The 67,894-nt window shown below is 45.2% G+C and overlaps 2 long non-coding RNA genes across 2 annotated transcripts; both read right to left on the bottom strand.

Moving 5' to 3' along the window:
- Window positions 1–18,965: 18,965 nt before the first annotated feature.
- LOC129388290 (uncharacterized) lies at window positions 18,966–49,432 on the bottom strand. Its single transcript, XR_011890375.1, has 3 exons — window positions 49,322–49,432; window positions 38,694–38,769; window positions 18,966–19,083 (listed from the first exon to the last, which is right to left on the bottom strand). It is a non-coding gene; the product is annotated as an uncharacterized lncRNA (long non-coding RNA).
- On the bottom strand, window positions 32,579–36,312 carry LOC129384153 (uncharacterized). The gene is made up of 2 exons (XR_011890330.1): window positions 34,565–36,312; window positions 32,579–32,702 (listed from the first exon to the last, which is right to left on the bottom strand). It is a non-coding gene; the product is annotated as an uncharacterized lncRNA (long non-coding RNA).
- Window positions 49,433–67,894: the final 18,462 nt, after the last annotated feature.

The raw sequence follows: 67,894 nt of genomic DNA, 5'->3' as shown, positions 1-67,894 counted from the left end.
AGCCACTTTAACCTTTCACCCAAGTTTGTTTAGTGCGTGGGATACGTTGTGCAAACAACTGTGCATGCGCGCGTCATTCTGTTTAACTATTTAACGCCCTTTCTGCTACATGAACAAGTACATCGTCAAGATTACCTACGTCTGAAAGACCCTCTTTTCGTATGTCAAAGCTTCTAGACATTTTAAGGGGCCATGATTTCCGGAGCGCATTGTGAAGACAAAGGTTAGCGATTGCTCTTTTCACTAGCTTATAAAGGAATGAATTATGCGGAAGCATGTTCCAAAAGGACTTCTTCTTGGGCAAGTTGGTGCTTAGATTTCCTAGGTATACTTCGTGGCGCAAAATACATTTCTTGAAAAGGGACAGAAGAAAGGAAGATAGTGAAGCGCCAAACTACCAACTGTTTAATGACAGCCTCAACAAACGTATTGCACTATCTTCTTGCGAGGGCCACTATGTGGAGTGCTTAACGCTTGTATGACCTCTGCCGCAGGTCGGCCCGGCATATCACTATCTTCGGGATGGGGCGACGTAAGGGGAGAGCTTAATTCCTCCTTAACCTCCGCCGCGGGTCGGCAGAGCATTGCACAATTATTGGAATCGGTCCACGCGTGGCGAGTGCTTAAACGCCCGCTCCACTTCCCCCGTGAGAGCATTGCCCTATCTGCGGGATTTTGTGTCGACACATGGACACACTCCTGAGGGAACCACTCTTAAACACCTCTGCTGTAAAAGGAAAGTCCAAAGTTCAGTTTTGCAAAAATTCAAAAGTTCGTTAGCACTGGTAGAGCGGCTCAAGTAGCACAACGTGAACTATTTCAGTTCGTGAGCGCCGCCTGTCTGGCGCGACCTCATAGTCGAGTGCGCCAAGGCGTCGGATGATCGTGGATGGTCCGAAATAGCGGCTTAAAAGCTTCTGTTCTAGTCGGCATATCGGGGTCCAAACGCAAACACGGTCGTTAGCCTCGTATTCCAAGTATAGTCGTAGAAGAGTGTAGTGCTGGCCATCGGACTCTGCTCCTAGTCCATGCGCAGTCTGGCGAGATGTCGGGCTTCGCCGTGCAGGAGACAGCCCGCGACGTCGACTTTCTCTTCGTTGGTGACGTGCGGCACCTTGGCGTCGAGAGTGGTCGTAGGGTTCCTTCCATAAAACATCTTGAACAGCGTGATTTGAGTTATTTCTTGCACTGCCATGTTATAAACGCAGATTACGTACGGAAGGGCTGCATCCCAGGTCTCGCGATCGATGTCGACGTACATTGCTGACATGTCGACAAGGGTCTCGTTCAAGCGCTCCGTAAGAGCATGCGTCTTCGGGTTGGGCAGTTGTTACTCTTGTTGCTTGTCTGGTTGTATTACAGAATGGATTGGATGATCTCTGCTGTAAAGGTCGTGCCTCTGTCGGTAATAAGGACTTCTGGGGCACCATCTAGCAGCTGGATGTACTCGACGATAAGTTTCGCCACTTTTGGTGCGCTACCTTTCAGCAGAGCTTTCGTTTCAGCGAACCAAGTGAGTTAGTCTATGTTGACACCTGAAAGAGTGGTAGCAAATACATCCCTAATTGGTGAAATGATAGGCGAGGAGGCTCGATTGGCTCTAGTAAGCCCGCAGGCCTTGTCAGTGATCTCTTGTGTCGATGACAATCTAGGCTTGTCTTGACGTAACGGGCGACATCGGCGGCCAGGCGCGGCCAGTGACACCTTTCCTGTATCCTCAATACCGTACGGTCGAATCCGAGGTGCCCAGCGGTCGGATCGTCATGTAGGGTGTACAGTACCTTTCGACGCAGTGCTGATGGAACAAGAAGCAGGTAGTTGGCACGGAGTGGAGAGAAGTTCTTCTTCACGAGTAGGGTGTTTTGAAACGAAAACGAAGACAATCCTCGCCTAAACGGCCCTAGATACAGCGCCACTGTTCCTTTCCAAGTGCTCCAAGAGGCTTGTTAGCTCTGTGTCAGCTCGTTACGGTTCAACGTAATCTTCCGCAACAGTATTTCACGGAAGCCTCCTCATCCTCGTCATCTTTCACTGCGCGAATCTATGGGCGCGTAACGAGCAGTCGGCATCACAGTGTTTCCGCCCGGACTTGTAGATTACAGTGATGTCCTATTCCTTGCAATCTGAGGTTCCACCACACCCGGCGTACTGAAGGGCCCTTGAAATTCGCTAGCCAACACTACGGGTGATGTTCGCCGCTGACTGATGATTGATGGCGACGCATTCTTTTTCGGTCTTAGAACAATTGCCTTCCGCTTTTTACAGTGACTTCCGACCACCGTCTCCATTCTGGACAAAGACGGTACTGATGCCTAAGCTACTGGGTTAAGTGTGGATTTCTGTATTGGGGTCCACGTCGAAGTGGTTACAGCGTGCGTCGTTCCAGTTCAAATGCGTCGGCCTGCGGTGTTTCCCACTTGAACTCGCCCTACATTTAGTTAGATGTTTCAGCGGCTCAGTGGTGCACGAATTGCCGTTGACAAAGGGTCTTTAGTCGGCACACATGCCAAGGTATCTACGCACTACATTTTTGTCGATGGGCTGCTCTGACTTTGCGATGGCAGCAATCCTCTGCCGGTCGGGGCCAAGCCGGAATTCGCTGATGACGTTTCCCAGGAACAGAAGGTCATCGTAAGCGAAGTGGCACTTTTCCAGTACCACAGTGAGCGCTGATGATTGTAGTACTATCACAAGCCGCCTAAGTTGATCGGCAAAATTTCTGGTGATGACGACGTCGACATATAAGTATACAAGACAGGTCCGCCGCTTAAATCTTGCTAACATGGTGTCCATCGTGCACTTGAATGTTGCAGACGCCAAGCCCAGTCCGAATGCCGTGACCTTGAACTCATAGAGGCCGTTTAGCGTGATGAACGCGGTCTATTCGCGATGACTCTCATCGACTTCTATTTGTCAGTAGCCAGACTTGAGATCTATCAATGAAAAGTATCTAGCGTTGCAGAACCGATCCAATGTGTCGTCTATCCATGGAAGGCGTACACGTTCTTCTTCGAGATCATGTTCAGTCAACGATAACCAACACAGCAATGTCGCTTTCCGTCCTGTTTCTGCACCAATACTGCAGGACATGCTTCCGGGCTTTTCGACGGCTGGATGATGTCGTCGTGCAGCATTTCGTCGATTTGTAACTTTATAGCTTCACGTTCTCGCGTCGGAACTCGATAACAGCTCAAGCGGAGTGGTCAAGTGCGCACTTCAGTTATTATGCCACGATTTGCGACTGATGTTTGAAGAATTACCAATGACGTTGAAAAGCAGCCTTTGTGTAGTGAGAGAAGACTTCTGAACTGTTGCTGCTTAGTCAGGGGAGACTTGGATGAGTGTCTAACCTCCGTATTCACAAACCCACTTCGACTCGATCCTCCACTCGAAATGGTCCTTCAGTGCGGTTTCTCTTTTCAGAAATGGCTCTCCACTCGAAACGCGCATTGAGTGAAGGAAAGATCGAGCGTCTTACTCGAAAATTTCAAGGTAGCCTCGCAGCTACCTTGAATCGCTCCTTCAGTGAAGTTAAGGGCGTAAACATGGCGGCCTTATCTGTCGCTCGCCTCATCAGCTCTTTTGGATGGACGCCAGTTGCCTCCGTAGCTTTTCTTTAGTTAACGGTCGGGGCTCCGCATTTTCAAAGGCTTTGTTTTTGGCACGGGTGCAATCCTCTGGGGCGCTTCGGCAGCAAAATTAGCCCACTGCGGCACCGAAACAGATCCTCCGTCCTGTCAAGAAGACTGCAAGTTAGTGCAGTGACTGTCGTATAACTCCTGGCAAGAGCCAGTCGTGACCTGTCTCCAGGTATTCTTCGTGCGATTCCTCCAAAACTATTATTTGCGCCAGAGCATTTACGTGTTTCTCGCTGCTGATCGCACAAGGCCGCATCACTTCAATCATGGCGCGATACATACCTGCGGTGGACTTAAAACCTATGAAAAGAAAACAGCGATGAAGATTCCTGCGATAAGTGCGTGTATTGCCTGTGTGCGCATATTGTTTGTGCAAGGGCCTGCAGTGGCCCGCGATCGTGCGGTTTGCACTGCGGTAGATCGTCACTGTCTACTCTAATCCAAGGATGGCGAAGCGCACCGCTGGAAGGCCATCATCTCAATAAAGAAGCGAGTGCGTTCACTATATTTTTTTTATTTTCTTTAATTCGATGCAGCTAGTTGCGCTACGACAAACAAAATAATCTACTGTAATTTTGCGTGGACCGTGTGCAGTTGGTGGAATTTGAAATCATACCTAATTACGTGAGCCTTGCTTCAAGATATTCAGCTTAATTAGCTTATCATGCCTATGAACATCCGAGGCTAACGAGGAAGTGACCAGTTATGAAGCGGCATTCAGAATTTTACCTGCATGTGTACATAGGCGAATGGCATGTTTCATTTGAGTAAAAAACACAATAGCAATACAATACCTTCACATACCAATCACATTATTATTATAGTGATAAAGAAAGCTGTAGCAGTGCAATGACAGCTCCTAATACAGACATTGCTAGCAAGTAGCAGCAGATATATCTCGCACATCTTTGTTGCGAACATTCCAGCTCTCTTGAGGGTTCATTATGTAAGTGTAAGATTGCTGTGCCAGACCAGCTGAAGAATCTTTCTTTGCAATAATAAATAAGAAGAGTATGAGTTTATTATGGTAAAAAATCGCGTTCTAGAACATAAAAGCCCTAATGAATCTAATTATTACGAAAATTCAACAAAAAGAAACAAATACAGTACCCCACCTTCCTTTCATGAGCCTTAAGATCATTGTATATTTATCACCAACCCCTTGTCTTATGCAGGAACCAGGCTGCCTACAGAAGCATACAGAGCAACTGCCTTTCGAAGTGCGCTGTTTGTGTGATGAGCTTGCATTCGTGTGCAAGTGAAGAGGTCCAGTTAATGTGTCCTGCCGCACTACAATTGTTGTCGCAGTATTCTGGCTAAGACGTCTATCCTACTCCATATGACATTCTATCTAAATGTCATCCTGCTGCATTTGACATTCATCTAAATGCATGCAGTTTGACTACATGCCTTTGCCTTCAAAGACACGTTGTAGCTTAAGTGATTGAATTTTTTTCTCCATGTTTTTTTCTTCAGCCATATTTAATAAGATCGTATGTACCCTTTAATGATTTCTAGTCAATCCAAGTGTCATTATTTTTTCTAAAACAACTTAACATTATGCTCGTTTTTTGTACTTTGATAGTATGCAAATACAGCGTGAACTCCGATCTTGCAAACAGCAGCAGTAGTATTGCTTACAAATATATTGTAGAACAAGACTCCACCTGTATTCTACACAGTAGCCTCTCAGGTGTAGGCACCCGACGGCGTGTAATATGCACTGTGTGGCATGTATCATGGGTAGCTTACAACCTAGTGGAAGGAGAGAAATATTGAAAAGGACTGGTGCGAGTACAGATTCTTGTGAGACACCCCGATGTGCGACGAACTGACCTGCTGCTTGGCCAGCCAGGCGAATGGAGAAAGTGCAAGCACGCAGGAAGGCTTTGACGAATGTGCAGACAAGGCTAGGGAACTGAAGCCAATGGAGAATTCCGACAATTGCTTCGTGGCTCACATGGTAGTACGCTCTACGAATATCCATTGCCAGAATGCTGCGAATTCTTCAGGAGCAGCCTCCGATGAGAACCATGGAAGATAGGTACGCAAGGCCATCCTCTACGCCTAGATGAGCACGGAACCCGATTTGGCCAGGATGATACCATGAGTATCGCTCGAGCCACCATGTAATACGTGTAGCGAGCATAGGCTCTATCAGCTTGCTTAACGTTGAGGTTAGTGCTACTGGGCTCATATGAGTGATATTATCTTCTGCTTTTCCGGGTTTGGGAATAAAGACCATTTCTGCATGCCGCCAAGAATCGGGGATGAATCCTGTAGTCCAAGCTTCGTTTATGGCCCCGAAGAGCACTTCGAGAACCTTGCCTTCCGTGTTTTCATAAAGTTCGTACGGTATGCCATCCGGTCCTGGTGAATTGCAAGGCTTCGAAAGGTCGATTGCCGCTAAAAATTCCGCCATAGTGAAGACAGCTTGTATACCCTCGATGTCGGTGAGCGTAGGCGGCGTGTCTGCGTCCGCGGGAAGGCGGTTTTGATCAACGAAAGGAGGCGGTGCTGCGTCGAAAGCTGGCAAAAAGGCGTGGGCGACAGTTTCTGCGAATACTGCTGGTGTTTGGCCCGATGCTAACAGGGCGCAGGCTGCGGGTTCTGGAGGGCGCCGACCACGTTCCAATACTCGGAAGCTGCGCCAAATAGAGGCATTCGACGACAAAGGTCCGAGAGAAGAGCACCAGTTCATCCAGCGACCACGTTCTAAGCGGTGTTCATGGCGCCGAGCTGGTGCAGTAAAGCATTGGGCCTCTAACCGAAGGCTATTTGATGCAGGGTCACGTTCTGATGCAAGTTCTGCTTGGCGGCGCGATGCCCAGAGACGCAGAAGTTGCAAATCAGGAGTGGTTCGCGATTCATCAACCGACGACGTACGTGTTGCCTCAACTAATGCCACCTTAAGACAATGAGACGGGTCAATGAGTTGGATAGAGTGCTTTCTGATACCGCCCTTTATCGATCCCAGTCCACCACTCGACATAGTCGGTGGAAGCGGCCTGTTCCGCCCGAAGATAAGCCAAGGTGAATGGTATGATGGTCGCTACCAGAGCATTCGGGTTCACATGACCACGAGACGGTCGTCCTTCCTAGCCACCAAGATAAGTCCGGTGAGTGTGGCGGCGCGCGAGGGTGGTCACGCCGACGAGTACGTACTGACACATTATTAAGCAGAGTGAATTGGGCGTCCATAAATGTGTCCAGCACACACGTACCACACGCACTGGAAATAGCCTATCCCCATGTGATGTGAGGCGCCTTAAAATCTCCTGCTACCATAATGGGGCAACCAGGATATTTGTGTCGTAGGTGCGCCAACCAGCCGAGACACAACCGAGCAGCACGACCGCTGTAGGGGCGGGCATAGTACGAAACGATGATAACGTTCCTGCGTTGGAGACGAACCAATACGGCCACGACTTCTTCCATAATATACACCACCTTGAAAGATCAACGTGGACCTGATGAAGAGTGCATCATACGTAAGCTGCAGCCTTTCCTGGAGGGATATCGGGCGTAGCACTCCTGCGATCCAACATTGAAGGCGATGAGTATGCCACAAATCCTGAAATGGGTGGCAAGCCATTGGATTCTTGAAGCCGTAGAGCCCAAACACGCAGCTTCCCATATCTGAGACGCTGACGCAGCTCTCCGACCTTCCCCGCGATGCCGCAACAGTTACATTGTAAAATGCCTTCTGGCACACTTGAAGACGTAGCAGCCATCATAGGTTAAGATTTGTCGGTAAAACCGAGGTGAGATGCTGGAGCTGTTGTGCAACGAAGCGCAAGAGTTCATGGGGTGAAGGAGATTTCGACACAGAAGCCGGATTAGCCATATGAGCAGGACTAGACTTCGACGACGAATCCGACGACCGCGCTCCGTCATGATGAGGCCAAAGCATTGTATGGCGTTCTTTGAGACGTTGGATTTCCTTTTCAAAGGTGGCCAGGCGAGCGTCGATCTCGAACTCTTCGTTTACCAAAGGAAGCGGCGTGTCTTCTATCGATTGTGATGCCCGTTGTGGCCGTGAAGTGGGTGACGTAACAGCTGCGCTATATGTAGGAGGGGCAGCATCACTTGTCGCTGTAGCTGCTATCGTCACCTGGCTAGCGTCCTCTTCCAGCGAGGCCAGAACGGCGTAACGGTTGTACTCAGGGACTTGTTTCATTGATGAATCTCGAGGGGTCCTTGCTGGCTGTCGAGTCCGGCGTTGTCGAGCCTTGTCGAGACACGTCGCGGAAGTGATGTCATGATCGTTTGTTTGACATATATATATAGGCTACATCTGAACAATGGTGATGGTTCAGGCCCCATGTTGTCGTCCTTGGGTGGGTAGGGGCAGGGTGATTTCATGTGTCCCTGTCTAAAGCAAGAGTAGCAGTACACAATGGAAGGCTTGAACAGACGCGGGCGCAGTACGCAGCCGTAATGCAGGATACGTTCAGGTGGGCAACTAGGACCTTGAAGCGTGATAAGGCACGTTCGACCGCTGCCTAGGTAGCGAGCCGCCACGATCTTGTGTATGGGACACGATAGTTCCTGCAGGAGCCTCTCCGTTTCTTCGTCAAGAGTCAACGCCATTAACCACGTAGCGTCTTAAGTTGGTACCACTGGCGAGGTACGCCTGGACTGGAAGGACACGTTCTTCGGAGACTTGTATTTGTTGCAGTTCTTCGAGTTTATAAACTAGTGCCATAGCAGACACCCATACTGAGACCGTAATGGTAGGTTTGCGTAGAGCGAAACTTTGAAATCGAGAAGTCTCGAGGCAGGCGTCCAGGGCCGCTTGAATGATACGGTTGTGCAAAGTGGACATGTCATATCTAGCATGAGGCTTGATAACCACTTTGTACCAGGATCTCGTTGGTGACTTCGGAGACGTACGTGTCGGTCGTGCAGGCAGGCCTTGTGATAAGCGAGGTCTTTTCGGGGCTGCTTGATCTACATTTCCATCCGATGGAAGGCCAGTAGCTTCCTTCGTTCTCTTGGCCGAGGTGTGCGCCGAGACAGCAGGGCTGTTCTGCTCCATGCTGATGGTATGCATCCTTAGGGTACCGCCTTAGCACGTTGCACTTGGGCCCATGAAGGAGACGCTCCTGACTTGGATGGCAGTTGCATCGGTAATGTTCCGCTCCCTCGACGCAGTGGACAACAGCTTGGATTATCCGCGCCGACGCGGCGAGTGCCGCGGGGCACTCGTACTCGCGAAGCCCCGAAAGAACTCGAGCTGGACTACGCAGCAGGAGGTTGTAGATGCCCACGGACCTCGTAGATAGGCGCCAGTAGTAATTACGATCCGCTAAATCGGTCCATAAACGGCAGAGTTCCAGTAACGGGGAAGAAACCAGCAAACGGGGCGAAAACCTGGAGCTACGGAAAAACACCTGTATAGGTATTCAGTCACGTTCATATGCCCATTCACCCTCCCAGGCCCTTACTCACATTGACAGTCACGCCTAGTTACAGTACGAGGTACTCACTGACACTCGCAATCATGCATAGTCATGCTCAGAAATGCTGTCACCTTCACGTTCATGTCTTTGGAATATGTGTCAGGGAGTTTATATATGAGTGAGTCTGCCAACTTTTGTATTTTGCCTTTCACACAGGCGTTTTAGCTTAGTTTCCTGATAGGTTTAAAACTATGATGGCGACTTATCGTAGCCTGCTCACCGGTCCATGCACATGCCTGCCACAACCCGCTCAGATATGCGACAGCACCGCATAGGCGAAAGTCTGCAAAAAAATGTCAGAGCTTAGACGAGTGACAACACTAAGCATGACTTACACACAGTCTGGTCAAATAATCTGATCAGATAACCCGGATTTGCAGCCCAATTCGCCATGACGTTCAGTTCAGATGACGTAGCACGTCTACAGCTGACTGGCACTATAGTGCCTGATAATTCCGTCAGAAAGAACACCGTGCAATTGCAATGCGCGTTGTTCGGTTTGTTCTCCTCTTATCCCGAATTTGTTGGCTTCTGGAATGCGCACTGCCGTTTAATGCATAACACCAGTTATATTCCAAGCCCGGTACCTGCTTCCTTGTTCATCCAGCGGGAAACCGAAGTGTAGTAGCCGCAGGGCGTTGCGAACTGGTACACATGGACGACAGGCAAACCCATTCTGTTAGGCTCGCATTCATATGTCGTGCCCCCCTTTCTTGTTGGGTTTTCGTTTTACTTTTGACAGTGCTCTCGGGAAGAAAAGCACCGTGGTGCCCTGAGTGCGATGTATTATGGTTGGTGAAGATGCTTCTTTCCACGACATGTCCCGGTCCTCTCTCCTTATTTCCCTGAGGGAGGAGGTGTAGTACCTACATTTATGTATTCGACATATGTAGGAACAACACTGACTAATGCGCCATAATTCTACAGTATGATTTTAAACGAAGCGCTTTATTTCACGCCTTTCCCCATTCTGGTGGTCTCGGGCCGGAATTTCTGCTTTGATAGAAGGAGAGATACGAAGTATTATAGAAGGAGGAAAGGGCTGTCTTGGAGTCACCGAAATGGGCAGTGATTTACCATAAAAAGGCAGAGGGGCATTCTTTGTGGAAGGTGCCGCAAAGTCTGAAGTTTGTAGGTTGTTTACGCATTTGAAAGTATTTGCTAAATATTCACTACCACTGATATATCATACATTACACTCGGTCTAAAGCTGGTTTTACTCGTCGAGCTATGCCAGTTACGCGGTTCATATTTCGCGGAACTAGGAAGCGTGCATACAATCTGGGGTCGCGATAACAAGTGCCTCATGAATCTATGCAAAAGTCCCACACACACACGCTTGGACTGTGGGACCATATTATTTCAATCCGTCCGTCCAACTGCTTTGAAGACGTTTGGGGCTCTTCATTGTCTATGCATCCGCTTAGCGACCGGTGCATTCAGGATAAGTGCTGTAGAGAGTCTCTACATTGAATGAAATCAATACTTCGTTCATCTTCAAAGGCTGTACTCTGGTTTTGCGAAATCTCTCAAAATACATGCCAACAAAGCTCATACCGCTTATTCAATCACAAACTATACTGCTAGTGCCATTTTTTTCCAAAACGTCCAACAGTGAGGCGCCCCTAAACTCTGAGGGGTACAAACCTTTGTGACAAAATGAGCGTCCCACTCGTGTAACATCTCCTACTGGCTCTAGCGAAGCCATCGCCGACTTCGCCATGGCAGGTAATATATTGGGACATATCTTTTGTAGAAGTTAGAAAACATGCCCCGAACACACCAACCGCTATACACTTCCTAGAACTTCTGACAAAATGCTTGTGCCCCGATTGCTCATCGTTTTTGCAAGCCACTGCTCTGCACCTCAGAAGAAATATTTGCTTTGCTGAGGCCTATGTACGACTTTGGGCTGCCAGGTGCATCTGCCATATCCAGATTTAAAAAGAAATTTATTGCACTGACTTTTTAAGCGCCGTTAAACCTCACCGTTGCTGCAAAAAAATAATCCTTTAATTATTGACCTCACGATTTTCAACCTATACTATGCTGGCTTCCGGAGCACACAGGCATTGAAAAAAAGAAGCTTCCCGAAAAACTGACGTCATCTGTACAATGAAACGTAAAAACTTGTCCAACGCGCTCACAGCTATATATCTGGAAGCATTCCCAAGAAAAGTGAGCTGCTATTGGCAATGCTTGTTGGACACGTAACACCGAAACAAGCTGCATTTCATCAAGCCTCATTTACAAAGTTGGCAAATAACAACCAAAACACGAGAACCAGAGGTAGCTTTCTTGTCCCTTATTATACATTGATTCTCCAGTGTGGTGTGGCGAGACGCTAACTGGGCACCACTCTTTCATGAATGTCGCGAAGTAGGCGAGAAAAAAAAACAACAGTTTCCTATATCATACACAGAACGTATACAATTACATCCCGCACTGTATCAGGGAAAATAGCCGCTCTTCGACATAAAATCAGTGTAAGATATTTTATATGATGTTCGTATGCTAAATGTTATACACCCTGGGATCCCTTGCGCGGTGTCTCATTGGAGGCCTATGCTGTGACAGTTGTATCATAGCAGACGCCTCCAGGCCCTCTCATTCAAAGCTCTTTCTGAGGCTGCTTAAGAATATTATTATTCGAATGTTTATGTTTATATGTCAACTATACACGTAGCACACGTCACTATAGTCATTCTCATAACTTTATTGTAAGTATATGTTTGAGAACTTATACAGTGGTCAGTTTTAGATCTCTATACTATCGCAATATATTTACTTAAGGCTATTCATCCATCGATCACTCCATACCGCATCTTCGCACTCTTTGGCCATACTTAGCCCTTGCGCCACTAAACACTGTACATCATCATCATCATCACCAGGATCTCTGCTGCCGTTTCAAGCCTATCTCTACACAAATAACGTGAATGTGGACCATAAATTTCCTGTTACGGGCGGTTTTACCATTCGGTGAATGCGGCTGTTTCGCAAGATTCTATAGCTCTAAAATTTGTTTCTTAGTTGGCTTTCTGAATTCTGCCCTTGGGACTATATTTCCAGAAATCCTTCAAGCTTTTAATAGTCAATATCAGTCAAGCGAATCTCGAGACTTATTATTACGGAATGTAGCGGGCGAATTATAAGATTACCCTAAAATAATTGTTCATGTGTTTTTGTGAATAGCGCCCCTGCTCATCTAATCTGATGGGTATGATTTTACCCATAGAGTTCGCTTTGCGATGAGTGTTTTGGTCCACACTGCTTGACTTTACTTGTTTAAAAGAAGGACACGTGCTGTTCTGCGCAACATTTTCAGCTCTTTCAGGAAATCGTCGCAAGGGAAATGTCATGCAAAAAGTGCTCAAGGGATCATTCTAACAAAACCTTCCCATACGAAAGAAAGGCAGCATGGAGTTCAGGGAGCTGTTCGCAAAAAGCCATGTGATAGGAACATTGTTCAGGCGCTTAGGTGTCGTTTCGACCGGGTAAGGGAGCGCGCTTACCCCTGTTTTGCGAATATTGTACCCAGGAGACGCGTCCCACAACGGGTAATAGGCAGAGAGTAAGCCATCCACCGCTGCTCCATGAGCTATTCTCTAGATGGACAAAGGGCGGCCACAGATTTCGAAATATTTATAATATGGCATTGAATTGAGAGGCGCCATAGGTAGCTGAGCACCAGGCCAAGGAATATCTGCACTTCTCAACCATTTATTTTTCATGAATGAAGGGCTTTCTTCCTGGAATGTTGAGGCGGCGCTTCTTTCAGAGTTGTACATGTATAGATAGTCTAGGCGTCAGTGGCACATACCCTTTGGCTGGTTCACCAAGGACCAGGCAGTTCAAAAAAGGATCGAAAAGAAGAAATATAGGATAATTTGAAGAAAATGTGAGAGTTGTAGATAGAATAGAATCAGCAGTCAGCTTTCCTTCCTTCGTGTCATCAATCGTTAACTTTATCATCCTCAACCAACGGGTACTACTGACCTCTTGAACGTTTTCTGTGGAAAATTTGGTTCGTTAACTCATTTTCCTCAGGCTATCAGCAAGTACAACACAGCAACCATTTTCACAACAACGTTTATTTTGACTGCTTAAAATTTACAGTTTACTTCACCGTCAATAACAAGTGTATTTTCCAAACAGGCGTTGAAAGACTCCAGGGCACCGGCAAGGTGACCGGCATTTTTGGACGATCAAGGTAATTATAGCGATGAAAAACAGGCTGACGCTATTTCACAATATTATGAGCATATATATATTTTTCAATACAAGGTTCATCAGCTTTCCCGAAGCTTAACAACATTTTGGGATGTAAGGTACTTAACTGTAGGTGTAGTCTCAATGAATTGTGCAAGACTCCCTTTGGCATAGTCGAGTTCACAGTGTCCTTGAATACCTCTGAGACATCTGCACCGGGTTCTGATATAAATATCTACGACATGCTAAACCATCTTTACTCTCGCAAAGACTCAGTACTGTTATCTCTTTTCAACGCAATTTGGGCAACAAGGTACATCTCATCGGCATGGAATTAGGCTATTGTTGACGCTGTTTTAAAACAGGGGAAATATACATTCTTCTTGGGAAGTTACGTGCCTATAGTAATAACAAGCTGATTTGTAAGCTATATGAAAAGATGATCTATCGCCAGGTACTACCTGTCCTCACGACAAAAAAAAATGGTGGACCCATAATAATGAGGAATTAGAGAGGGGCGTTGTAGTATCGATCATCTAGACAAAATATAGGCACACATGTTGACGCTTTCATTCGCAGTCTTCCTTCACCCTGTTCCTTGATATGAAGAAGGTCTATTGCACTACCTGGCATTTTCTAATTTTCAGCTACCTCTCAGAAGTGCGTATCCGCAGCAACAATCTCAAGGTAAAATAAAGGTACTTATTGCACCGTACGTTCCGTGTTCAATTGGTAATCTCTATGCAGGCCATTTATCGAAGAAACTGGAGTACCGCAGGGTGTAGTGCTGGTTGCGCTCTTTTTATTGTAACAGTGAATTATCAATAGACATTCCTTCCACAGAGTGTGTTCTATTCAACCTAGGCTGACGACGTGCAGATTGGCTTCAAATCTTGCAATCTAGTTGTCGGCGCACGACAGCTTCAACTATGCCTCAAAAAAGTATCAAAGTTGGTGTCAGAGAATAGATTTGGGCTAAATACATTTAAACGCTCATACGTTCTGTTCTTGAGAAATATAGGACTGCTCCTAGGTCCTAATATTGTGCTGCACAGACATCAACTTCACGTGAACACGGAACAGTAGTAGAATTAGTATTTAGGCACCATGCTTGATTCCAAACTAACAATTGTTCGCCACTTAAAATACTTCTAGGACAAATGCGTAAGAACAGCGAATGTTCTAAACACTATGTGGCATACAGTCTGGGGTCGCGATAACAAGTGCCTCATGAATCTATGCAAAAGTCCCACACGCACACGCTTAGACTGTGGGACCATAGTATTTCAATCCGTCCATCCAACTGCTTTGAAGATGTTTGGCGCTGTTCATTGTCTATGCATCCGCTTAGCGACCGGTGCCTTCAGGATAAGGGCTCTAGAGAGTCTCTACGTTAAATGAAATCAATACTTCGTTCATCTTCAAGGGTTGTACTCTGGTTTTGCGATATCTCTCAATATACATGCCAACAAAGCTCATACCGCTTATTCAATCACAAACTATACTGCTAGTGCCATTTTTTTCCAAAACGTCCAACAGTGAGGCGCCCCTAAACTCTGAGGGGTACAAACCTTTGTGACAAAATGAGCGTCCCACTCGTGTAAAATCTCCTACTGGCTCTAGCGAAGCCATTGCCGACTTCGCTATGGCAGGTAATATATTGGGACATATCTTTTGTAGAAGTTGGAAAACATGCCCCGAACACACCAACCGCTATACACTTCCTAGAACTTCTGACAAAATGCTTGTGCCCAGATTGCCCATCGTTTGTGCAAGCCGCTGCTCTGCACCTCAGAAGAAATATTTGCTTTTCTGAGGCCTATGTACGACTTTGGGCTGCCAGGTGCATCTCCCATATCCAGATTTAAAAAGAAATTTATTGCACTGACTTTTTAAGCGCCCTTAAACCTCACCGTTGCTGCAAAAAAATAATCCTTTAATTATTGACCTCACGATTTTCAACCTATACTATGCTGGCTTCCGGAGCCCACAGGCATTGAAAAAAAGAAGCTTCCCGAAAAACTGACGTCATCTGTACAATGAAACGTAAAAACTTCTCCAACGCTGTCCCAGCTATATATCTGAAAGCATTCCCAAGAAAAGTGAGCTGCTATTGGCAATGCTTGTTGGACACGTAACACCGAAACAAGCTTCATTTCATCAAGCCTCATTTACAAAGTTGGCAACTAACAACCAAAACCCGAGAACCAGAGGTAGCTTTCTTGTCTCTTATTATACATTGATCCTTCAGTGTGGTGTGGCGAGACGCTAACTGGGCTCCACTCTTGCATGAATGTCGCGAAGTAGGCGAGCAAAAAATATAAACAACAGTTTCCTATATCATACAGTGAACGTATACAATTACATCCCGCACTGTTTCAGGGAAAATAGCCGCTCTTCGACATAAAATCAGTGTAAGATATTTTATATGATGTTCGTATGCTAAATGTTATACACCCTGGGATCCCTTGCGCGGTGTCTCATTGGAGGCCTATGCTGTGACAGTTGTATCATAGCAGACGCCTCCAGGCCCTCTCATTCAAAGCTCTTTCTGAGGCTGCTTAAGAATATTATTATTCGAATGTTTATGTTTATATGTCAACTATACACGTAGCACACGTCCCTATAGTCATTCTCATAACTTTATTGTAAGTATATGTTTGAGAACTTATACAGTGGTCAGTTTTAGATCTCTATACTATCGCAATATATTTACTTAAGGCTATTCATCCATCGATCACTCCATACCGCATCTTCGCACTCTTTGGCCATACTTAGCCCTTGCGCCACTAAACACTGTACATCATCATCATCATCACCAGGATCTCTGCTGCCGTTTCAAGCCTATCTCTACACAAATAACGTGAATGTGGACCATAAATTTCCTGTTACGGGGTGTTTTACCATTCGGTGAATGCGGCTGTTTCGCAAGATTTTATAGCTCTAAAATTTGTTTCTTAGTTGGCTTTCTGAATTCTGCCCTTGGGACTATATTTCCAGAAATCCTTCAAGCTTTTAATAGTCAATATCAGGCAAGCGAATCTCGAGACTTATTATTACGGAATGTAGCGGGCGAATTATAAGATTACCCTAAAATAGTTGTTCATGTGTTTTTGTGAATAGAGCCCCTGCTTATCTAATCTGATGGGTATGCTTTTACCCATAGATTTCGCTTTGCGATGAGTGTTTTGGTCCACACTGCTTGACTTTGCTTGTTTAAAAGAAGGACACGAGCTGTTCTGCGCAATATTTTCAACTCTTTCAGGAAATCGTCGCAAGGGGAATGTCATGCAAAAAATGCTGGAGGGATCATTCTAACAAAATCTTCCCATACGAAAGAAAGGCAGCATGGAGTTCAGGGAGCTGTTCGGAAAAAGCCATGTGATAGGAACATTTTTCAGGCGTTTAGGTGTCGTTTCGACTGGGTAAGGGAGCGCGCTTACCCCTGTTTTGTGACTATTGTACCCAGAAGACGCGTCCCACAACGGGTAATAGACCTCAGACTCTGCCCAGGCGGCGCTGCGGAAAAACCCGTCACCAGCGCCCCCATCGCAGCCTTGGCGCTAACTGGGTAGTGCAAGAAGAGCTGTCCGCAAGCGAAGGTGCATAGACCACAATGGACCCTTCTCTTTCGTTTGTGTTGAGGCACGGTTTCCTAAAAATCAAGGACCTGGAAAACTTCTTCCGCCTATCCACGCTTCGGAAAGGAAGCTCAGCAGGGCGAAGTACGTGTACAATATAAAATAAAGTCTCAAGTGTCATTTCGGCGTGCTGCAACTCGCAAATACGGAGAGCATCAGGTTTGTCTATAGCCATATCAGCATAAAAATCTAAGCATTTCAAATTGGTTCATATTGAATATGTCCTGAACACCAGACTTAAGTATCTCCTATATTTTTATGTATTTTATCGTAATGTTTTGTCTCGCAATTATTTACAGAGAGCAAATCCTTTATAAGCCTTTTCCCGGGCAGCAGACAGAAAACGGTTTCCAAGGCAGCAAACAGCTATCATAACGAAAGTAAGCTTCCTACAGTGCCTACGCGCTGCATCTTTCTTTCTCGCAGGAGCTACAGCATCGCTCAGTACCTTAATTTGAACTTTTCGCAGACGCTTCGAGCAACAAGCGCGCACAAATAAATGTAAATAAACGCGACATTTTTTTTCTTTACACACATGCGTTACCTCGCAATTACTCATCCAGTGCTCCTATACAGCAACTTTATTGCTCACATTTGAAAAACGCAGTCGAGCAGGCTCAGTACATTGCGAAGCGTGCTTGTTGTATCGGCGCAGGACATGCAAAATACCGAAAGTAGAAATGTGCTCGCGATACGACGATGCTCTAGAACAGGATTTTGAATTCATAAACGAACCAAAATGTTTGGTTAAGCTGACCTGCCAAATCTCCCCGTTCCACTTGTTGAGTCAAGCGGACGCAGACGTCTGTTAAAAGGTGGAGATATCGATGGTACATAAGCAGGATGGTTCGCAACGTTGTTTTTTCTGTTACTAACGAAGTGGCGGCTGCAGATGCTCGAGATTTAGCATGGTTACCACGGTCCTCCGTCAGGGCCACGCAACACAATTACAGAATAACAAAACTGTCGCACTTTCTCATGCGAGCCGCTGTGTTGTGGGGAATGCAAGTAATCCGATTAACCAACAGGTTGAACGGCCCGTATCCAGCGCTCTCGCCTTTCCCCTTCATACGATCGCAATGGAAATCGGTAAAACTGAACGTTGTTATCCTGCCCTTCACGTTCATGGCGATTTACAACACAACAGTAGCGTCGATTGCGGCGTTTCTTCGTAGCGCGCGGAGCTATCGTGGTTGCCGTCGCTTCCGCCATCAGTCTGAAGAGTGAGCCAGCAAGCGCTGTATGGCACTTCGGCGGCGCGTCCGACTAGCGTAGAAATTCATAGCTCTCTGTCTGGGTGTTAAATGCGCAAAACACTCGCAATGTGGACCAAAATCTAGTTACATCGTTGTTTCGCAGTTGCTATCTGCATAGGCAACTTAGCAAGGGAGTCGGGCTTCGCACTACTCAATTACTGCCTCTTCGCAACGGCAGGTGGCGCTACGTGTCTTGCAAAACTCCAGAGTCTGACGTCCATAGGCAGAGAGTAAGCCATCCACCGCTGCTCCATGAACTATTCTCTAGATGGGCAAAGGGCGGCCACAGATTTCGAAATATTTATAATATGGCATTGTATTGAGAGGCGCCATAGGTAGCTGAGCACCAGGCCAAGGAATATCTGCACTTCTCAACCATTTATTTTTCATGAAGGAAGGACTTTCTTGCTGGAATGTTGAGGCGGCGCTTCTTTCAGAGTTGTACATGTATAGATATTCTAGGCGTCAGTGGCACATACCCTTTGGCAGGTTCACCAAGAACCAGGCAGTTCAAAAAAGGATCGAAAAGAAGAAATATAGGATAATTTGAAGAAAATGTGAGAGTTGCAGATAGAATAGATTCAGCGGTCAGCTTTCGTTCCATCGTGTCATCAATCGTTAACTTTATCGTCCTCAACCACCGGGTACAGCTGACCTCTTGAACGTTTTCTGTGGCAAATTTGGTTCGTTAACTCATTTTCCTCAGGCTATCAGCAAGTACAACACAGCGACCATTTTTACAAGAACGTTTATTTTGACTGCTTAAAATTTACAGTTTACTTCACCGTCAATAACAAGTGTATTTTCCAAACAGGCGTTGAAAGACTCCAGGGCACCGGCAAGGTGACGGGCATTTTTGTCCCTTGCAGTCCTGTAGGCAGATAACAAATTGTTGCAGCTGGTCAATCAATCAATCAATCAATCAATCAATCAATCAATCAATCAATCAATCAATCAATCAATCAATCAATCAATCAATCAATCAATCAATCAAGTAATCAATCAATCAATCAATCAATCAATCAATCATTCAATCAATCAATCAATCAATCAATCAATCAATCAATCAATCAAGCAATCAATCAATCAATCAATCAATTGATCGAACAATCAATCAATCAAGTGATCGAACAATCAATATTTCATTTACCACTTCAGAGTGCGGAGGGCATGGGAAAGAAAGCTCTAGTGAGCTTGACTAAGCTTCCCAGCCTGCATGTAGTGGCGGTATACATATTCTGCGTACATAAACACAAGCGAAGGTACACGCATTTGGCTTCAATACAATCATTAAAAAAGCGAAACGCAACGAAAAGCACTTAACCAAAAACAGTTTTCAATTTTGCGATTGCAGATATGTGCTCCCTATCAAAAAAAGCATGAAGCTCAGACTTACAATATGACATATCCAAACAAGTCCGCCTTAAAACTTTTGATACGGACAGTAGAGTTATTTTCAACTTTTATGTCTTCAGGATCAGTTGATATTTATCTCCTCATACACTTCATAAATAAAAAGTTGAAAAATGTTGCGCAAGCATTTTAAAACTAAGATTTGTTTTAGTATTCTGGATCTCCACCTCTCATTTATTCTTTTTCTCTTTTGCAGAGGGTTGTACAGGAAAAGAGTCACACAAGCTGTGACTCTTTAAAATACTTCCAATTGCGTTGACTGGATGGCAGTTCAGGTCTCTTAGAGTAGTAGCGCAACGCTCTGCTCACCAGTTTTCAGACGCAGTTGTTTCTTAAACATATGGGAAGGAGACGGAAAGAAAAGTAAAGCACTATGCGAAGAAGCACATCATATGTATTGAGAAAAACATGTTTCAATATTGAACTCCACACAAGTTGACTATCTTGCGCCTTTTACACACTACACATATAGCATAAAGTTTCAATCTTAAATTAGTTAGTTGTCTTTCTACCTTCCCTATCACAGTAGGAAATCGGAATTTCCCAAAAAGCTTTAGTCCCATGAAGACGAATATATCATATGGAGAGCTACTACGGCTTTGAAATAGTAAATGCCGTATTTCATTGTGGTGAAATATTTTTTTTTCCTTTTCCTCTGTGGAGGTGGAGTATATATATAAGAAAGCTACCTTCTGCAGTCTACAAAACAATGTAAGCGAGAGATGAACGAAAGGCGGCAGCACATTCACGACAAAAGATAAGGAAAATCACCACTCACCTTCCCTCACGGTAGGCAGCGGTTGATTATGAACTGTTTGGTTATGAAAGGGAAAGTGTCAGCGCGTTCTGTGCTTCCTCTGTTGTAGATAATGCATTCACACGGTGCACGACATTACGCTGCCTTCGGGGCTTGACGCAAGTCGCTGCAAGACTGGCTGTGGCGTTTCTGTGCTGGAGCAAGCGTATACCAACTGCGCCGCGATACGTTACACATTGTCGTGGTCGTCATACTATTTTTGTATTTGTAAAGCTATCGTTGTTATCATTGCACTCACAATTGCATTACAGGCACGCTTGTCCGCATTACCAGATATCAAGCGCCAGTTCATCCCACTTTGCCCAAATCCTAGCGCTAATATATACAGATAGCCATCTACTTGCAAAATGCTTCGCATATTATGTATGGGTTTCTTGGTTATGTCAAAGGATACGTTACAGTGAAGCCCCGCCGTCATCTACCATGTTGCTACTGAGTCGGTATGTTTTATTCGAAGTGATGACTCTCTTTTAATGCGATCAAAGTGCTGAACTAGAACTCAAATTTAGTCGTTTTTTTTTACGGGCAGTCAAAAAGCGCCTGACTAACTGCACTTCCGCGCCGATTCATGGGCCGAACAAAATTTGACAGAACAGCTGTGTTAAACTAGTTCCCTGAAAAGTGACAGTAAAGCCGGCAGGGCACCGATAGCATAATTTGTTTTAATATCAGCTAAAAGGGGTATAAAACGCATCGAAACAGTATGCCAATATCCACTGAAGACACAGATACACGGAGATGTGTATCTGGCAGTGACAGGTAATTTGCTGACTATTCTTGCACTCACGTATACTTCCTGTACAGCCTATTGAACTAGCGCAAAAACTAAAACGCAGAGACAAAGGTAGTGCGCGCAAAGAAATATGACACTAACAAAGAGATCCACCGGCATGCTGATTCTACAGCCGAATTAGCGAAAACTTGCTGATATATGTTTACAGCAATTCTGTTAAGGGCTACTTTCCCCAATATCGTGTCTGCGTGGGCCGAACCGGGGCGGAGGTGACGCATGCGTTAAACACTCCCCATACGTGAGCCGACCGGAAATATAGGTTAACACCGGGCGGACTCGCGGCGGAGGTGATGCAGGCGTTAATCACTCCTCATGCGGGGGCCAATCCTGAAGATAGTGAATTAGCCGGCCGACACGCGACAGAGGTGCAGTTTACCATTAAGGGGCCTCTATATGCAGCTTCGCTGGTCATCCTTTTTCACGGAGTGAAAGAGCATTGGGGCTTTTACTTTTGCATCAATTCATATAGGGCTGCCAAAAATTAATAAGGTATAAAATATATCACAGCTGCTGTGATATTTTTTTTATTTGAAAGGATTATTGTAAAACAGCGATCATTCTGGGAAATATTTCAAAGAATGCTTACGAAAAAACGACACGGTGATGACCCCGTAATAAGATGAATGGAACGATAAACATCAGAAACATCGTTTTAAGGGTTTCCTTTTTTTTTGCTAGCGAGACACGATATTTGACAGGGAAGAGTCATATGACATATGACATATGACATATATGAAGAATCATATGAACAGATTGTATAAATAATGACTGAACCTCGACGCTGGCTTGGAAACGTAAAGAAAGGGTGCCTTGCCTTACAAAAATGAGTTTAGACTGTCTATAGAAAATCTATAGACTATTTATAGACGACATTGTCTTTCTATAGATTTGGTATTTTGTTAATACAGTATGGATAGTGTAAACACAGATTCCATAAAGTTTTTATTTCTTTTTGTCTACTAACATTCAAAAGACGGTCTATAGAAAAAAGTCGATAGGTTGTTTGTTTCTTTTTCTCTATGTCCCCTCTATAGACTGTCAATAGACGAAAGTCAGTACAGTGTCTACTTACTTTTATCCATTATTTGTCCATAGACTGTCAATAGACGAAAGTCCATGAGGTTTTAATTTCTTTCTGTCTACTCACATTCTATAGACGGTCTATCGAAACAAGTCGATCAGATGTTTGTTCCTATATGTTTGTGTCCCCTCTATATACAGTCTATAAACGAAAGTCAGTGGAGTCTCCATTTACTGTTGTTCATTATTTGTCTGTAGATTGTCTATAGACGGGAGTCTATAAAGTTTTTATTTCATTTTGTGTGCTCCCGGTTTATAGATTGAAGTGTGCAAGATGACCATATCTTACACACTATATCCCTAGAAAACAAAGGTGTTATAATAGGTGACATAAATAATAATTTACTCCATGGAACATCACTCATATATACTCATATTGCTAGTTTGTTCCATAGCTACGGATATGATTGTTTAATTAACATCCCCACGCACAAACTTTCTGACGGCACAGGCACACTTATTCATCATGTTCTTTCTAACCTGCTTTATTCACTAGAGGCAAAAGTTTTGCACATCGACATCACTGATCATCATCCCCTACTCTTACGCTTTAATTCCAACGTACGACCTTGCCCACCTTCACATACTAAAGGTGTTCTGGACAAAGTCAGCTTCAGAACTGCTATTGCTAATACAAATTGGTCTGAAACTAAATCACTAAACGACCCACAGAAATATTTTTTCAAATTTTTTTTCACTAATTACACCATACTTCCGAAAGTTCACCTCCAAAGAGAAATGGCAGAAAAATGTGTCATTTTGTCACAATCCATGGCTCTCACAGCAGTTATTAGCAGAAATGAGCAAACGGGCTAATTTATATAGGAAAACTTAAAGGCGACCGTTTGACATGAACCTACGTGCCCGATATAAGAGCTTCTGTCCCTCTTAACTGTAAAATGAAATCAGCTAAACAATTGTATTTCGAACAAGGGATTTTACAGGCGACTAATAACACTAGAAAGAAATGGAGATTGTTAACTCCTTTTTAAATATACACGCACGAATAAACCAGGTATCCATAATTTTAAAGAATGGATTAGAGCTCGATTCCCCTGCTGAAATAGCTGAGGCTTTTAGTAGTTTCTTTCTCTCCTAGCAATCAACCTACTCCTCCACAGATCATCAACATGAACCGTCTACCTCATTCATTCTTTTTATTTCCTACAACACCAGAAGAAATAACTGCTGTTATAAGCAATCTAAAAAAGACAAGCGCTAGAATTGACGAGGTCCACCTTGCTAACATTAAATTAATTGTGCACTTAATTTCAGATAAACTCTCATTTATTTTAAATTTATCGTTCAAGACTGGTTTATTTCCTTCTGAACCTAAGCGGGTCAAACTCATCCCAGTTTTTAAGAAAGGCGATAGCGCATTATTAAATAACTACAGACCTATTTTCATTCTACCATTCTTTGGGAAAGTTATTGAGAAACTAATTAAAATACGGCTAACGAATTACCTTTCTAAATTTAATATCCTCTCTTCATTCCAGTTTGGTTTTCGCCATGGATATTGCACTGAGCTGGCACTCATTATTCTTACTGACCAACTAAAAACATTAATCGACGAAGTATTGCTTGCGGCCTCAGTTTTTATCGATTTAACATACACATCTGAGAGGATAAATTATAATATCCTTTTCTCTAAGCTCGAAGCAATAAGCATTTGTGGGCCTGCTCTCTCACTACTAAACAGCTACTTATAGAAACGGAGTTCAAGTTGTTTCTATTAACAATGCTTATTCTCGGCACCGAATTACTAGCATTGGTGTTCCAGGGATCTATCCTGGGGCCGCTTATGTTTTTGTTTTGTAATAATGATTTAGCTAACTGTATGTCTTCCACAAAATGCATTCTGTACGCTGATGTCGCCACTATATTCACGTTCATAAAGATATCTGATCTGTCGTTAATAATTTAAATGATGTGTTAGAAAATATTCTAAGGTGGTGTAATGTTGGCATGTTATCTATTAATGCAACTAAGAGCAAACTTGTTGTATTCTCTTCACATCAGCGAATCATACTATCTATTCCACCTATCAATTTTGGTCCTCACCGCCTTCCTCCAAGTTCATCTTTCCTTCGTATTCTACTTGATTGTAATTTGAAATATCACAAACATATTGGTCACATAAAAAGGAAATAGCTTATGGTATACGCATCAATTAAAACACGCCTTTACTTCACACGTATCACGTTACTCTCACTTTACCAATCCATCGTCCAATCTCACATTACGTATGGCATGATATATTGGGGAAACACATTGCGTCTCTCCAGACAGTTCAGAACCCAGCCATAAGAATAATTACTTACAGTCCACACTTTTCTAATGCCACTTCGCTACTACACGAGAATAACATTCTCACCATTTCTGGACTCACTAAATACAACCTGGGTATTTTTTCTACAGATTTGTAAATAATGAGCTACCGCCGATTTCATTTTCACCATCTAACCTTATGATTCATAGCACCACCAGATTTGCTTTGAATAATTTTCTTCTACCAATAATCCACACTAACTATGGTAAACAGACTGTAGAATTCACTTCCACATCAATATGAAACATTTTCCTCTCACAATGAAAAACGCAAGATCTTTATCACAATTTAAAAGAGAACTACAGATGTATTTTTATTGCTAGATTAACGACAAGGATTACTGCAGTCGGTCCTTGTTCGCTTTTTCTTATTTTGTTGTAAATATACTGTAGATATTTTCTTCCCGCACAATTTTTTCTGCTACCATGAGTTTTGCTAAACCATGTTATTATTAGTAATTGATTCTGTATTTTGTCCTGTAATCGTTCTTTTCTTGTTGCTTGTATATTTCCTTATTAAACGCTACTATTTCTTTGAGATGCTAACTATAATAACTGTTTTTGTACAGGAGGTCCCGATACAGTCTTTGACTATCGGACCTCCTTCTGTATACTAAATACTTGTCATGTGACTCAACTTCTAATAATAAATTCTGATTCTGATTCTGTAGAGAAACGTTGATAAGGTTTCTATTTCTTATTTTCCACTCCCATTCTATAGTCGGTTAAATAAAATAAAGTCGATATGATAATGTTTATATTTGTCTGCTTCTGACTTATAGATGACCGGTAGACAAAATTCGATACAGCCTCCATTTATCCTTATTTATTCTTCATGCATAGGCTGTCTATGGACGAGAGTCGAAAAGGGGATAATTTTGGCTACTCCGGGTTTATAGATTGTCTATAGATAAAAGTTGATAATGTGCACATTTCTTTTTTGCCTATTTCTAGGCTATGTAGTTTTTTGCACACACGCACAAGCACGCATGCTCACGCACGCACGCACACACACGCACACACACACACACACACACAGATATATATATATATATATATATATATATATATATATATATAGCTGCGCAGCTGGCTCCTCGAGGCACATTGCGATCTGCTGATAATTATCGTTGTACTCGTCTCCGGCTAATAATGCCTCAGCACAATCCAACCAAAGACGTGCCTTTCCCGATTGGACTAACCGTTCATCTATACGTAACACCTGCTCTGCTCAGATGCATTGTGGGCTAACTGTTCTCGTGTGAAAAATAATTTTTCACAAGCAACCCAAATTTTCCTTTTATACTTCCTTCACATTTAACGCACTTCTGTATATGTCGGGTGCTGAATAATTTTGACCAGCCACGCTTCTTTATTGTGGGCCCAATGCAGGGCACACGAGCGTTTTTCCCTTCCACTCCTATCCGAATGTGTCGGCAATGGCCGGCATTGAACACGCGAGCTTGATATCAGCAGCAAAACACAGTAGCCTGTTAACCTACCATGGCGGATGTCAGTTACGTAATCTGCATATATTGAGTTCATTTCCTAATGTGCCTCAACGGCTTTTGCTCATATTCAAGGTGTATCACATAACTTGTGCCAAGAATTTAAAAATAAAAGGCGCGTCGCAAGCGAATTGAACCGAACGCATACTATTTGCAATAGCCTATACTAACTCACACAATGTTTTGTTTTCCCTATAACTCACTAAATAATTAGGTTAATTACCCAACTTTTAAGGTATTGACTGAGGACCCCAAGTATGATAGGCAGATTTGTTCAGCGCTTTCAGAAACCAAGGTTGTAGATGTTTCCCTTTGCGATACGCCTCACGTAGTCCATTTTTCTGGGTTGCAAATAAAGCCCGCGAAATATGATAGAAGCCACGTGACGGAGCGCTTGCGCAGTGATATCGTGCTGCTCGGGTGCTCCTATCTAAATACATGTAAAAGGAGAATTCGTTTTTCTTGGCAACCACAGCACCAAATCTGACGGGGTTTGTTGCATTTAAAAGAAAAACTTAAAATCTAGTGACTGTTGGTTTCAAATTTTCGATTTAGGTCGTCAATTTTTTATTAAAAATTGGCAAAAATTGCAAATTTTCAGAAAACGAGACTATCACGTTTAAAACTCTGGAACTCAGCAAGAATAGGTGATATCGCAATTCTGTGAATTGTACCTAATAGCACATCTAAAGCGGACAAATTTGACATTTTATACATGAATCTCAAAAAATTTATTAATATGTAATTACAACTTTTGCAGAACCCTCGTAAACAACGTAACAAACTCACGTAAGATGTAAGATGACATAAAATTTGTGCGCTTTGAATGATCTAATGGATGCCGTTTACAGAACCGCGATATCTGCTCTTGATGCAGAGCTATTAGTTTGTAAACTTAGTGCTTCTATGTTTTTCCAACTTCTGAATTTTTGTAAATCTCTTTAAGAAAATTCAAGCCCTAAATCAAAATTCCCCTCCCAATAGTCACTAGAATTTAACTTGCTCTCTCAAAAGCAACAAATTTCATTAAAATTGGTCCAGGGGTTATCTCAGAAAAACGTTTTTGCGTTATTACATGTATTTGAATAGGCCGCGTCGGAGTTGGGCCCGAGCTAAAGCTTCCTCTTAAGGGTGCGGTCGGTGAACAAATAGGCTCCCGTCGAATGACGGCGCCAATGCATACTGCTGGCCGAGCGCTGCCGATGAGCTTAAGAAATCTTGCTGTATCCTCGTCGCCAGTCAAGATGCAACCGACCTTGTTCACCGAACGCGCGCTTGAGAGCAGCACAATACCACTGTGGAAACACTCCGTCATGTGACGTTTTTCATATTTCGCTGCCTTTCTTTGGAGCCCGTAAAAAATGTGCGGCATCAGACAAATCGTAAAGGAAACAACTCGATCGGTGGTTTGTGTAGGAGCGCTACAAATCCGTGTATCATACTTGGGGTCCTAAACCAATAATTTAAAAGGTTGGGTAATTATGCTTAATTTATTGAGTTATGGGGAAACTAAAAATTGTCTTAGTTACTATAGATTGTTGTGAATAGTATGTGTTCTGTCAAATTTGCTTCCGACGTGTCTTTCCTTTTCATATTCTTGGGTGAAGTTATGAGGACACCCTGTATATTAACAATACTGAAAATTGATGACGAACTCATTGTCCTTCGAACTGATTCTCTTCTTTCACTGACCTTGGACGAAAATTACCAAACTTCGGCAAGGGCCCTCACATTACCACGTCCTTTAAGATAAGCAAAAAAAAACTAGCACAAAATATAGTTCGGCATGACCCATGGCACTACTAATATCAATGTCATTGCGATTAACATAGAAGCAATGCAGTGACACAACGTATAGCCACCCCCAAAATGCGTCATCTAGGAAGCGTATGCAGTAGCCGGGGCTCCGACTTCTTGGTTCTTTCTTGACACGGTGTGTCATTTTCCCTGGAAAGACCGCGTGAGGAGATCGAGAAGCGTGACACAGACAACTCTTCCCTTGCTGCTCGTGCGAAGTCGTGTCCTAGCGCGCTAAAGCTTGGGGTAGTTGTGGGTTAATCGCTCGGGCAGTGACAGTGCGCGAAGCCAGTGGTGTGCATAAAATGAGCGTTGCGGAGAAGGCAACCTGAAATCCCGAACGGATGGCCGAGCCCAAGAAGACGACGACGAAAAAGCCACCAGCGCGCATTGTCACGCGCCCTAAGGAAGAAATGCAAAGAAGGAAACGAGCAATAAAGACCGCACGCGATCGTTGACGCAGGAAAATATTGGCTGAAGGCTTAGCTTCGTTAAGCCTTGAAGAGTGCGAAAGCAATACCCTTGGCTGCGCTTTGGTTCGGCTGATGGTGTGGACATGGTTGCCCTTTGTTAAACTTATGGCTATACATCATCCGACATAGCGCAAGGCAACGCGCCGACCACTGCGAGGAGCCGAGCTGTAGCCCCATTTATCATCCTAGCGTGACGTCACACCACCGAGCGCCCTCTCTCGATAGCGCCGCAGCAGCGGCGCGCAAGGTTTCACCTCCACCATCGATGCCGCGAGCTGGGTCCCCGTCTCTCGGTCTGGCGGGACGTCACACGGTCACGTGACGCGCAGCTGTGTAAGGAGGCGCCACGACCACCAATGGGCCGAAATTGCGAGCAGTATTGCTTTCGCAATAAAAGGGAAGGAAGAATAGGTGAGAGATACTCTCGAATGTCGCGGTGGATCTCGGACGCAAGAGAGCGCCGGAGAAGTCGACGTCCAGCGGGAGTGTAAATGAGCCATCGGGCCGTGGACCCAAATTTCCAGACTCTTATGGTACGTCCACACTAGCGACAAAAACGCGCGCGACACACCGCGCGCGGCGAGCGGTGCTGTCGCGCGCGGCAAGGTTCACGAAAAGCGGCAGCAACGCGCGGCAAACGCGCGAATGGGTGCGAGACCCATTTTTCGCGGCAGACGCAAAACGACCACCAATGAGAAGCGAGCCGCTTTACGAGCCGCGCTCTTGTGGCGCCACCTGTCGCACAAGCAAAGAATCATAATCTATGGGCTCTGAGACTGAACAGTGACACGCGCGCCGTAAAATCTCAGAGGCCATTTCCAGTCAAGGGGGCTGTTTTTGTTAAGCCTTACCACACCGCCACTGAGGCGTCGACGAAGAATTCGCCTCGCAATGGAGGCGTTTCTGGAAACCGTTCGCGGATATGCGTGCCTCTATGATAAATCGAGTGTCGGACAACGAGCTGCACGCCAACCGCTGGCACATGATGGACAGCAGTTTGGCATGACAGGTGAGTAATTGGTGAAGGCGGGGAAGCATAGTGTGCGCCTGGCCCTCAGTGTCCCTGTACCGCACCCAAAACTTTCTCGTCCGCTTTCTGGCACGTCGGCGTCACACAAGTAAAGAAGAAACAAGTATTATAGCGTTCACAGTCACCAGTAGCTCCTCGTCCGTATCCGACTTCCTGAGCGTGGCCGGCAGTGGCGCAAAAAAACACAGACACTTCCGATGGAAGACGAAATGGGCAGAACGGAGAGCGCGTTGTCACGAGAAGTATCGAATGGAACGAGACAACGCGGGACTCCACGGGCCGCTGCCGCGTGCCGCAAAACGCGACTGTGGACTTGCCCGCACGCGTCTGCCACGCGGGCGCTTGCCGCGTGCGGCGTGTCGCGCGCGTTTCTGTCGCTAGTGTGGGCGTACCATTATGGTACGCCCACACTAGCGACAAAAACGCGCGGAAAACCTTGACAGCGACCCACCCCGGCCAGTACAAGGTCCCACCGCATCATAACCTGGCGTTCGTTCAAGCAGCGACCAGTGCCTTCCGTCGATGACCTCTCAGCGTTCTTCACATCCGCGACCATGTAGCCGAAGTGTCGGTCGCGCGCACCCACTCTCGTTCACTCTCCATATGTAGCCGGATACTCATAATAGCACTATAGGATTTGGGCTACAATGGCCATCTGACTTTGTTACTCGACGTCTTGTTCTAGGTAACGGAAACTGCGTTTATTATAAGGAGCATACGTAATTTTTTTTCTTTGTTTACGTGTGCGTTTTCTTTCTGCGTTCCTCGTGTGAATATACTGTAACGAAGAAGAGTAGTCTGCACCTCAGAACCATCGCTACCGGTATGAGCTCGTGGTTGCTCTCCTTGGTGGAACGCTTGTGACTGCTACCCATTCGCCTGCGTCAATTTCTAATATACAGTCGTCGACAATCACACGGCCTGCCCATTACCTTTATTTCATGGTGAATGCCTGGGCCTCGTTCAACCGGTCGACACCTTTTGCAGCTTTGACGCTCCTGCCATTTCTACTTCTTCGGACCTTAGCGCACTTCTGACCCTGCCGTTGATCAGTAACTGCTCGACGCTTTCCACCCCTCCATCGGCAATGAAACGTCATCTTCAGAATGAAGCTTGCTTATCGCTCTCCTGCAGTAGTTCCCCGCTTCTTTCGGCAGCCATGCTTCTGGTTTGGGCCGCACATCGACCGTTTTTCACGAGATAGATACCAGCAGTCATGCAACTCTACGGCATCGCCTTTACCGAGTATCCGCCTCTGAGCGCCGTGTCATGGACCACCAGGTTGCTGACATGCTCAAGCGTGGCGTTGTGCAGCCCTCAAACAGTCCGTAGGCATTGCCGGTTGCTTTCGTTAAGAAAAAAGGATGGCTCTATTCGATTGTGCGTCGATTACCGACGTCTGAACAAGATAACGCGCAAGGAGGTTTACCCGTTACCGTGCATTGAAGACGCTCTCTACTTTTTGCAGGTAGCGGAGTGCTTTTCTTCGCTGGGTTTACGTTCCGCATACTGGCAAGTCCATTTGGCACCATCTGATTGACCTAAACAGCATTTGTAACACCTGACGAATTATACAAGTTCATCGTAATGCTTTCGGCCTGTGTAACGCTCCAGCCACTTTTGACAGAATGATGCATAATATAATACGCGGCCTCAAATGGAACACATGTCTATGCTACCTGGACGACGTAGTTGTCCTTCCCGCTGATTTCCGAACGCATCTCAGCCGTCTCAAGCACGTTCTAAAATGCCTTCTGACTCGGGACTCCAACTCAACTTTGAAAAAAATGTCGTTTCGGCGCCCGAAAGCTGACTCTTCTTGGCCATGTTGCATCGCGAGACGGCATCCTTCCGGATCCAGCCAAGCTCCGCGCTGTCACCGACTTTCCACAAGCAACCAAGTTAAAATAGCTTCAAAGTTTCCGTGGTTTATGCTCCTATTTCCAACGTTTCATTCGAAAATCTTCTGGATTCGCGATGGCCTTCTTTATCGTCGTAACTTCCTTTATGACTGTCGCAATTGGCTTCTTGTGATACCCCGCCATTTCCCTGACCTACTCTGTGACGCTTTCCACGCAGACACTCAGTGCGCTCATGCCGGCCTCTTCAAGACCTATGCTCAACTACGCATTCAATTTTATTAGCGCTGCATGTATAACTACGTCCGAAAATTCATTTGCTCGTGTGCTCAGTGCCAACGCCGAAATTACATCCCGGACTAGTTTATCCGTCACAACGCTTTCCCTGCCCTAGTTGACCCTTTGATCGTGTTGATTTTGACATATACGGACTGCTGCCCTCCACTCCAGCAGGCAACCTCTGGAAACTTGTTGCAGTGGATCACTTGACCCGCTATGCTGAAACAGCCGCTCTGCCGACTGCCACCGTCCGCGACGTTGCATCGTTTCTCTTACGGCATTTCGTTCTTCGCTACGGTGCCCCTCGCGAACTTCTGAATGGTAGAGGCCACGCCTTTCTTTTCGATGCTTTGAAGGCATCCGCAAACTAACGGCGTGACCGAGCGCTTCAACCGTACTCTAGGCGATATGCTCTGGATGTACGTCGCCTCTGATCATTCAAACTGCGGCCAAGTTCTCCCTTTCGTGACGTATGCGCACAAAACTGCTGCCCAAGCAACTACTGGATTTTCCCCTTATTTTCTTCTATACGGACGAGAACCTTCTAATACGTTCGATACCATTCTTTCATATACACCTGATGCATCCTAGAGTACTCCGCTATCTGAAGTGGCTCGACAGGCCGAGGATTGCCGCCAGATTGCCCGCTCTTTTTCCACCGACGGCCAGTGGCAACAGCAATCCCGTCAACCTGCCGACCGGTCTGCACCAACTTTTTCTCCTGACTCTCTCGTATGGCTTCGGGTACCCACTACCGCACCCGGCCTCTCCACAAGATTTGTCGCAAAATACCTTGGACCCTACCGCGTCCTGGAGGAAACGTCTGCCGTCAATTACATCGTAGAGCCCCTCACACCAGAGACGGACCTTCGCCTTCGCGGCCACGCACTTCTTCACGTCTCTCGCATTAAACCGTACTACGACCCAGTTGACAGTCACTTGCAGTGGGCAGTACCTCATAAAACATGCAACAAAAGACAAAAACGTACATCTCTACTTGCACATTTATTCATAAATTAAAGTGCTTTCAGCAGGCTGAGTAACCTTGGCGCGATTCCGCCGGCCCTGCCTTTGCCGCGCCCTTTCGTTGGGTTGATCTGCCCAAGGTACCTGGAAACAAAATGAGGATAGAATAAATCCATGCTCCATAAACTGTGCCAATCACATACTCTGGCTACACACGTGAAATGCCATGAATGTGCGAACTGCACTGCCTTCTGCAACACACAGTATTATGAAATGAAAAGACAATTAAAATCATGTAGCAGCAAATGTGAGCACACTAATAGTGCGCTTAAATAGCTACATATACATGCACTAATGATGGATGATGTACCTACATGTAACCATTATTATAACTCGTAAAAACAACCCACAATTGCACATATACCCGTAAAGGATTTCTAGTAACAATAGGTGCTCATCATATACAGGGAACATGCACAGACTCTAGAAACCGTAACTATACAAGAGCATTTTGCTGCATTTCAGGGTTTCTTCTGTCAGCCGCATACATAGGTCAGTACTGATGTAACACCCCGATGTCCAGGTATAGGCTGCAATTGCAACGTGGCAGTCGTGCGTAGATTTACGAACCTCAGTATCATGCTTCATCTTACCATTAAGAGAATGCTCATTCTAGTTTCTGTGCCCTTGGCTGCAAATAAGCGGAATTTCTTACTGAAATCTTCTGAGCAATCAACAAACCTGCCACGATGATGAATGTCTAATTTTTTTTTTTTACACTGCAACTGTTGACACACAGGGTGGCCAACTTCTCAGGTACCGCCATAGCAACCTTTATGATGGCTCTTTCACCTGTACATTTCAAGTACTCAGCAGTTCTGGGCAAATATGGGACCACAGTATAATGTTTTTTAAAGGCACTAATCACCCTGCCAGCCCCTAAAAGATCACCAGGTGAAAGGCGAAAGTGCCATGTAATGGTTGTGACAGTACCTGTGAAGCTGTCCTGCCTATGTGTCATGTCGCCAGTTTCAATGCAAAACGAAAAAAAACTGACATTCATCATTGCAAAAGGTTTGTTGAGCGCCCAGAAGTTGAGGTAGTGAGCTCTATTTTCTTGGGGCTGATTGTACACAGGCTAGAGAGAGCACTGCATCAATGGTAACAAGGGAACCTGAGGTCTGTAAAAGTGCAGACAGGCATTAGGCAACTTAGTGCCACATGTGTGGACGCAACCCATTGTCAGGCACACTGTAATGTTGCACTAGGACATTAGCCAATGGACACGATACATAGCAGAGTGACTTAAAAGAACTGCATTTTCACTTCACTCTCGCTCCCATTTTTCCCGACGTCGGTAACAATAAAAGTACTGCACACATTACATTTAGCAATCATTGACAGTAGCACCTGACCTATATGGTTCTTCGTCCTTGCGCCTTTCTTGCGGTAGCCAACCAACAAAACTATGCATAAAACTGAAAAGCGCTATCTAGATGCGCTCACAGGACACGTGACCAAGTTTAGGCATTGTAAACTGCCAAGCTGGTGCATTAGAAATGCGACAATGATCAAATCTGCAGTTTTGCAAGTCTTAGAATACCAGAACTGGGTGCAAATTAAAATCAAAACTTCAACCTTCACCTCGCAACCCTCTGACTCATTGCCAGAGCTAGCAAATGTGCAAGGCTTGTCAGCATGTACCACTGGCAAGCAGCACTATGTCAATAACCTTGCCATTCTACTTTCTAAAGACGGCCGTGATGGGCGAAACACCATACAGCTGTGCCACAAAACAACATGATGCCGTGCCAGTGAAGGAAGAAATGCACGAGAGGAATGTATGTGACATCTGAATTCCAGGGGAATAGGGCAGGACTGGTCACTTGCAGGCACTGGCTAAGGATGGCGAGTGCCATTCCTCAGGAAAAAGAAGCCTACTGCTCACGTTATTGTCTCGGTTTCCGATTACTTATCAAAAGCATCATCCACATTCACTCATTTACCTCTGCAAAAACTCCATGGTGAGGGGGCAGTCGGGAGGGTACGCCACGTCCGCAACAGGATCGAGCTGTCCTATCGCCACCGGACACCGACGTATGCTCCCCATAACTCGGTGTGCCAGGAAGCGAGGAGAGAAAAACGAAAAGAAATAAAGAGCGTAAGAAATAACGCAGAAAAGGCTGATCTAAACAACAGTGCACGAAAAGTAGTCTGGTTTTATTGACGCATAATTTTACGAATCTGGTAGTCATAGCACATGTCTTAGCCTGAATAACAAATGAAAATGTAAAGAATGGTATTTACAACTACTTTTACTGCCTATTAAGCACATTCATCAGGTGTTCTGCATTTAAACAGCGACGCATAGCGCGCCAGAGCTCGACCAACTCGTTTTAGATCCTTGGCCCGCGTAGCAGTGATCGAAAGTCAGACTCGATCGGGATATATGTGCCTGCATGATAGGGGCACTAAAAACGACTTTCTTCTACTCTCTTCAATTAACGTGCGCCAATTCTCTTCGTACGCTTCAGTGTCCCTCACATGAAGAGTGTTTTTTTTTTTTTTTTTTTTTTTTTTACACGTGGGTGCAGGCAGCCCCTGAAAATCGCTGCACGTGGCTGAACCATGAGGCCGCGATTCACGCGCGAAAGATCGCTGTTGTGTGGTTTCCGCTTTTCCGCTTTACGCAGAAGCACGTCTCTAAACGGCAGTCTCGGGCCCACGGCCGTCGGAGCGTGTAGTACATTACGCTTGAGAACTAGCGTGCTTCTCGTGAGCTATGTGCCTCACAGAACACGTGCTGCACGAACGAAGCATGTAAACAGACGAAGAAGCATATAAGCAGAACACACTACACTTACCTTAACACGCTGCAGTTGATTTTCGGCTGCAGCTCGATGCCCACACGTTCCTTGACTGCGTCTTCGCGGCCTTCCAACGCTCCACACACAAAAAGGCAAAAATGGCGAAAAAAGCCGACCGCACGCCCAGGCAGTAGCAGCGCGCACAAAGAAAAACGAGGGGACGGAACCAGCTTCCCCTGCGCAGGCAACAACCGGACGAGGAGGACTCCTTCCTTGAAGCAGCCGCGGGGGCCCGAAGCGCACGTGGAACGACGTCACAGATGACGTCCCCTACGCGCCAGCCAATAGAGTTTCTCGTTTTGTGTTGCGCTCTCCGTCTCTTTCTCCTCGCTCGCTCGTTCACGGAGAAGTCGCCGTCTTTCGCGTTTGACAACGACGGCTCGTCAAAATAGATAAAAAGATGGCCGTCAAAATGACGGTTGCTTTTTACAGTGAACAAGAATATGCATCAACCTAATCGAGCCAATTATATCGCATGATACATTCCTATGATATATTCTTCTCGCTTACGGCATACGAAATCGTTTGGAGGAATCTTCTCTTAATATTGTGACGGAGATCAGACTGGGCAAAGCAAAAGAGAAAATGTATTTTGGTAATATTAACAGAGAGAAGCTGAGATGGCGGAACAACAACGTCACGAGCGCTTCTTCGATCCTCATCTTCTTCCCTTCGCTTGCACTTTCTGCAATGTAAGAAAATGGCGTCTCTCATAGAACACCCGCAGGTGGGAGTGCCGTCTCCGCGCTTAGGCAAGAGAAAGGCTGTTGTCGGAGAAATGAAGCTTCAAAGGGCGATGTGCGCAATATCAGTAGGTGGTACGGATGATGACGAGCTACCATCCACCGAGGCCATCTGGTATGTGACTTCACTGAGCTTGCAGAGAACCGTATAAGGGCTAGAGTAGCGAGACAAGCTTCGAAGACAGGCCCATGGGGTGGGACATCGTCCAAAGAAGGACGAACGAGCCTGGAGAGAAGTGAATGGGTTTCTCGTGGCCGCGATACCGGGCCCTTTGGTATATCTGCGACGCAGACAGGTGATCCCGCGCAGTCTTGCGAGCTGTTGGATTCCGAGGAGCAGTATCGCAGAAGTACTCTGTAGGAACGTAGATATCTGCTAACTGGAGAGTCTCAAAGGGCAGCATTGGGTGGCGCCCAAACAAGAGGTAGACAGCAGAAAAGCGGCGCTGTCCTTGTGTGACGAGTTGTACGCGAATGTCACAAAGGCAGTCCTGTCCCAGTCACAATAATCTTCTGAAGCGTACATAGAGGACATCGTGGCCAGCGTGCGATTCAGTAAGTCCATTTGTTTGTGGATGCCAGGCAGTGGTCACCTTGCGACGTATGGTGCGCGATCGAAGGATGTTGTGAATGACTTACAAAAGAAGTGAACGACCGTGATTGGTCAGTAGCTGTCGTGCCACGCCGTGGTGGATAATGACATCGTGAAGCGGAAGGTCCGCGACGTGAGCCGCATAGCTTATCGGCTGTGCTGGTGTGATGGCACACCGCGTGGTGGCCACGTCGATGCATTTGTTCCCCGCAAAAGAAGTCGGGAATTGTCCGACCAGATCCGCACCGTCGGGGTAGAACGGGACAGTTGAGATCTCGATAGGCTGAAGTGGACTGGCGGGAAACAAGGACGGGCACTTGCGGAGCTTGCAGGACTCAAAAGCAGCAACATACCGACATACAGAACGCTCAAGGAGTATTTACGGGACACTCCGAGATATCCAGTGGTTGCGGCATCGTGTAAGTATTCAACATATTCAACATTCGGCTCCAAATATTCAGGCGAGGCCTATGTCGACTTCCCTTAAGTCCCGTAAAAGCACGCGAAGTGCCCGAAGAAAGCTAATAACATGAAAATGCACTACTAATAACATTACCATCCTTTGGATACTTCATGAACTTTTCGGGAGCTGACTCTGGATCTGTCTATGCGTCTGTTTTTCTACGAACCTGGGTCATGGGTAGTCCGTGGTCGAATTGGAAGCCCGTCAGGTTCCCAGGTTGAGGCCACATTATTGAAACTAAGCCCCGGACATTCCTGGGGCACCCAGCATGTGGCACTGTACTTACGTGCCGCTCGTCAACAAACCTCTTTTACCCCGACATGGGTCAGTGGGCATGTAGCACTGGGTATGTCGCACTTGGTATCTTCCGCCCTTCGATAGCAATATTTGACGCCGACTTCGTCTACTGGCTATGTGCTACTCGGTCATTGCTTTTTCTAAATGAACCTCTCTGATACCAAATGGGGCAACTATGTATGTGCCCCTGCGTATCTGTCCCTCTACAATATCAAAAATGATCCTGTGAACTTCTTTGATGCTCGTCGGAACTTAATCCCCCCCCCCCACGCGTTGTCCTAATGGTGTTGCAGTTGGTGCAGTAGGAAGCACGAGAGGGGAGCCGGCTGCATACGAGTTTTGACGAAGGCATTACGGCGTGACGCTACATTGCATCAACGCTAATCACACTAACACGGAAATTCGTCCTAAGGGGGGTTTTGACAGAATTTTTTGCAATCCATCTTGAATGAAACTTATCCATATGCGACATAAGCACAACAGCACGTTACTATACGGCTGTCTGAGATAACTCGGTTGCAGTAAATAGAGCCTTGGTGCTAACCAGAGCCTCTATTTTTCTAGTAAAACTAGTATTGACTCTTGAGTTTCACTTGCGGTCTGGTCACGCAATAACCCAGTTGCCCCGAGAGCAGAGCAGCTACGGGAAGGGCGGTTTCAGGAGTTGACAGTTGTGCCGGCGCTGGAGCGTGAGTGATTAGCAAGGATTCCAGCTGCATAGGCGCGCGCTCACACCTCTCCCGCAACTTATCCGAGACGTTTCGCTTCCGCCGGTGAGGAAAAGGGCACAAAAACGTTTCGCGCGCGCTGCTCCGGCTTCGTTTCTTTTCAATTTAGTTTCGAAAAACGGTTGGGACAGCCCCGCGTTCTCCTTGACGAGCGGCAGCGAGAACTCGCCTTTGAAAGGGCCGTAAAAGCCACGCGAGCCCAGGCAATCCTTGAGCAACGACAACACTCCGACCGAAGGGAGCAATCCCGCGCCATTAGTTGTGGGTTACTTAAACACGACGAACATCAGGTGCACGCAGGTATTCCGGGAGGGGAACGCTATGTCATTTTTCTAAACGTGACGCTTGGGGGACGATTAATACAGTTACACGCTATGAAACAATGCTGGCCATGGCACATGCACGCTTGGAAAAGAAACGCAGGATGCACGGAGAATTTACTTACCTCATTGCAAACAGGACAGAAATGATGAGACATGCAACCAGTTTTGTCGTAGTGGGCATCTCGTTTTTAGTAATTACTGATGGAAAAAGAGATGGGCTTCAGTAAGACTAAGGTCATATCATCATTTGATGGGAGTTTTTCTTAACATACGAAATTTGGTGTTGTTAGGCGTCTTCGAATATTCTGACTTAGGCACAGGCCCGAAATACAATTAAAGGATATTTCCTAGTTACACTGACACGATTTCAAGTGCATACGCAAGAAGTGCGATGGTTAGCTCTTGCCACTAGCATCTCGTTTTTATATATGTAACAGTACCTATCTTCGTTCCAATGCTGCTTATTATAACCGTTTGACGCTGAAAACGCTCTCATTTTTTGTGCGATCGGCTATTATTATTCAGCGAAGTAGTAGAAGTTGAAAGCACACAACTTGGAGGGACATCACTAGGAGACGCAGCAAGCGACGTACCCTGCTCTGATGGCATGATCTGTGTGATCGTACTACGAATTCTTTTTTGTGTTTGCGCCAAACCACCGGTTCCGACTATGCGGTGGCTCGAAAACACAAGCTACCCCTCCCCCCTTTACCTATACAACGAAATAGACATTTTACACTAGAAGGTGATCCCCACTTGGTATTGCCAACGCCTTAGCTTTCCTGCTTTGTCATAGCCGATGTCGTCGTTATCTCAGTTTTCTTTAGGTTGTCGCAAACTCAATTTTGTTTTCGATTGTCTAAGACCTCTGTACAGTTTTGATGGCGCGGGCATGCCTGATTTTTTATATTATGCATTTCTGATTCAAATCTAGGAATCCTGGATATAGATAGTAAAACAAATTAGTTGCAGTGTAACTGACCGATAAGATTGCAATTTCAGCCTGAAAAATTCGAGGGTACCTAAGCACTTCTTATTAGTTATCATTTGGAAAGTATTATTGTCCAATTGCACTTCGTATAGTGCTCCTTCTAGTTCTGCATGGCGAGTGATGAACCACAACGGTATGTTCTTCCAGAGCCAACATGCAACAGTAGTCTCATAGCCTAATTGCTATGGGCCGTGTTCACTGTCCCGAATGCGAATGTATAATTGTCAGTGAGAAATTGCCTTATGTGGTTAAATGTGTTTTGGCTACAATTCGTTTGGGAAAGAGGTGTTAGAATAATTTCGTGGGTCACGTTGTCGAAGGTCCCCTTGAAATCCAAAGCGAGTAATACTTTGCCATTGAGGGGATATTCAATCAGGTCGAGAATTTCTCGGTCAAGTTGGAGCAAGACATCGTGTCCGGACCGGTGTGGGTGGAACCCGAACACGGTGACTGCGAAAACATTTTTGTTCTCCAGGAGCTCAGACAGCCTGTCGCACACTATCCTCACCATTAATTTTCCCACACAAGTAGTAAGAGAGACGGGGTGGGGGTTGTCTTTGTTTATGGCTTTACAAGCTTTGGGAATGAAGACCAGAGCACTCTTCCAATCAATTGGGAGGGGTGTTTCCCCGATCCAAATGGAGTTGATGTAAGCCAGGAGTGTGGAGTAGCCAGAGTCCGGAAGGTTGGCAAGCAATTTCACTGGGATTTTATCACGTCTCGGTGCCTTTCCTCGCTTCATTTTTGCTAGGCTTGCATTCAGGTCGTGTAGATGGAATGGTTGGCCCATCCCCGCGTTCTCGGAACCAGCATACGAGTCCGCGGGCCCTCGGAGGTCCTGCTGAGTACAGGGGTACTGATCTCGGAGTTTGCATGACAATTTTGAAGGGCCTCCATCGAAGCTGTGAATCGCTCGTTGGACTTGTTTTCTGTTTCTGCTCGAGTTTGGGTGGGGAAGAGGCGCCACGTACTCCGCCTGGACATTTGTCGCCCAGCCGTGTTACATCGGTCCACCAAGTTAGAGTAGGCGAGTTAGGCCGCGTATTATGGCGCTTATTGGGTGAGCTCGGCGATGCGAATTTTGAATTTCCGATTGTGTTTTTGCCAGCGCCACCGGCGGACAATGCTGTGCTGGGCCTCCCAGAGGTGAAGCAGGCGGTGATCTGCCGCGGTCTGCTGAGGCTGATGTTGCCCGGTTGCAGTCTCGAACATAGCTCTACGATTCTCTTCTTCAGCAGCTGTACGTAGCGTGCGAGGAGGCGCCATAACGTATAGGGAAGAGTAAACACATGTATCCTAACTACGGGAGGTTAGATTGCAGGACACTTTGAAGACAAACACACACCATGGAGTGCTATACCACAGAGCTATACTAACACACCAAGTCTTCAACCTTGGCAAGTTTATCATAACTACAAATTGTACATGTCACATCCCTTGACCTGTGGCATGGTACATTGCTGTTGACTACGACGCAAATGAGTGTTTATTGGCACCCCCTTCAAAACGCGCTGGTAAGAAATAGCCACCTATCCTGCTTAAGCTAACCAGGTCTCGCTACATTCAGCATTTGACTGCTATATGCAAATGCTGCATGGCAGGACACCTGGTGGAATATAACAGAACTACAATGCAAAGTTTGTGCGTACCGACGCCACTCGGCGCGCCTGTCGCATAGCTGGTCAAATGGCACGATCGGATCCTAATAAGGATGTTGATGATATTGCGGCATTCCCTTCCAAACGGGATGGTAAAAGCAATCACCTAGCCTGCTTAAATTATCCACGTATGTCGTACATGTTTTTCATTACATCAATATTGATACATCTCCATGATGCTTAACTTACTCAAGACCTCCATATCCAGCTCAAACCACCACGTAACATAAAGCGACGTCGTTCTCACGTCAATCGTCAAACCAATCGAAGCAATCCTCAAAACTGTTGCAGTCTTCGCATCTACAGTGTGAGCCATGCGCCCAATATACAGTGTTTTGCATTAGACGTTCCGCACATTCCATCCCAGATAGAACTATAGGAAGACCGCGAGTATTGCATACTCCCGAGGAAGAAGATGCCTACGGCGCCCGTTAGGGAAAGTTGGCTCGTGAACGGGCTCGTCATCGCAGGTCCGACCACCAGCTACGCGCCAGAGAAACGTGATGTAAGAAAGCTTACGCAGAAATAAAAAAGCACTCCTAACGCGTGCTCACCATATGAAGCACGCAAAAGCGAAAGTGTTGGGAAAGAGCGGTGATACACATCAAGTACAATATACAGTTCTTTGGAAGTTTGACTTGAATGATGTAACACTCGGTGTAGCTAACAAATCTTCGCGGTTCGACCGTATTAACGGACTGGAATGGGAGGTGATTTTTTTTCTCATTCCAGGCGATAGCTGCTATGGACACCGGACGCCATCGCCAAACGAAACGGGTATCAGAATGCGCCTATGACAGCTCATGCTATAAAAGCACGCGAGGACGACGCCGCATCGACAATGGCATGACGGGTAAATCAATAACGAAAGTCGACGTCGCCATAATGAGAAAGGCATGACGACAATGGGTTAAGAACAGTGTAATTGCTGCGAAAAATTGACGACGATGAGACAACCAGAACGGCATGACGGTGACTGCGACGACGACACGATGTGGACAATTGCATGACGACGACACAACAATGACAACGGTATGATGACGAATGCTAGAAAACGGCATGATGACGACAATATGAGAAGGAAGTGACAGCAGCAGGTAAAAAATGACGAGAGATGCCGATGATATAAACAAAGAATGATTACGATGCATAGAAAGCAATAAAATCACCCCGATGGAATAAAGATGACAGGGTGACAACGGCGGTATGCTACTGTTGGGGCTCACGTCTGCGCTCACCAGTATCACCTTCTGTCAAGGGGACCCCTAATTCACACTATATTGCCATGCGTACTTTTTACCATTCATGGTGGCCGTCATTCACGGTCCTTTTTTTAATTATGGGGTTTTGCGCGCCAAAACCACTTTCTGATTATGAGGCACGCCTTCGTGGAGGACGCCGGAAATTTAGGCCACCTGGAGTTCTTTAACGTGCACCTAAATATAAGTACACGGGTACTTTCGCATTTCGCCCCCACCAAAATGCGGTCGCCGTGGCCGGGGTTCGATCCCGTGACCTCGTACTCAGCAGCTCAACACCACAGCCATTGAGCAAACACGGCGGGTGTCATTCACCGTATAACAGCTGTTCTACGTTGTCGCCTAGCACAGAACGCCCTACTATTGTCGCAAGTTTCTCAATTGTTATTGTTGATTCTACCTCTTCTTCACGTTAAGGCCTATCTTTGTCAAGTCAGATTGCGTGCGAGAAGATAACAACTTCGGACATTCTAGAATTTACTCGAGCAATAGCGATTACACTCGAAGGTTCAAAAAGTCACATATAAATAGCTGAAACGTCTCTCCTGCGGATCAGAAATCCAGATCGACAAGTGTAATAACCGATATCATTGTGGTAAGCGCTACTTGATTTGCGGGACACTTGTTCCTCGAATAAACAGTTTTGACGCTTGCGTTGTTCTGCTGTGGTTGCTCACCGTCATAACATCGTGGCCATATTAGCGTTTGTTACTACTATGTCCGATATGCGCCAATCAGGCCACCCTAATTTGTACTCTATGCGGTGTTTGCCCGCACTATTTGCGGCGCGTTTTCTAGCTAGATTATATGCGAAGTCACCCCACATTCCTCGCAGAAAAAAATTGATGCTTCCTTGTGCGTGATCTTGCTCTGACTGTGGCTCCAATGAGACAAAAAGCGTCGCATTTAAAACTTGAGCTGGGCACGCCATGGTATGGATAGGGCATACACTCATAAAACTTAAATTTTGAGAACAGCGCCGATACCGTGGCCGCTTGTGTCAGTCGGTGCAAATGGGTCAAAGTAGGCAAGCGTGGGAGGGGTGGTCAGAAACCCGATGAGAGCGGCGAAAGCGTGAGCTTGCTCAGGGCCCCATGAGAACGGCGTGTTCTTCTTAAGAAGACCTGTGAAAGGCCGTGCAACGGCGAAGTTTTTGACAAAACGGCGAAAGTAAGAACATAGGCCGACGAAGCAGCGCACGTCAGAAGCAGAACGTGGCACAGGGAAACTGCGAACGGCGCGAGCTTTTTCCGTACCAGGTTGTACACAGGATGCGTCAACGAGATGTCCCAACACGGTGATCTAACGTAACCCGAATTGGCATTTCGTGGAGTTCAGTTGGAGGCCGGCTTTTCGGATGACCGCAAGAATTGCACCGAGTCGGGGAAGCTGGCTGCTGAACTTGAGAGAAAAAACAATAACGTCGTCAAGATAACAAAGACAGGCGGTCCAATTGTATCCTCGCAGAAGAGAGTCCGTCATATGTTGTGATGTCGCACGACCATTGCATGGACCAAAGGGCATGACTTTGAACTGATATAAACCATCAGATGAGATGAACGCAGTCTTCTCATGGTCTTTTTCTTCAACTGATAACTGCCAGCAGCCGGACTGAAGATCAATGGTCGAGAAGTATTTAGCTCCGTGCAAGCAGTCCAAAGCGTCACCGATGCGTGGTAGGGGGTAGACGTCTTTTCGGGGATCTTGTTTAAATGGCGATAATCGACGCAAAAACACCAGGTACCATCATTTTTTTTTACAAGGACGACAGATGAAGCTCAAGGGCAGGCTGATGGTTCGATGACCCCTTTGCTGAGTATTTTGTCCACTTCTGATTCGAGAACTCTACGTTCGGCGTGCGATACACGCTAGGGGCGCCGACGGATAGGATTCATGTCTAGAGTTTATACGGTGGTGAACAACATATGTTTGTCGTAAAGGCCTGTCGCCGAAATCCAAGATGTCACGGTATGATTCGAGGAGGAGACGTATGTCCGCGGCCTTTGCAGATGGGACGTCAGATGCAATCATCTTCGTGAAGTCATCCGTTAAGGAACCAAAGCTGTGAGCTGCAATTGGCGCTGAGAAACCACTCTCAGCGTTCAATGTCAAAATAGGAAGTATTAGACACGCTGGTCAAGAACATGCCTGTTGGAAGTACTTGAGGGCACATGCTGAAATTCAGAAGAGGAAGAACGACGCCGTTAGTAGTAATCCTCACCAGCGTATGCGGAAGAGCAACGTTTCTGTTCAAAAGCACGTTGATGATGGGGCGAATGACATATTCACCGTCAGGAATCCGTGGCTGTGCGGTCACGGCGACGTAAGTGACGGCCTCAAGTGACAGACGTGCTCGTAGCGTCGGCGACATGAGGCAGTTCTAACTGAAGAAGGCCAGTTGCGCAGTCCGTGAGAGGGGAATGATGGGATAAAAAGTCCCATCCAAGCATAACGTCGTGAAGGCAGTTGTAGCCCACAGTAAAGAGAACAGCAGTAGGGCGGCTGGCTATACTAAACCGCGCAATACACATTCCAAGAACAACCAGCACACCGCCGTCGGCCACACGAAGCACTCGGGCAGCTGGTGGGGTGAGGACCGCCTTTCAGCGCCTACGTAGGCTTAAAAAATTATGGGGTTTTACGTGCCAAAACCACTTTCTGATTATGAGGCACGCCGTAGTTGAGGACTCCGGAAATTTCGACGACCTGGGGTTCTTTAACGTGCACCTAAATCTAAGCACACGGGTGTTTTCGCATTTCGCCCCCATCGAAGTTCGGCCGCCGTGGCCGGGATTTGATCCCGCGACATCGTGCTCAGCAGCCCAACACCATAGCCACTGAGCAACCATGGCAGGTACGTAGGCTAGCACTCATTACAGACACGTGGGTTTCAGTGTCGACGAGTGTTTGGAGAGCTACGCCGTCTAGTTTAACGTCAATTACGCTTCTCCTTGTAGGCAAAGACAGAGGATTTGCTGCAGTAGTAGGCAATGCAGCACCACCTCTGAGGGTGCTAAGTTTTCCGAAAGGGTGTGGCCAAAAGCCACAGGGGACGAAAGTCGACGTGGCTGCGGTGATCGGGGAGGTGGGCGACACGTTCGCAGTGAACGAGACTGTTGCCCGCGCGGCGATGGTGAACGACTGTACCACGTGTTCCCGGCAGAGTTGTCAGCGCTGTTAGACTCGGCGCTGGGAGAAACAATGCGCGTATTTCCATGAAAACGGCTCAGATTGGATGGCGTGCGAGGTGCTGAGGGCCACGATTTGCGACAGTACCGGGCGACATGACCAATGCGTCAACAGATGAAACATATTGGAGGGTCATCCGGGGTTCTCCACTCAGTCGGGTTGCGATAAGGCGGAGAGAAGCGTCGGGGTGGAGCGAAAATAGTACAAGAGCGTTCGTTGGCTCTGGGGTTGGTGAAAGCACAGACAGAATGTAGGTCAATATTTTCAAGTTCCTGGCGAACGATGGCTTGTACGAGGGGCACTGAAAAAGGGATAGCATCATGGATTCGCGAACAGAAAGCTGCGGGCGTCATCGCGTCCAGTTCACGTCGAACGATCCGCACCACGTCATCTGATGGCGACGCATGCTGTTGTGTGGGCTATCTTCACACATCGACGTTGCGGCATTATTGAGAAGTCTGGCAAGTGGTTGCAGGACGCGTCGGCTCTTGGCCTGTTCAAATTGGTGGCAATCTTTGATTATAGCATAAACTGCAGAGTATTTATTGCACATGAGCAGATTCAAGGCTTCGTGAGCAATTCCCTTGAGCACATGCCTACCTTCTCAGCTTCTGTCATGTCGTGATCGGCTTTGCGTCAAAGCCCCAGCACTTCCTGGATGTACGAAACATAGGAGACCGAGGGGGATTGGGCACGAGAGGACAGTTCCTGCTTTGCGGCAATTTAACAGCACACTGGTTTCCCAAACAACTCTGTTAACTTCTTTTTGCATTTGTCCCAGCTGGTCAGCTACTCTTCATGGCTTATCGTACCACGCCTTTGCCGTGCCTGTTAGGTAGAACAACAGGTTAGCTAGCATAAGCTTGGGGTCCCATCTGTTGATTCCACTCACGCGTTCGTAAATAGCCACCCACTCTTCAACGTCGATACCATCAGTCCCGCAGGAAGTTCCGGGATCCTTGGGTTGCACAAGCACAACCGAAAAGGACAGCGACGTAGCTGGTGATGGTGACATTGGAGGCAGCAACGATTTCGATCCCGCGTGATCACCTTCATGGTGAGGACGGTGATGTGACGTCCACTGTGGAGCTCCGTTTCCAGCCGTGGTACCCCACACCTCGCATCAACACGTTACGGGGATGTTGGGAGTATTGACAGACTGTATTTACGAATTTACGATGTATATACAAGTAGAGTCAATGGGGTTAAGAAGCGGACTAGCGAGAACACGCAGTAGCCAGCGTCTCGCGATATTCTTCTTCCTATATCTTCTTTTATCTGTCCGTAACCATATTAAGTAAATGTGTTCCTTTAGGATTTTAGTATGCATTTTACTGGCTTAATGATAATTCTGTACAAGTAAAACTAGTAAAGGCTGGTAAAACTAATAGCTGTTTTCGTCACTAGTAAAAAAAACAGTTTCTTAGTAGTTTTTGCCTATTTAACTGCTCAGTCACTACTATTGTAGTCTATTTGGCTGGGATTGTCAACGCCTAATGCGAAATTTAAATGAACTGTATTATTGTTGAATGTGTTAACTAACAATTATGTACGACGTTGCGACAGTGATTATTTACCAAAATACATGGGCTGCTAAGCACGAGGTCGCGACTTCGAGTTCCGGCCATGGTGGCCCCATTTGGATGGGGGCAAAATACGAAAACGCCCGTGTACATAGATTTATGTACACGTTAAAGAACCCCACTCGATCCGAATTCCCGGTGTTCCCCACTACGGCGTACCTCATGTTCAGGTCGTGGTTTTGGCACTTAAAGCATAATAAATAATTTAAATTTTACATTTATACATAGGCGCTTACTGGTGCAACACATGTTCCCCCAAACTAGAGCCACAAATACTCTTGAATATCCTTTGATACTAAATGCCGTATGACACCTTTGCCAATTTTCTGTGTCTTCTTTTTGTTATTGTTTGATGAAGTCTGAGGAATGCATCATTACCCGAAAAAGCTACACGCTGTTGAGGAGTTCGAGAAACGCAAAAGTCACAGCTATGAGGCGGAGGCTGCTCGCTGAGAGCAGATGTGGTTGAGAAAAGCTTTAGCGCCGAAATGAATGAGGAACGATCATGATACCATAGAACAATTATCAGGACCAATTACACATCCACCATTAAAAACAGTGTAAGCTCGATAGCGTTTCCAGTTAAGTGTGAAGGTTTCATGCGCTAGTAATTATATGTAATGGGAACTTCTTGAGTAATGCACTATTAAAGAGCATTAAAAAGTTTGACAATATAATAAAAACGGATGCAAAGTAATTACATTGGTATACCCGCAATGTACCACCGAGAACATTCGATAACCGCAGAAAAGAACAAATGGCTGCACCGTTCGATCTAGGACGCACAAAAAAACCTAATTCTGGAGAATCGAATAAACTCTTGAAACGCGTAACCGCACTTGTCGAGGTTCCTTCTGTTTCAAAAAGAGGCATGTTTTTGTTGATAACGCAGCATCACCTTCTGTCTCGAGCAAATGCTGGTCGTTGCGATAATCAAATAATGATCAATAGAAGCGCTAACCTCAGAAGCAGTCAACGGTCACTTCAAGTGCGGTAATAGGGAGCGGTCCTTTCCCGGCCGAAAGGCTACTTTCTTTCTTTCATAACATGTCGCTAGATGTGGGCCGCGAGAATCATAAGCCGTCTGCGCCAACTCGACGCCTCAATAGTCGAAAAAATTTCACAGGCTCTCTTATGGTACCCCTAAGACGACTTGAAGGCCAAAGCCTAACAGCCGATGCAACAAAGCCGGACATATGATTCACACATCACCTGAATTCGCTTAGTCTACTTCCCTTAGCCATCCCGGCTAATGCGCTGTCTTCTGCATTTTTTTAAATGCGAGGGTAAATGCCTCAGGGCGCTACAGGGGTATGGGATGGTGTCTTCTACTTAATTCGCTTACTCATCTTCTAATCCTATTTTATTTAACTCGCCGGAGTCATCCACTTAATCCACTTTATCATCATTCTTAATTCCATTTATTAACCATCGCTATCACGCGTCTGGCTTGCTCGCTTGCCTTCAAGAGTAACTCATACCCACTATGGATGATTGGCGAAGAATCGGGTGATTTACGCTTACCGGTGTATTTGCCATTGATGATGATTGTGATAGTGCTTGTACCATTGGTGTCGCCGCTGCGTTTCCCCTCGAGGACTTAATCTCGAATGAACGATGGTACATATAGGGATTGTGCCCTAATAAGGACAGCAATAATAGGTAGTTGTGATCTTGATGTGCAACAAACTGGCGCTGAGCTCTGGGTCTCTAAAAACGTCCTGTTTGTGTACGCTTCAATCTACAGGACGCTTTGTCATTTTCTCAATGCGTTCATAAGCAGAATATGGAATAATTATAAGTTCGATAATTTCAATATCCTGGCGATTTCTAGCACATTTGTCACACAATTTCCTTTGCAGACTTTCGTGATCACTACATCATGATGAAGAATGAAGAACTCGAGAACTCAATGAAGAACTCAAGATGAACTCAAGTTGCAACTTTTTCCGCTATTAAACTTGGCAGAAATATTGATTCTTATTCAGTTTTCATAGAGCTTAGTCCAAATGTCTATACAACCGTTCAACTGAATATTTCTCTCTGGTTGGTGGCAGCAAAGCAACTTACCTTTTTTTTCCGATGTCGCAACTTCCCGACTTTGGTAGACGATGTGATTCGTCTCTAAAGCAGTAGAAGCGAACAATATGATTTTACTCAAAGCAAATTAATGAAATCCCTCGGAAGTACGAAAAAAACTGCGAAAGCTTTCTTTGGCGCACACGTATATACGGGCGTCCTGAAAATAAGCCAGCTTCTCCTCGTCCCCGATTGGCTGAACCCCCCATATAAACTACGCCAATTGAAAACACACTTCCTGAATATTACAGCATGGAGTAGTCATTAAACTTCAAGCTGCGCTTGAAGGTTAAGGTTCTCCTATTATTTTTGTGGTGACGTTCACGAGAAAATGATTTTTGAACTGAAGCCAAGTGCACAGTGGACAAACACCTGTTTCCCGAAGATTTTCAAACTGCCATATATGAAGCAATAAGCATGTACGCTGTCGCTGCTGCATTAGCATTTATTGCAATCGTAAAACATTTCAAAACGAACTGCCACGGTTTCTTAGTGGCTATGGTGTTCGGCGGCTAAGCACGAGGTCGCGGGATCGAATCTCGGCGACGGCGGCCGCATTTCGATGGTGGAGGAATGCGAAAACACCCATATACTTAGATTTAGGTGAACGTTAAAAACCTCGGGTGGAGGCCCAAATTTTTCGAGTTCTCACTGCAGTGAACATCATAATCAGATCTTAGTTTGGGCACATAAAGCAGAATTATTTGATAAAATTGTTTTAAATGTTTCAGTACTAGACAGGTCTAATTCAGTGAACGCGGTTTTGGGACCTAATAGAGAGCCTACACTTTCTAGACCGATCACCCGCGAACCCCTAAAATGATTCTTGTGTCAAACTACGTTCAGCAGGCAACCTTTTAGAATCACGCCATCACATACATCAATGATTTTACTAACCTACTTGGCACTCGAAATTTAGAATTGTACGCGGATTCTTGTCACATTTTTTTCTTATATATTATCCAGGTGGTAGAGCCAAAAGGTATATGTAACCTGTGCTTGCGGCATTTTTTTCAGTTTGATATATGCTACGTAGCTTTACTGATAAGTTTTAATATCAAAACGTGTATTGTGTTTTCTGCAAAATGAAAAAAAAAACAATTGTATTGAGTCTTGACGAAGTATAACAGCCGCATACCCCAGAGCGCGATTCATTATATATATATATGTTCGTCTTCCATCAGAATTTAGCTCAAATCGGCGTGTTAAAACAATGGCAACTGCGTTATTAAAATCTCTGGAACATAAAGTAGCCATAAAGCGCACTTCTTCAGCTACATCAAATGCAACCTTGCAAATTGATTTGGCCCTTAAGGTACATAATACACATATCAAATGAATGCCTAAATATACTGGCCCGTGAAACTACGATCTAAGGATATTCTGAGCAGCTCGCAGTTAGGCCACTGTGGGATGCGATTTATTTCAATGCAAAAGTGCTTTTAGGCCATACAATGTTTTTTAAAACATTTTCAGTGTGGCGTGTTTGTTCTTTTTACAAGATGTTCACTGGTTAATTTTAATGCTGATAACGGTAGTTTCCGGGGAATGGTAAGAAAGTTTTGATGAGTACCTTTTTTTAGAGGTATGATGGAAATTATATGGCACATTTGGAGGCAGTCATGTTTTATTGTACCCCATTTTTCTTAAATTTGGGAATAGAATTTCATTCAAAATATTCATAAAAAATTCATCAACCTTTTCCCTCTGGGAAGAAGGAGCAGTGGTGAAGATATGGTGTGTTTGGCATCAATCAACGCATCTATGTATTATTATTATTATTATTATTATTATTATTATTATTATTATTATTATTATTATTATTATTATTGTTATTATTATTATTATTATTATTATTACTATCGAAAGACAATGCCACCAAATACATCTTCAGAGTGCGGAGTGATTTATTTTTATTCTTTTATTGAGTAGTGACGTGTGCAAGTACCTCGCCACATGGCGGATGGAAATTCTTCAATAGTTACAATTTTACTATGAACTACCGAATTATCAAAAATAACTATACTTCGGCATAACGTTAGAGTCATCTTGGCGGCTTATTCTAACAATTTGTTTCTGGATAGTTTCGAAAAACAAGTTAAAGCTGTTTGCTGTAACCATATTGCCTCCCTAGACGGCCATGTATTGAGAGCAGATGGGAATTTTGTAACGTTTAGAACGTCACTCTGAGCTAACAGCGACAAGAAAGTGAAAGTCAACGTTATGGTAGTGCCGTTTTAGCGACCAATTTCCTAATGTTTTTTTTTTCATGATACCTACATTAGATTGAGAGCTACGGAGTGTTTGCGTTTAACTGGAGACGAATGTTTGTGTCGACGCGACGCGTCAATGCACGGACATCTACCAGCGCCAGTAGCTATACACAGCTTCGCTGTAAAATTCAATGCTTCGTCTCGGAATATTGAACTCGGGCAAGCCGGGAGCGGAGAAAAGGCCGCCTCGCTGTAAAATCAGATGGCAAAGCCACGTGTAAAAAAGACGACGAAGTTCGAAATTGAACATGATTCAACGTACCAGGCTGTCACGCAGCTACTGATCTGGCATGTTTCGCCGAGCAAACATATGCTCCGATGTGCCTTGTGACTGTTTGGACTTTTCAAATGTCAATGCACATTTTGTAACGAGGCGTTTCCTTCCGACGTAGAAGCCAGGAGTGCTCGATCGATATCCATAATTTCTAGATTGGACAAATTCGATTAACGGCGTTTGAAATTATGTGCGATTTTCAAGAATAAAAAATTGTGGTTGAACCAAAATGTGGCGGCTTGCAGATTTGCCATATTGACAAGGGCCCGCACGGCTCTACTCAAGAAATAATGGAGGAGGGGAAAGTTCAGTGTAAGGCAGCAGTGGAAGTATGACGCTAAAAGTTGAGGAGGAGCGGAGGGGAAACGGCCAGCGCATGCGCTGATGTGCTGGCAGATAAGGCATGCGCCGTCGTCGGGGCGATCTCATTTACATTTATGAGGGGGGGGGGGCATTATTTGTCTTCTGTCGCTGAGACATTAGTTGCGCACGAGAGGAGTGTCACTCCGTGGTCACAGTCTACCTTGCAATGTTATGTACTAAATTGGTGCTTGTGTATCACCATATCTCCTTAACAGATGTTGGACAAACGGAAAGCATACGATAATTTTTGATACTTTAATCTAAAACGCCGAAATCATAAGCTAAAGGGAAATTAAAATGGACAAGCAAATAACCGGCCTCTGGTGTAATTTTGACACGTGGTCTGGTTTATGTTTTCGGGTAAGCGCTTCTCACCGTCTAACAAATGATATTTTTGAGTACAGGACGCGCCTGCACGTATCGGAAGTTTCTGGAATGCAATCGATGGTTCTAACCGCTGTCTGTTGTAGCCGAACCTTGTGCGATCTGATTGCGTGTATGCGCGACGTGAATGGTCTAGAACTTTTTGGAAGACACGTGGGCACCTGCGATTTCTTGAGAACGTTCGATGGCTCATCTTTAAAAGCTGACGCACTTGAACCGCTGATCAGATTTTCGACGATCGCCGACTGCTTTCGCCGCTATCGCGGTCCATTGAGTGTAGCCTGTTTCTGAGGACACAAGTTCGCCCAATAAAATAACGGAGGCGTCGTTTCTAGTTTTGCTGGTTTCTTCACCGTCCCTACTACGTGGCAATAGGCCCCGTTGCCTGTTTATTACACGCCCTGTTCGAATTGTGCTACGCTTGCGGCTTGTCCCCCGTCGGCATTCTTTGGTACTTATATTTAATTGCAAGACGGAACCCGGGAAGTGCTAGCCAGCGCCACTTATGCTTATAACGGCGACGCGAAAGCAATAAATAATGAAAAACAGCCACAATCTCTCCCATGCACAAGTTGGAAGAAAGGAAGACGTAACTAATTTGCGCCCTCTTTCACCAGCATTCGCAATTTCCATGTTTCTGGACTGTATCATTCTCAAGCATAAGATATCTTACCTTGAAAATCATCGATTCTAACGCTTTATCCACCTTGACTTCCCCCTGAGATTTAAACAGTGACAAAAAGCTTTAAAACTGTATATACGACCTGTACTTTGGCATCGACATTAGAAATCAGATGGGCGTAATAACACCAGATTTTAAAAACCCTCGACTGAGTATCACGAGGTAAATTATATGGAAGCCTGAGTATGCGCTACGTAATTGAGCTATATTTATTTGCATTCCTGATTACTTTAAATGTCATTTTGTGTTCATTAAAACTCACGGTCAGTTCTCCAAGAATGCAGAAGCGGTACGCGATGTGCTCAGAAATGAAATTTGGCAGTTTCCCTCTTTTTAAAGGCTATATAATAATATTTCTACAATTATATACGTAAGCATTACATTGCCTACGAATAATCGCACATTTAAAACGCAATAGCGCCCATAAAAATAACCTAGCCTTCGAGTGCACTTTACAAATACTGGAAATATGGTGCCAGTGTTAAGCTCAAATCTATCTTCAGTGAAGAAGGACGTCAAGCTAATCAGTGACGCAACAAAATTTAAGGAAATTTGCAGCGTATTAGCTATTCAATTCTATGCGGAATACTTTCCTGTAGTACTTCAAATGTTGAAGCAATATATCCTGCGCGCAAGGCAGGAAGCAAGATTAAGTAGTAAAGAACACGAGCGATCTGTGCGATAATGCTTTAAGGTGTTCACGGCGTGCCCGTAAAGGATGTTACTTTCATATAAAGGCGTCAATTTGTAAAGAACGTTCTCGAAGCTTTTTTTCTTCAGAAATAATTTCTGCGCTTCCTAAATCGCCACTTCCTATCCCCTGTCATGTGCGTCTGCTGCGTGGCCCTTTTTCTAATTTGTCCCCCCAATATTGATGCTCCTTCATACCAGCCCCTTTGCCCTAAATCTTATCGTAGCGATTGACACTGGTATTAGGTTAGGAGAAAATGTGCTCATCCAAGGTACAACAAATGTCTAGTAAAAAAATGCGCATTAGGTAAAATCTTGTCTGCAATTTCTCTGGAACATACTTCACGACACACTTGATCGTTGACTGCTGTTGTTATTGGCACTTGAGCACTGAACATCACGAGCCATAAGAACTCGATAAACGTTCACTCTCGGTGGTGGTGGTGGTGGTGATAAACTTTATTGAAAGGGGGAAGGGTAAAGAGGGACGTGGCTTAGCATTTGGGCTCAAGTAAGGCCCTGGGCCTGCTTGGCCTCTTCCGCCCAGTCCACCAGTTCAAGTTGTCGGTCGACGTCCCCGGAACTGAGCCAGGCTGTCCAGTCAGTCTCGCTGCTGACGGTGGGATGAGAGAACGGGAGCGAAGTGCATTCCCACATTATGTGCGCGAGTGTTCCTCCTTCTGAACAGAGCCGACATTTGTCGCTTTCCTTGCCCCCTGTGATTTTGGTAACGTATTTTGGGTGTGGGTGTGGGGTGTGTTTGCCTGAAGTCGCCGAAACGCGACCGCTTGCGTTTTGTCGAGTTGCTTGGCCGGTGGTGGGAGCGCGCGGCGCCTCAAGCGATACCGATGGGCTATTTCATAATAAGTCTCGCAGGGTTCCTCGTGTCTCTCCTCCTCATTCACGCCGTCCGCATCCGCGGACGAGGCTCGGCGCGCGAGATCTCGAGCCAAACTGTGAACCGACTTGTTGCCGGGCACAGCCGCATGAGCGGGGGTCCACACGAGGGTTTTCAAGCCGCTTAGGGGGCGTCGTGTGAGGACATGGTACGCCTGTTTGGAAATTCTACCACGGACGAAATTGCCGATGGCCTGCTTGCTGTCGCTGATGACGGTATTCGCTTCCGCATGCATGGCCATGGCAATCGCAGTTTCCTCCGCTTCCACCACTTGGCCAGCCGTGATTTTTGTGTGTTCTATCAATCCTCCGTTGTGATCCGCCACCACCGCGGTCATGAGGTCGCCGCGAGTTTGTCTGGCTGCGTTTGTGTAGACCACTGCATCTTGCGAGCCGTAGCGTCGCCAAATGGCTTCACTACAGGCCTGCCGACGGCCCTGATGGAACTCGGGGTCCATGCTGCGGGGTAGAGGTGGGGCATAAATATGCCCCCTGACCTTACGCGGAATTCCTTACGCGGAATTCCTGACCTTACGCGGATTCGGTTTTCATAAAACGTAGTCCAAATGTCTTTACAACCGTGTAACTGCTATTTGCTCTGAGATGGTGCAAGCAAAGCAACCTACCTTTCTCCTGATGTCGCAGCTTTCTGACCTTTGTAGAAGATATGATTCGTTTCTAAAACAGTAGAAGCGAAGAAAATGCGTTTATTCAAAGCAAATGAATAAATTCCCTCGGCATTCCGAAAAAAACTGGGATGGCTTTCTTCGCCTCACTCTCTTATACTCGCCGTCTGAATATAATGCAGCATTTCCACCTCCCCGTTTGACTGTACCACTCATGTAGACTATGCATATTTTAAAACACTCGTCTCGAATTCTATAGCACGAACTATTAATTAATCTTCAAGGTGCCTTGAAGGTTAACGTTCTCATATTGTTCTTGGCGTGACTATAATGAGAAAAGAATTTTCGAACGGACTACAACTACGCAGTTGAAAACACCTGTTCCACCAAGAGAGAGAGAGAGAGCGAGAGAGATGAAAATGAGTGAAAGGCAAGGAAGTTTGCTATGATAAAGTGCTTTTGTACGTCCTTTACACCGGCTTTCCCGTCTTCGTACTAGGCGGTGACACTAGTACAGGTGCTAGGTTCACCAAGATTTTCAAACAGCCATATATGCAGCACTAAGCAGCTACACTGTTTTTGTTGCATTAGCATTTATTCCAATCATGACACGTTTGAAAACGACCAGCGTGGTTGCTTAGTGGCTATGGTGTTGAGCGGCTAAGCATGAGGTCGCGGGATGGCATCCCGGCCACGGTGGCAGCATTTCGATGGGGGCGAAATGCGAAAACACCTATGTATTTGGAGTTTGGTGCACCTTAAGAAACCTTAGGTGGTGGCCCAAATTTCCGGGGTTCCCACTGCGGTGGACATCATAATGAGATCGTGGTTTTGGCACGTAAAGCACCATGATTAAACAAAAATTTTTTTAGACGTTTCATTACCAGACATGTCTAGTTCAGTGAATGCGGCTTGGGGAATTAAATAGAGCGCCTACAATTTCTAGACCGATTACCAGCCAATCCATAAAAATAATTATTCGGCCAAAATTCGTTCAGCAGTGAACTTTTTAACTTCACGACATAAGACACGTCAACAATATTACTAACATATCTTACACTCAAAATATAGAATTCAGTGTGGGTTATCCTCACATTTCTTGTAATTTCAAATATAGCTGTAGAGCCAAAAAGTATGCGCAGCCTGCGTTTGTGGCATTTGTACAGTTTGATAAATGCTGGCTACTTTCACTAATAAGATTAAGAATCAAAATTTTAATTCTGTTTACTGCAAAATGCCAACTCAGTCATATTGAGTCTTGGCGTAGAATTACAGCCGCACACCTAAGAGCGCGATTCTTTCTCCTAATGTTTATTCTCGACGAGCATTTAGCTCGAAGCGGCTTTGTATAACATTGGGAACAGCGTTAATAAAGTGCGTGAAACATGAACTAACCATAAAGCAAACCTTTTCAGCTACATGAAATTCAACTTTGGAAATTGTTTTTGTCTGTAAGGTAAATAATACGCATTTTAAATGAATGTCTGAATAAGCTTACTCGTGAAACTACTATCTAAGGATATACTGAGCAGCCCGCAATAAAGCCACTATTGGAAGAGATTTATTTCAATGCAAAGGTGTTTTTAGGCCACACAATATTTTTTTAAACATTTTCAGAGTGCAATGCTTGGTGTTCGCAGGCTAGGCAGACATACTTTGCTTCTGATAACGGTAGTTTCGGGCGAATATTGAAAACATTTTGATATGTAAATTTTTATGTGAAGTATGAAGCGATTATAAAGGGCGAATGTGAAGGCAGTCATGTTTTACTGTAACCGATATTTCTTAATGATGGAACCAGCATTTAGTTCAAAATGTTCATAAAAATTCATCTGCCTTTCCCCTCTGTGAATAAAGACGAGCGGCGAAGCTACGGTGTGTTTGACATCGGTCGATGCATACATGTACACACACATATATATATATATATATATATATATATATATATATATATATATATATATATATATATATATATATATATATATATATACATATATATATATATATATATATATATATATATATATATATATATATATACATGTTGAAAGACGAAGACAACAAATACATCATCTGACTGTGGCATGATTTATTTTTAATCTGTTATGCAGTAGTGACGTGTGCAAATACCGCGTCGCATGGCAGACGGATATTCTACAACAGTTACAACTTTAATGTGAACTACCGATTTAGCAAAAAGTAAATAAACCTCGGCATAATGTTAGTCATCCTGGCGGCTTATTGTAATGTATGTTGTTTCAGGATAGTTTCGATAAAACAAGTTACAGCTGTATTCGGTAACCATACTGCCTCCCTAGACGGCTATGTATGGATAGCAGACGGGAACTCAGCAACGTTTACGACTTCACTATAAACTAACATTGACAAGTAAGCGTAAGTCGACGTTATGCTTGCCCCATTTTATCGGCCAACATTGGATATTTTTCCTCATTACACCTACTTTGGATGGAGAGTTGCGGATCATTCGAAAGAAACTGGAGACGAATGTTTGTGTCGATGCGACGGGTAAACGCACGGACCAGCGCCTGAGGGTTTGTATAAACAGCTTCGCTGTAAAATTCACTGCTTAATCTTGCATTACTGAAATCGGGCATGCGGGGAGGGCAGAAAAGGCCGACCCTCTATAAAATCAGATGGAAGCGCCACGTGACATAAAGACGATGAAGATTGAAATTGAACATGACTGACCATATTAGCCTGTCACGCGGGTACTGATCCAGCTCCTTTTGCCAAGAAAACATCTGCTCCGATGTGCCCTATGACTTTTTGGACTAACGAGCCATCATTCAACTTTCAGTTCACATTTTGTCACGAGGCGTTTCCTTCCGGCATGGAAGCCAGGCTCACTCGATATGCATAATTTCTAGATTGGGCGTTCATGGAGGAGGAGCGGAGGGGAAACTCCCTTCGCATGCCCTCTTTTGCCGGCGGATAAGGCACGCACAGGCGCCTGGGCGATCTCATTAGCACTTCTGTTTCGGGGGGGGGGGGGCATCAGGTGTGTTTTGTCGCGAAGATATTAGTTGGGTATGCGAGGAGAGTGCTACTCCGTGGTCACAGGCTACCTTGCACCGGTATTTGTCAGAGTGATGCTTGTGTATCACCATATGTACCCAACGTATATTGGACAAATGAAAAGCATGCGATAATTTTTGCTACGTTAATGTGAAGCGCAGAAATTAAAAGCTAAAGTGGACAAGAAAATTATCTGCCACTGATGTGATATGATGTGATGATATGATATGATTTCATGGGATGATGTGAACCCGGGAAATATCTTTTTCAGGGGAGCGCGTTTCATGGTTTAACAAATGTTATCGCTCAGTGCATGACGCGCCTAGCACTAGCATGACGCGACGGGGGCACTAGGGATTTCTCTGGAACGTTCCGTGGCTCATATAGAAAAGCTGACACGCTTGACCCACGGATCAGATGTTCGACGATCGCCGATTGTGTTCGCCGCTATCGCTGTTCTTATAGTGTAGCCTTTTGTTGAGGGCAGAAGTTCGCCCATTAAAATGCTAGTTCCGTCATTCCCAGTTTTGCTGCTTCCTTTAACGTCACAACTACGTGACAATGTGAACCTACTGCAGTTTATTACACACCCTTTTAACTTCGAATTCTGGTAGTGTCTTGTCCTTCATCGGCATTCTTGGGTACCTATCTTTAGGTGCAACATGGATCCTGGGAAATACTAGCCATCGCCTCTCATGGTTACGGCAGCCATGTAAAACTAACAATAATGAGACAGCGGTATCTCTCCTATGCACAAGTTGGTAGAAAGGATGACGTAACTAGGTTGTGGCCTGTTTTACGAGCATGGAAAATTTCCAAGTTTCTGGAGTGCATTATTCTCAAGCATAAACTATCTTAGCTTGACGATCATCGATCCTAACGGTTTATCCATCAAGACTTCCCGCTGAGATTTGAACAATGACACGAAGATTTATTACTTTATCTAAACCTGTCCTTTCGCATCGACATTAAAAATCAAATCGGCGTAATAACACCAGATACTTAAAAGCCCTAGATTGAGTACCACGAGATAAATGATATGGAAACCTGACTATGCGCTAGGTAATTGAGCTATATTCATTTAAATGCCTTATTACTTTAAATATCATTTCATGTTCATCAACACTCATGGTCAGTTGTCCAAGAATGCAAAATCGGTAGGCGATGTGCGTAGGAAATAAATTTGGCTGCAGTCCTTTTTGTAAAGGCTATACAATACATATTTCTAAAAGGAAACACGTTAACGTCGCATTGCCTACAAATAATTGCAGTATTTATAACACAATAGCCCTCATAAACATAATCTAGCCTTCGACCGCACTTAACAATAATGCATAGATGATGATAGTGTTAAACTCAAATCTACTTTGAGCGAAGAAGGATGTCAATGTAATCAGTGGCTCACCAAACTTTAAAGAAATTTGCAGCGTACCAAGCTATTAAATTTTGTGCGGAATACTTTCCAGCAGTACTTCAAATGTTGAAGCAAAATGGCATGCGCGCAAAGCAGGAAGCAAGATTAAGTAATAAAGAATGCGAACGATCTGTGCGACAAAGGTTTAAGTTGTTTGCCACTGGCACGTAAACGATGTCGCCTTAATTTAAAGGCACCAAGTTCTAAAGAACGTTCTCGAAGCTTTCTTTTTCTGAAGAAATATTCTCCGCGCTTCCTAAAGCTTCTCTTCTTATCCCCAGTCTGGTGATTGTTCTGATTTGTGCCTCCAAAATCGGTGCTCCTTCATACCCGCGCCCTTCCTCTAAATGTTATCGCAGCGATTGCCACTGGCATTTATTTAAGATAAAATGTAAGGTGCCTTGGGGATGTCTCGTGCCGAAGATGCCCTCTCGGTGAGCGCATATTTCACCCCTCATCTTTTAAGAGGTTCAATACATACAAGCATTTGCCTAGCAAACCAGATTTTTTTTTTTTTCAAGGGAATTTTCCACGTCTCAGTAATTTCTCTCGTCGTATTCGAGTGCTGATTGCCGTGTTATAGTTTGTTAACGAAGCTTTCCCTCAAGTCTAAATATTTTAAGGCAGTTTTCCTAGCCTCTAAAGCCGCTCGAGTTGGCTCTTCTCCTTGAGCGGCCATTTTTCCTAGAAAGTATGCCTTCCAACTACTCGGCCCTTAAACTGGCTCTCTCAACTACTACACGCAGAGACAAAGCAACAGCGCGCGCATTAGATCCCATAGATGAGATAAATATTTACAATTAGTATTAGGGTTATAATTATATTCGAGTGCTGATTGCCGTGCTATCGTTTGCTAACGAAGCTTTCCCTCAAGTCTAAATATATTAAGGCAGTTTGTCGTGTGCGTATCATGGCTACGCACGCTTATATCGCATTCCGTTTCTCTACCACGGGTGCGCTTTAAAACCACGGCGCTGCAGTTTTTGCTTTTCTCTTCTTTCTTCTTCTCCGCCCTTAAACTGGCTCTCTCAACTACTACACGCAGAGACAAAGCAACAGCGCGCGCATTAGATCCCATAGATGAGATGAATATTTACAATTAGTATTAGGGTTATAATTATATTCGAGTGCTGATTGCCGTGCTATCGTTTGCTAACGAAGCTTTCCCTCAAGTCTAAATATATTAAGGCAGTTTGTCGTGTGCGTATCATGGCTACGCACGCTTATATCGCATTCCGTTTCTCTACCACGGGTGCGCTTTAAAACCACGGCGCTGCAGTTTTTGCTTTTCTCTTCTTTCTTCTTCTCCGCCCTTAAACTGGCTCTCTCAACTACTACACGCAGAGACAAAGCAACAGCGCGCGCATTAGATCCCATAGATGAGATGAATATTTACAATTAGTATTAGGGTTATAATTATATTCTAGTGCTGATTGCCGTGCTATCGTTTGCTAACGAAGCTTTCCCTCAAGTCTAAATATATTAAGGCAGTTTGTCGTGTGCGTATCATGGCTACGCACGCTTATATCGCATTCCGTTTCTCTACCACGGGTGCGCTTTAAAACCACGGCGCTGCAGTTTTTGCTTTTCTCTTCTTTCTTCTTCTCCGCCCTTAAACTGGCTCTCTTCACTGTACTACACGCAGAGACAAAGAAACAGCGCGCGCATGCGATCCCATAGATGAGATGAATATATATATATATATATATATAGAGAGAGAGAAAACTATCAGTCATAGCTCTCGTAGTATAGCCCTCTGGGCCGTTTCCTTTTTTTTCGAAAGTAGTCCTATTAGGGTTATTATAATTACACGAAGGTATTTCGCCCTCATCAGCAGCAGTCCTTGGTATAGTTATTCTGGCGGCTAGCTTCCCACGCTATGCGTGCCGCCATCGCACCTGGTTAAGCTTTTCCTAGACGCTAGAGTTAGGCTTTGTCCGCGCAACCTTGAGAGATCGGAAAGCGCGTTTCCCCCTCTTGGCCGGCGGAGAAGGGAAGCTTCGTTCCGGCCGCGAAGCTCTCCACATCTCTGTAAGGTGCCTTGGGGATGTCTCGTGCCGAAGATGCCCTCTCGGTGAGCGCATATTTCACCCCTCATCTTTTAAGAGGTTCAATACATACAAGCATTTGCCTAGCAAACCAGATTTTTTTTTTTTTCAAGGGAATTTTCCACGTCTCAGTAATTTCTCTCGTCGTATTCGAGTGCTGATTGCCGTGTTATAGTTTGTTAACGAAGCTTTCCCTCAAGTCTAAATATTTTAAGGCAGTTTTCCTAGCCTCTAAAGCCGCTCGAGTTGGCTCTTCTCCTTGAGCGGCCATTTTTCCTAGAAAGTATGCCTTCCAACTACTCGGCCCTTAAACTGGCTCTCTCAACTACTACACGCAGAGACAAAGCAACAGCGCGCGCATTAGATCCCATAGATGAGATAAATATTTACAATTAGTATTAGGGTTATAATTATATTCGAGTGCTGATTGCCGTGCTATCGTTTGCTAACGAAGCTTTCCCTCAAGTCTAAATATATTAAGGCAGTTTGTCGTGTGCGTATCATGGCTACGCACGCTTATATCGCATTCCGTTTCTCTACCACGGGTGCGCTTTAAAACCACGGCGCTGCAGTTTTTGCTTTTCTCTTCTTTCTTCTTCTCCGCCCTTAAACTGGCTCTCTCAACTACTACACGCAGAGACAAAGCAACAGCGCGCGCATTAGATCCCATAGATGAGATGAATATTTACAATTAGTATTAGGGTTATAATTATATTCTAGTGCTGATTGCCGTGCTATCGTTTGCTAACGAAGCTTTCCCTCAAGTCTAAATATATTAAGGCAGTTTGTCGTGTGCGTATCATGGCTACGCACGCTTATATCGCATTCCGTTTCTCTACCACGGGTGCGCTTTAAAACCACGGCGCTGCAGTTTTTGCTTTTCTCTTCTTTCTTCTTCTCCGCCCTTAAACTGGCTCTCTTCACTGTACTACACGCAGAGACAAAGAAACAGCGCGCGCATGCGATCCCATAGATGAGATGAATATATATATATATATATATATAGAGAGAGAGAAAACTATCAGTCATAGCTCTCGTAGTATAGCCCTCTGGGCCGTTTCCTTTTTTTTCGAAAGTTGTCCTATTAGGGTTATTATAATTACACGAAGGTATTTCGCCCTCATCAGCAGCAGTCCTTGGTATAGTTATTCTGGCGGCTAGCTTCCCACGCTATGCGTGCCGCCATCGCACCTGGTTAAGCTTCTCCTAGACGCTAGAGTTAGGCTTTGTCCGCGCAACCTTGAGCGATCGGAAAGCGCGTTTCCCCCTCTTGGCCGGCGGAGAAGGGAAGCTTCGTTCCGGCCGCGAAGCTCTCCACATCTCTGTAAGGTGCCTTGGGGATGTCTCGTGCCGAAGATGCCCTCTCGGTGAGCGCATATTTCACCCCTCATCTTTTAAGAGGTTCAATACATACAAGCATTTGCCTAGCAAACCAGATTTTTTTTTTTTCAAGGGAATTTTCCACGTCTCAGTAATTTCTCTCGTCGTATTCGAGTGCTGATTGCCGTGTTATAGTTTGTTAACGAAGCTTTCCCTCAAGTCTAAATATTTTAAGGCAGTTTTCCTAGCCTCTAAAGCCGCTCGAGTTGGCTCTTCTCCTTGAGCGGCCATTTTTCCTAGAAAGTATGCCTTCCAACTACTCGGCCCTTAAACTGGCTCTCTCAACTACTACACGCAGAGACAAAGCAACAGCGCGCGCATTAGATCCCATAGATGAGATAAATATTTACAATTAGTATTAGGGTTATAATTATATTCGAGTGCTGATTGCCGTGCTATCGTTTGCTAACGAAGCTTTCCCTCAAGTCTAAATATATTAAGGCAGTTTGTCGTGTGCGTATCATGGCTACGCACGCTTATATCGCATTCCGTTTCTCTACCACGGGTGCGCTTTAAAACCACGGCGCTGCAGTTTTTGCTTTTCTCTTCTTTCTTCTTCTCCGCCCTTAAACTGGCTCTCTCAACTACTACACGCAGAGACAAAGCAACAGCGCGCGCATTAGATCCCATAGATGAGATGAATATTTACAATTAGTATTAGGGTTATAATTATATTCTAGTGCTGATTGCCGTGCTATCGTTTGCTAACGAAGCTTTCCCTCAAGTCTAAATATATTAAGGCAGTTTGTCGTGTGCGTATCATGGCTACGCACGCTTATATCGCATTCCGTTTCTCTACCACGGGTGCGCTTTAAAACCACGGCGCTGCAGTTTTTGCTTTTCTCTTCTTTCTTCTTCTCCGCCCTTAAACTGGCTCTCTTCACTGTACTACACGCAGAGACAAAGAAACAGCGCGCGCATGCGATCCCATAGATGAGATGAATATATATATATATATATATATATAGAGAGAGAGAAAACTATCAGTCATAGCTCTCGTAGTATAGCCCTCTGGGCCGTTTCCTTTTTTTTCGAAAGTTGTCCTATTAGGGTTATTATAATTACACGAAGGTATTTCGCCCTCATCAGCAGCAGTCCTTGGTATAGTTATTCTGGCGGCTAGCTTCCCACGCTATGCGTGCCGCCATCGCACCTGGTTAAGCTTTTCCTAGACGCTAGAGTTAGGCTTTGTCCGCGCAACCTTGAGCGATCGGAAAGCGCGTTTCCCCCTCTTGGCCGGCGGAGAAGGGAAGCTTCGTTCCGGCCGCGAAGCTCTCCACATCTCTGTAAGGTGCCTTGGGGATGTCTCGTGCCGAAGATGCCCTCTCGGTGAGCGCATATTTCACCCCTCATCTTTTAAGAGGTTCAATACATACAAGCATTTGCCTAGCAAACCAGATTTTTTTTTTTTCAAGGGAATTTTCCACGTCTCAGTAATTTCTCTCGTCGTATTCGAGTGCTGATTGCCGTGTTATAGTTTGTTAACGAAGCTTTCCCTCAAGTCTAAATATTTTAAGGCAGTTTTCCTAGCCTCTAAAGCCGCTCGAGTTGGCTCTTCTCCTTGAGCGGCCATTTTTCCTAGAAAGTATGCCTTCCAACTACTCGGCCCTTAAACTGGCTCTCTCAACTACTACACGCAGAGACAAAGCAACAGCGCGCGCATTAGATCCCATAGATGAGATAAATATTTACAATTAGTATTAGGGTTATAATTATATTCGAGTGCTGATTGCCGTGCTATCGTTTGCTAACGAAGCTTTCCCTCAAGTCTAAATATATTAAGGCAGTTTGTCGTGTGCGTATCATGGCTACGCACGCTTATATCGCATTCCGTTTCTCTACCACGGGTGCGCTTTAAAACCACGGCGCTGCAGTTTTTGCTTTTCTCTTCTTTCTTCTTCTCCGCCCTTAAACTGGCTCTCTCAACTACTACACGCAGAGACAAAGCAACAGCGCGCGCATTAGATCCCATAGATGAGATGAATATTTACAATTAGTATTAGGGTTATAATTATATTCTAGTGCTGATTGCCGTGCTATCGTTTGCTAACGAAGCTTTCCCTCAAGTCTAAATATATTAAGGCAGTTTGTCGTGTGCGTATCATGGCTACGCACGCTTATATCGCATTCCGTTTCTCTACCACGGGTGCGCTTTAAAACCACGGCGCTGCAGTTTTTGCTTTTCTCTTCTTTCTTCTTCTCCGCCCTTAAACTGGCTCTCTTCACTGTACTACACGCAGAGACAAAGAAACAGCGCGCGCATGCGATCCCATAGATGAGATGAATATATATATATATATATATATATAGAGAGAGAAAACTATCAGTCATAGCTCTCGTAGTATAGCCCTCTGGGCCGTTTCCTTTTTTTTCGAAAGTTGTCCTATTAGGGTTATTATAATTACACGAAGGTATTTCGCCCTCATCAGCAGCAGTCCTTGGTATAGTTATTCTGGCGGCTAGCTTCCCACGCTATGCGTGCCGCCATCGCACCTGGTTAAGCTTTTCCTAGACGCTAGAGTTAGGCTTTGTCCGCGCAACCTTGAGCGATCGGAAAGCGCGTTTCCCCCTCTTGGCCGGCGGAGAAGGGAAGCTTCGTTCCGGCCGCGAAGCTCTCCACATCTCTGTAAGGTGCCTTGGGGATGTCTCGTGCCGAAGATGCCCTCTCGGTGAGCGCATATTTCACCCCTCATCTTTTAAGAGGTTCAATACATACAAGCATTTGCCTAGCAAACCAGATTTTTTTTTTTTCAAGGGAATTTTCCACGTCTCAGTAATTTCTCTCGTCGTATTCGAGTGCTGATTGCCGTGTTATAGTTTGTTAACGAAGCTTTCCCTCAAGTCTAAATATTTTAAGGCAGTTTTCCTAGCCTCTAAAGCCGCTCGAGTTGGCTCTTCTCCTTGAGCGGCCATTTTTCCTAGAAAGTATGCCTTCCAACTACTCGGCCCTTAAACTGGCTCTCTCAACTACTACACGCAGAGACAAAGCAACAGCGCGCGCATTAGATCCCATAGATGAGATAAATATTTACAATTAGTATTAGGGTTATAATTATATTCGAGTGCTGATTGCCGTGCTATCGTTTGCTAACGAAGCTTTCCCTCAAGTCTAAATATATTAAGGCAGTTTGTCGTGTGCGTATCATGGCTACGCACGCTTATATCGCATTCCGTTTCTCTACCACGGGTGCGCTTTAAAACCACGGCGCTGCAGTTTTTGCTTTTCTCTTCTTTCTTCTTCTCCGCCCTTAAACTGGCTCTCTCAACTACTACACGCAGAGACAAAGCAACAGCGCGCGCATTAGATCCCATAGATGAGATGAATATTTACAATTAGTATTAGGGTTATAATTATAATCTAGTGCTGATTGCCGTGCTATCGTTTGCTAACGAAGCTTTCCCTCAAGTCTAAATATATTAAGGCAGTTTGTCGTGTGCGTATCATGGCTACGCACGCTTATATCGCATTCCGTTTCTCTACCACGGGTGCGCTTTAAAACCACGGCGCTGCAGTTTTTGCTTTTCTCTTTCTTCTTCTCCGCCCTTAAACTGGCTCTCTTCACTGTACTACACGCAGAGACAAAGAAACAGCGCGCGCATGCGATCCCATAGATGAGATGAATATATATATATATATATATATAGAGAGAGAGAAAACTATCAGTCATAGCTCTCGTAGTATAGCCCTCTGGGCCGTTTCCTTTTTTTTCGAAAGTTGTCCTATTAGGGTTATTATAATTACACGAAGGTATTTCGCCCTCATCAGCAGCAGTCCTTGGTATAGTTATTCTGGCGGCTAGCTTCCCACGCTATGCGTGCCGCCATCGCACCTGGTTAAGCTTTTCCTAGACGCTAGAGTTAGGCTTTGTCCGCGCAACCTTGAGCGATCGGAAAGCGCGTTTCCCCCTCTTGGCCGGCGGAGAAGGGAAGCTTCGTTCCGGCCGCGAAGCTCTCCACATCTCTGTAAGGTGCCTTGGGGATGTCTCGTGCCGAAGATGCCCTCTCGGTGAGCGCATATTTCACCCCTCATCTTTTAAGAGGTTCAATACATACAAGCATTTGCCTAGCAAACCAGATTTTTTTTTTTTTCAAGGGAATTTTCCACGTCTCAGTAATTTCTCTCGTCGTATTCGAGTGCTGATTGCCGTGTTATAGTTTGTTAACGAAGCTTTCCCTCAAGTCTAAATATTTTAAGGCAGTTTTCCTAGCCTCTAAAGCCGCTCGAGTTGGCTCTTCTCCTTGAGCGGCCATTTTTCCTAGAAAGTATGCCTTCCAACTACTCGGCCCTTAAACTGGCTCTCTCAACTACTACACGCAGAGACAAAGCAACAGCGCGCGCATTAGATCCCATAGATGAGATAAATATTTACAATTAGTAATAGGGTTATAATTATATTCGAGTGCTGATTGCCGTGCTATCGTTTGCTAACGAAGCTTTCCCTCAAGTCTAAATATATTAAGGCAGTTTGTCGTGTGCGTATCATGGCTACGCAC

This window comes from Dermacentor andersoni, chromosome 10, assembly GCF_023375885.2.
Source record: "Dermacentor andersoni chromosome 10, qqDerAnde1_hic_scaffold, whole genome shotgun sequence".
Classification (NCBI taxonomy): Eukaryota; Metazoa; Arthropoda; class Arachnida; order Ixodida; family Ixodidae; genus Dermacentor; species Dermacentor andersoni.
The sequence above is the reverse complement of the archived record's forward strand: the minus strand, read 5'-3'. Positions and strand labels throughout refer to the sequence as shown.